Genomic DNA, 72,089 nt, shown 5'->3' with positions numbered 1-72,089 from the left:
AACCACATTACCCCGTCGAGCTTGATTTTGATGAAATGCATGTGCAAATCACTAGACCTGGGGGGACAGAAAATCATTTTCAAAGATGAGAGCTTACCTGGTGTGGTAATTCCATAAATGGACCCAGCAGAACCAAAGGAAGAGGAGCCTGTCTGTGGGGCAGTTCTGCAACTCAATTTTGTGACAGTAGCACCTCCTTCCACTGCTCCTGTCCACCCACAAGTGCAGCTACTGCTGAACAAATATAAGGGAATTTTCTCCAAGCCCACTGCTCTCCCTCCTGCCAGAGCCATTGACCATGCTATTCCCCTCCTCCCTGGTGCTAAGATTGTAAATCAAAGGCCTTACATATTGCCACACCACCAGAAAGATGCAATGGAACAAATTATACAAGGCATGGTTAAGGATAAGGTGATCAGAGACAGTGTTAGCCCTTATTCCTCTCCTGCTCTTTTAGTAAAGAAAAAAGATATGACATGGAGGCTCTGTAATGATTTCAGAAAGCTTAATGAGCAAACCATCAAGAACAAATAACCCATTCCAGTATCGAGGACTTGTTAGATGAATTACATGGGGCCACTGTTTTCACAAAATTGGACCTTAAAAGCGGGTATCACCAGATCAGAATGCAGGAGGCAGATATTGAAAAGACTGCATTTAGTACCCACTGCGGACATTATGAATATTTGGTAATGCCCTTTGGCCTCACTAATGCTCCTGCTACATTTCAAAAACTCATGAACACCATCTTAAAGAAGTACTTGAGAAGATTTGTGCTGGTTTTCTTTGGCGATATCCTGGTGTTTAGCAGAACTTTAAAGGAACATCTAGAGCACTTGCAGGAAATCTTTGAAACCCTTCAGGCAAATCAGCTTTATGTAAATGTCAGCAAGTGCATATTTGCCCAGCCTCAAGTGGAATACCTGGGCCATGTCATTAGGGCTGATGGTGTTGCTACTGATCCCATACAAATTGAAGCGGTAATTAAGTGGCCAACACCCGATAATGTCACTAAACTCAGGAGTTTCCTAGGCCTCACTGGATATTACGGAAGATTCATCCAAAATTATGGCCTGATCTGTAAACCACTTTTTCAATCCCTCAAGAAGGACAACTTCTATTGGGGCACAGAACAACATGAAGCTTTCAATATACTCAAGCACAGAATGACTGAAGCTCCTGTTCTAGCATTGCCTGATTTTTCCAAACCATTCATTTTGGAAACGGATGCATGCAATTATAGAATTGGTGTTGTACTTATGCAAGAGGGCAGACCTATATCCTTTTTCAGTAAATGCATTGGACCAAGAGCTGCTGCTAGTTCCACATATGACAAAGAAGCTCTGGCTATTATTGAAGCTTTAAAGCATTGGAAGCACTACTTTGCTGCATCTTCCTTGATCATTAGGACTGACCAACAAAGCTTGAAATACATTCAAGAGCAAAAGCTTACAGAGGGCATTCAGCATAAGCTTTTGATCAAACTCTTGGGCTATGATTTCAAGGTGGAATACAAGCAAGGAAAAAAGAACAGGGTGGCAGATGCCCTCTCAAGGGTGCAATACAATCTCAACTCCATGATAGCTAGCTCTGCTGTACCGGCTTGGATAACTGAAGTAGTGGACAGTTATGCTACTGACCTTAAGTGCAAGGACCTTCTCTCTCAACTAGCTACTACCCCTGATGCACTGCCACATTATACCCTACAACAAGGAGTGCTCAGGTATAAGCAAAGGATAGTGGTGGGCTCTGCCACACCCCTCAGAACAAAGCTGGTCACTGCACTACACAACTCTGAACTTGGGGGCCACTCAGGTCACAGGGCCACTTACCATAGAGTAAAAATGTTGTTCCATTGGCCTGGTATGAAACAGTTCATTGTGGACTTCATAAAGCAATGCCCCACCTGTCAGATCAACAAGCCTGAGCATAACAAGTACCCGGGTCTCCTACAGCCTCTACCAGTACCTGATTTTGCCAGGTGCCACATTTCTATGGATTTCATTGAAGGATTGCCTATGTCTCATAACAAAGACATGATATTGGTAGTGGTTGATAGATTCACTAAATATGCATTCATGGAAAACATCTTTAAACTGCATGGTCTCCCTTCAGTAATTGTCACTGACCGAGATAGAATTTTAACAAGTCAGTTATGGCAGGGCTTGTTCAAAAAGATGGGAGTTAAACTGCACCTCAGTACCTCTTACCACCCACAGTCGGATGGCCAGACCGAACGGGTGAATCAATGCCTTCAAAACTATCTGAGATGTATGGCCTTCTTGCAGCCTAAGAAATGGATGAACTGGTTGCCACTAGCTGAATGGTGGTACAACACTTCTTATCACACATCACTGAAAATAACTCCCTTCCATGCCCTTTACAACAGAGATCCAAATATGCTGGCTGAGGCTGCTCTTTACCCAGAGGCTGCTACTGAAAACTTCCCTGCTGTGTTAACGGTTGAACAGACAGCAGCTCATATCAAAGAAAACCTCATACGAGCTCAGGCCAGAATGAAGCTATTTGTAGATAGAAAAAGATCGGAAAGGACTCTGGAAGTGGGAGACATGGTGTATCTTAAACTACAACCATACAGGCATACAACTCTTAGCATCCACAGGTGCTTAAAATTGCATTCCAAGTACTATGGGCCCTTTCGGGTCTTACAAAAAATTGGAGCAGTCTCTTACAAGTTGGTACTCCCAGAAGACTGCATGTTACATGACACCTTTCATGTCAGTCAATTGAAGAAGCACCTGGGACCCTTGGCTATTCCTTATCCTAAGCTACCACTGCTCAATCCTGATGGAACTATTTTACTGGAACCGGAGCAGCTGCTGGACAGGAAGCTCGTCCTTCGAAGACAAGGAGATATTGACATCCCGGAGCAGCTGCTGGACAGGAAGCTCGTCCCTCGAAGACAAGGAGATATTGACATCCCGGTTGTGCGCTGGCTCATCAAATGGAGCAATCTACCTCCAAAAGAAGCAACGTGGGAAGATGCCCCCTTCATACAGGAGGTCTTCCCCAGTTTCAAACCCTGAGGTCAGATTTGTTCTTGTTGGGGGGGAGTTGTCACGACCCTAGTGCTAACTCTGAAGATGATGGGGCGAAATAACACTTTCAAAGCTTAAATGAACAAGGGAGCACGCGACGCTCTGGTGGCCACCCATCTTCGATCCAAGGACGGATAATTAGCCGTACCGCTTCGTGAAGTTATGACTGCAGCGATGCCGTTGATCTTCAATCGGGCGGCTCCTGAGAACGGCCAAGTCGCTGTTCAACTTTCTGGCAACAATTACAGTGATCCACTGCGTGTCGTTTTTCTCTACTTTCTTACCAACTTGCAAGGCTATAAATCCCTCTCGAGAGAGTCTTTGTGGGCATCGAATCATCACTAGGGTTTCCCCCTTCTGCCGCCAGTGTTCCTGGTAGGCTAGTTCATCTTGTAACTCGCTTGTAAGCTCGAATCCTTCCTCTGAAAGTGCTAAGAAAAGCTAGTTTGAGCCCAGTTCTCTGAATTTAGTCTGGCAGAACACCTTGGGTCTGACAGGTTGTTGGCCCTGAGGACGACCCTGAAGACCACGACGTTGCCTGGAGGCGGCAGCGACGGGATGTAGTCGACAGACACGTGGCCGCCGGCGAGCTTCAGCTGGAGCTTCTCGTGGTGGAGCATCACCACCACCGCCCGAACGATCACTGCCACGGCCACCAGGGTGACCACGCACGCCACCGTGCACCGCGCCGCGTATAGCCACCGGAACCTCCTCCACCAGCTCGGCGTCTTGCTCCCCTGCTCGGCCATCGGATCTGGATGGTTTCTTTTTTTATCTGGGAAACGTACTGGCTAATGAGCTAGAGATGTACCACAGCGTGTTCATGGATGATAGAGAGATCCATATCTGGTATCTATTTATACTAGAAACTTAGAAGTAGAATACACTACCAGCAAGTTCCTCGCGGCACCTCCAACACCATCCCCTAAATCGGACTCACTATGTGACCGTGCACGCTTCGGCGGACACAAATACGGGAGCCGGCAATCCAATGTAGTACCCTAAACTTGTGCATGCATTTTAAACCAAAATTGAATCAAACGGACAAATTTCATGGAGAATAAATAAAATTCCTGCAAACAGGATAAAATTTTGATATATTTACATAAACTGGAAGATATTTCGTCCTTTGAACTAAAATTCAAAAACCTAATAAAAACTACGCGAGTTACTGGACGGTAACATCGTATGCATGGCCGCCCTCGCCGGCTGGACTGCCAACGTCGTCCGCTCCGTCGTCTAGTCCTTGCAATGGCGGAAGGGTGCGTAGGGGCGCGGTAGCCCTGATTGTTTGTGGCATGGCGCTCGCGGTGCAGTTGCTCGACCTCCTCGGCTGTCGCTAGCGGGGCCTCGTCCCATTGCCTTTGCCGACAACGAAGGCGGCGGCGTGCTGCGACTTGGCCATGCCGATCTTCACCAGTTGGTCGCTGACGTGGCACAGGCACCGCCCGGCGGTCCTAGACCGGTCGAGGGCCCAGGCCTCTTTCAGATCGGTGTCACTGCGGACCTAGTCCGGCGCGACATCGGACTTGGTGAACATGTAACTATCATGCCTGTTGCGCCGCTCTTCCTCCCACGCCGTCTTCACGGGTGTCGTCAGGGTGATGCGCAGCGACGTGTTTCAAGAAAAATTCTTCTTCTTATGTTTTACTTCATCTATATATCTTTTTTGGATCGTTCTGCTTCTCTCTCTTCGGTTTGCATACACTACACTCTAAATATGTCTATATATATCCGTATGTAGTCTTTATTGAAATATCTAAAAATACTTATATTTAAGAATGGAGGGAGTAAAATTCAATGTGTACAATGCGCCCGGGCTGCTCTTTTCACCTTGGAACAAATAATCATGTCGTGTACGTAGCTGTTTTCTTTTTAAAGAAGAGAAGATGCCGTGATGTTGTTGTTCCCCGCAAGCATGGTCACGACTCTATATATCTACAGTAGCTACGTAGGTGGATCCACTTGTCCTACACCGATTGAATGCGATGCAGAATCGATTGCATGTAGTGTCATGTGGAACCAGCACCAGCAGAACTGATTGAGCATGCAATGCAAGTGCGGTCACGTCGACCCGCAACGAGTGTTGGCTAGGTGCAGTGCAGCAGCGCGACCTGCCCATGCCCATCGAGTCTTTTGCGGTGTCATTTAGCTACTAGCTCTGTTGAAGGAAGGAAAGGATGGCCAAGGTACAGTGGCTTGCCATGCAATGCAGGCCGGGTATGAAGGCCATCAAGGAAGCCATCTCCCCTTGCACGCCTGCACGTCCTCTGGTTAAAGTACTCTGCCTCTGTGAATCTGTATGGTTGCCTTCGTTTTACTGCGAAATCAATTTGCTACTCTGCCACCAACCAAAGGGAGCTCCCTCCTGAACAGGGACATTTGGTCTATGGGTGTATACTAGATCGGCAACGCGCCTTGGCGCGAGGGTGCCGGTCCAACCGACATGGGCAAACAGCGGAAGATCAAATCGCATGATGCATTAGTAGGAAGGCAAGTTTAGCACATGTAATAGAACAACCGATTTTGTGGTTCATGGAAAAAAACAAACATTTCAGGAGCGTAACATCATCGAGTTCAACAAAGTCATGAGATTATAAAAACTAACCGGCCGCAGAAGTAAGGCAACATCAAGTTCAATGCAGCCATGATATTACAAAAGCTAATTAGTTGAAATTAAGTTCAGTAGTACAAGTAGGAATATTAGAGAGCAAAATCCAACACAGTGGCAGTGGATGCGCTAAAACTACGAAGCCATAGTTAGGCGTACTGATAGATAGCTCTGGTTCAACTACCGCCATGAGTGCCATTCCATATGAATCTGGTGTGAATAGTTCGTAATATAGATGACCACATGATTGTTTTGTATAGAAAATACACTTGTGATTTCCTTCTAAAGCGTATGGACAGGACAGTGAGCAATAATTTCCCCTTACAATCTTGAAGGCGAAGATCCTTATGAGTATATGTTATTCTTTTATTCCTGCCGCCTTGACAAAGTCTGCCCAATTGGTACTGTGGCCCTCTTCTCTGTAGGAAAATATTCCAGAGCAGACATGGAAATGAGCTCAGGATGGAAAATAATTAGTGTATTTTATGGGTGACATTGGCAAACATAACTTCATCTCTTAATCACGAAATACAAAAACTTTGTTGATCTGGTTATAAAACACGATTTATCAAGAAAAGTATGCCTAGCTTTCAATTTGAGACCTCTTGAGAAAATATATTGGCGGCATTAGTATGAGAATTCCACATCTTTAGGAATTGCAATGACGGTGATGCCTACAGCACATGAACTAAATCATAGTGCTAGAATAGGATCAGTGTATTTCTGTTAATAAGGAGACTAATTTCTGTTAAATGTGATAAATACTTGTTAATAAATAACAGTCCTCATACTCGAAAAGAATTCTAATGTCTTCCACTAAAATTATCACTAAGAAGGCTAGGTTGAGATACAAATTTTGAAGAAGTACACGATATAAAAGAAATACAAAACATGATATGAAGCATTAATTTCTGATATCGGTGGAAGACACTAATTTAGAAGATACGAGCTAAAACACATTCACTTCTCGTTGATATAATATGCTAAGGCATAACATCTAAAACTATTATGAGGGAAAAAATATTTAACGGCTCCAAAAATGAATAACAAAGAGAGCATTACTTTCCACATACCACAAAAGAAGAGCATTACTTTGCCAGACCACATAAACACACATCCTGTGATATGGTTTGGTTACCTAATCATCACCGGATGCCTGGAAAAAGATTCCTGACCGTGACACCTTTTGGAGCCTTTTCATATTATGACAACTCTTGTAGGGGACTAACAACCAACCGGAAGATAAAACCAACATAACCACCTGCAGACAACACGTACATAAACATGGATAACTGGGACCATATTGGTGATTGAGAGGAAGTGTACATAAATAGAAGACATATTTTATCACTAAGTTGCATTAAACTGTTTAGCAAAACAAAAATACATTTTGGGGCATATCCATATCGAACTCGACAGGGACAGAAGTAGTATTCCAAGTGTAGAAATATGGGGCACAGGATATCTTTTTGGTGCTCGGCTGAAAAGTGCATTGAGACCAGCCAGAAAAGGGGAAAGCAAAGCAAGGGGTGGAATAAGCAGTACAGCAATGAAAGCTCCATCAGATATCCAGTAGTACTGTACAAACATAAGCAAGGTACTGGTAAAATCACCCAAAAGTATAGAATACAAATAAGCAACTACAATGTTTCTGAAATGCCGAAGCAAGGTCACAGTTAAGATAAATAGGTAACAATCATTGTCATGTACATCATCAACACTTATGTGCTTGTAGAAAGGGTCCAATGGTTGCTTACCACATAACCAATAGGCCTGCAATTTTGCAAGAGCAACGACATTAGGAATAAATAATCTGTTTTGCTGTCCAGTGACTTCATTGTTTCTTCGTTCATGACCCCAGCAGTCACTCCACCTGTCAATCACTCCATAGCTTGCGCAATGCTGATCATGAATTGCCTGCTTGGAATCCAACAGTGGAACTACAAAATTCTTCCTGTAGAATTAGAAACACAATGGTCATTTAGAAGCATAGAAATGTTGTTGTAAGACATGCTATTCTAGTCGGCATTTATTTTCATACCTTGAGCACTCACCCAATTCTGGGGCATGGACATGATGGTGATGAGTCGTGTAGAAGTTTCCGATCACTGTCACAATACTACCTAGCTTGTAATAACCAGAAGCAGAGGCCTGTATTTCGAAAAAATAGTGGTTAATGGATGGACATATTACGGTGCTAGCAGACACCATATATATTTTTTCAGTTTGACATAAAAGCACATTTCCAGTTCACCATGAAGCAAATTAAGGTATGCCCTGCTGCCACGCAACGATATTTCTTGTGCTTTCTCACGAAGCCATTGCCTTATTATAAGTGTTTTTTCTTTTCTTTTTTCTCAAATCCCTACAAAAGAACAGATAACCGAGGATATCCTATAAAACTTAAAATGGGACCATATATATTCCGTAATCAAGACTTCTGGAAAGATGCTAGGTATGTATTAGTTTGGTTTGGTTTCATCTCAAAGATTCAGCGCAACAGACCCTGTTGTTACCTCATGAATAAGCTGAATATTTCTGCTGCTAGCGAGTAACAGCCTAACATGTCATGTATTTTGTCTATCTAATTTACCGCAGAGCGGCGACTGCTTTGATGTGCACTACATCCTCGATGTCCACCGTGTGTTGTGCCTCTGGTGCGCCCACCAACGTGGTAGCTGTGTCCACTGCCGCTAGCTCTGCTTACTCCGTATCCTACGTCAACCGCCTTGCTATCTTCCGCTCGGGCACTGCTAAACATCGTATTTTGGTGGCTGAGAACATGCCTCTTTCGCCTTGTCAGCCTCCATGCCCTTAAGTGCTGCGCTGGCAGCACCATATGTTCATCTCCCTCCAAGGGCAGAAATGAACATGGCAGCATCATAATTAATTAATATTAATAAGATGGATTAATGTTAAGAATATGAATGGGGAAGTAGCTCCAATGATAACTGAAACTCCAGCTCATTCATATATCCCTCTAAACCTTCGTAACTGAAACAAAATCTGTCTAAAATCGGTAACTACATGAATGGTTCACGGAGCTTGTATCCCTATAATAAGGATATAAAACATCTTAGCGCAATACTCTCTCAAAAATAGAATAACTTAGTTCAATAAAGCAAACATCTTATTTCTGAAACCTGCGAAGTTATAAAGAGAGTTGAAAAGATTACTAATTTGAATATGAGCTCTACAATTTAGAGGGAGAAGAAAATGGAAAAGAAAGAATGAGACATGAATGCTCCTATGAACACAGGTTATATATATATATATATATATATATATATATATATATATATATATATATATATATATATATGTGTGAAAATCAATAATCTCTATTTTAGAAACACCACTCCTAACTGGAGCATAAAACATGACAGTAGAAGCATGAGCCTCCAATGCTTCTGAATTTTCTTTTAAACTCTACTACTAAGCTTTTTAGTCTACTGTGATCATCACTTTGATCGATATACACACATCGACTTCTTAAATAATAGAACTGGACAACTGCCATGCCATCCAACATCACCATGACAATTAAGGTGCAGCTCTACATTTTTTGTTGACAGAAATACAAAAGGAATGAAACATAAAAGGCCGTATGGCCACAATAAAGCATACCAGAGGAATAACTTTGCATACCTAGTCCATATGGTAATGATAGATCCACACATTGATTCTTCATCGCCGCTTGGTCGCTGTACAATCTGTGGACACCGCTCGCCAGCTTCTACTCAAATCCTCTAACGCCCTGCAACCAAATATGTTAACTCTCCAACTGTCAGAGTCGCTGCCTCCTCCACTAAAATGAGTAGTGTTGTTGTGAAAAAAAAGTATTAATTTCAAAAGGGAGAATATAGTGAAATCAAAGCTTCTCTGAATTGTGATGTCAATAATCTGTTGTGGGAGACAGTCTATAAATATCACACCAAAGATAGTCTGTGATGAAGTTTCTCTTAAATGTTATTTTTCATGGAAGTGAACATATAATTCCTAGGATAGAGAGATATGATGAGATTCTCGAAGACCACAGTGATAGAAGCACCAAACCCGCCACTAAATATGCCAGTTCAGCATGCAAAACAAACCGAATGATAACCTCGGAAGGACAAAAAAACAGGGCAATAAACTTGGGATAGAAAAAACAGGTCAACAAACTTGGAAGGAGACCTATCATGATGCAGGCATAAATATCTCTCAGTAGTGAAGTCTTGTTGCTATTTTATACGATAACAACACATAACCTATCAGATTTCCTTATCGGTAAATGTCTGTTTTTATAGTCAATTTTGAACTCAGCTTGATCAGAACAGATATTGCATTTGTTACTCCTTTTGTAACAGCTTATTTGGTGGCAGAAATTAAAAGTAATCCTGGCAGAGCCTCTACACCATCTTAGTCACCCAAGAAACTGCATATATCTAAAAGTACATAAAAGTAACCATATGTAGAATACATGTTTACCTTCTCCAAAGTCTGACCTTAACTTTTACTGATTGTCACTTTCCTGTAGTGTGAAGGGCCATTTAGAAACAGAAGAATTGAGCATTATCCATGGTAATTGGCACACATACACACGTTGTTCTTCGTTATTTCTTGTCGCAATCTCTGCATTGTAAACCGGTTCACCTAAACATTAGAAATACATCCCCTGGAAAGTCAATATCAAGCGTTAAGATTCTAAAATGCAAACACAAACAGTATCAGTAGATGCATATTGTCATAAATACCATCCTGACCCAAAAGTTATAAAGCACAAAATTGTCAGCTCTATTTGTCATAATCCATAGCATAGATTAATATGAAGAAAAAATGGAAGAAAATATGCAACAATCTGAATAGCTGAGTGAGCATTTGACAATTGAAGAATATAAGATATGGCAGGGATCTCCATCTTGTCAACTCCATGGAGAAGAGCAGGCGTCATCAGCACACACAAAAGAAGAAGGAGCCTCTGAAAACTGAAACGAGCATGGGGATGGGGGTGCTGCCTTGCTTACCCGCGCTAGGAGCCGTCGAGGCGGAGGTACACGACCTCGTCGTTGGCCAAGCTCGGCTGCACCACGCCGGAGCAGACGAACGCGGCCATGGCGAGCGCTCTTCCGTCGAGCTCGACCATGTGAGGGGCGCCGTCGTCGCTGTGGTGCTCGTCCTCGTCCATGGAGGGTGGCTGCTGCTCTGGATCGAACAAACAAGTGAGGGGTCAGGACAGAATGAAGAAGAAAAGAGCAGAGGAGAGGATCTGAATCGAGGTAAGGGGAGGGGATGTTAGCGCAGCTGTGGCTGGTGGGTGACGCGATGGGGATGCTGGTCGTGCTCCTCCTGCTCGTCAGGGGCTCCGTAGGCGCGTCAAAGCCGCCGCCGCCGCCATGCAGCCGGTCGTGCGCAACGCTCAACTACGACTTGGAGCCTCCTTCCTCGTCCTATTCCCCCTGATTCGGTCAATTTCTTTGTGATCTGAGCATGCTCTGACCATGGATGGGATGGGATGGGTGGCAGCGGTGGGGATCCGGTACGGCAAGTTCTGCGGCGTGGGGTGGAGCGGGTGCGAGGGGGAGGACCCCTGCGACGACCTCGACGCCTGCTGACGCCGGCTGGTCGGGGATGGCCGGTAGCGCGAGGGGAGGCGGGGAAGAGAGGAGTTTGGAAGGAGAGGGGGCGGTGGCGCTCTCCCTCGCGTGATCAGGAAGAGGGGAGGAAGCCGATTGGGGAGAAACCCTATGGGTGTTGCAGTTTTATACAACACGGTGAAATTATAAAAATGCCCTCGGCGGGGCACGGGAATTATGCGCGGTGGCACGAGAAATTTACCCTGAGACGGTAACTATTCATTGTAGCAGTAGCTTCATGTCGATCCAACGGCCCAGCTCCTCCCACCGCTCGATCCGACGCCCGGAAACGCATCAAGCGACTCGATCCGACGGCCGACAGTGGCTAAGCTCTGAGAGACCTCATGTTCTCCCAACTTACCTATTTCTAGATACATCCAATATGAAAAAAATAGCAATGAAATAAAAAAATAAAAAAATCTGAAATATGTTTGAAACAAAGTTGTCCTGTCATTATATTTGTAAAAATATTCCAGAAAAAAAACCCGGTGACTTTTTTAAAAATACAATTTTTTTGGCCAAAGTATAATAGCAAATAAATTATTTTTGGCCAAAATAGTATGATTAGTGACCGATAATAGCAAATATATTTTTTGTCTTAAGTACTGAGAAGACAACTTGCCTCTCGCAAAGTGACCTGATCGACTGCATTGCACTGTGGTAGTATCACCAGCTGCACGTCAATAATATACACTTTGCCAAGTGGCCTTGAGCGGCTGCTTCACAGCACCTAGTTCCAACTTAGAGAGAGAGAGAGGGAGAGAGAGAGAGCGCGCCGAAACACAACTCATCTACTACAGGGGGAATCTCTAACACCAACCCACAAACCGTCCGTAATTGTCTGGACCATAAAATCCGGACAAGTTTTGCCATCCAACACGGGCATGTATAGGTCCGGTCGACGGTCTGGATGTGCTTTTTCCTACAAACTGGATAAAAACTAGAGGGAGGGGAGGGGCTTTTGCGGTATCCGGGCCGCTGCCATGTCCAGTCCTCACTACCCTTGGCCCACTGCCCTCCCATCTGGTTACATCACGCTCTGCCGCCGATCTTCAGGTGCCATCGAGTTCGACCTGCCGCAGCCCATCGAGGTGGCGCAGCGTATGGCGCACGAGGCGACCGCGGTGGCCCAGCTGGAGCCGCCGGAGGACCTGCCGATGCGGTACGTGCGCGCGCTCTACGAGGGTCGCGGCGTGTCCGGCGCGGAGATGGAGCTGAGCGGGGTCTTGTCCACCCACAAGGCGATGGCCACCACCAGCGTCCTCACCACGTACTACTGCTGGCCGGTGACCATCGCCGTCAGCCCGGGCGACTCCCCATCCGACGTGCCCTGCTTCGACATGCTGGACGCGCCGGCCCATGTGTGATCAATCAAGCGGGCGGGCAAGGCTATAGATCGACCTAGCTAGCTTGGTACCTACCTATCTGTAAACTGTAGTATTGTAGTAGGCTCGATGATCCATGCATGGTTGATGCCTGCCATGACGAGTTAAAGTGTAGTATTGTAGTAGCCTGGAAGAGAAGCTTATGTTGCAACAGTATTACGGGAGGTCTAATCCTCTGAATATCCAACAGAAGGACGCTAGCGGGAAATCGTTGGGAAGCTTGGCTCCACTTAGTGCGAAATTTGATGGACGTCGAGCTCACTCAACAACCCGACCGGTTGAACTGGAAACTAACAAAGAATGGAGAGTTTTCGATTAAATTCATGTATTTGGATGTTATCAACTCTAGTGTTATTCCTCGCTCAAAACATGTGTGGAAAGTCAAAGTGCCTCTAAAAATCAAAGTGTTTATGTGGTTTGTACATAAACAAGTTATTCTAACTAAGGATAATCTGGTAAAACGCAATTGGACAGGATATACAAGATGTAGTTTCTGTGATAAGGATGAAACCATCAAACACCTCTTTCTCGAATGTCCCTTGGCAAAAAATTTGTGACGGACGGTGCACTTAGTGTTTAATATTACTCCTCCGAATACCATCAACACGTTATCTGGGACGTGGTTAGATGGTTAGACCACGAAACTACGAGACATATCCGTGTTGTAGTATGTGCTTTATTATGGGCTATATGGAACTGCAGAAACGATTTGGTTTTTAACAGAACAACAAATATTCATTTCTTGCAGGTCATCTTCCGGGCAGTACACTCATCCGTATGTAGTCGCTACTCACTTCGACGAAGGCCAGGGAGCGTTTGGTTACTGGATCTGTCCGATGGGAGATGGTAGCTCGGGATATCTTCAACCGGTTTGGATGGTGGTCATGTAATATGAAAGGTTTTTACATTCCTATCTTATATTTTTGCCTGCCGGTTGTGGCTTTTCCTGTCATGATGCTTGTGCTCTTTGTGAGCTTTTCTGCTTTTCAGACCTGAAGACTTTTGTGGAACTTTTTGCTTATTATTAATAATATGGTTGTATGCATCGATCTGATGCAGAGGCCGGGGCCTGCCCCTTTTCGAAAAAAAACTGCAGTGCAGCAGCGTGAGTACGAATATATATTTACCTGCCTGCCGAGGCTCTCGATGTGACATTTACTACTCTTCGTTGCAGCGAACACCAACTATTGGTGTAATAAGTTGCAATCGGGTCTAATCTAATCTTTAGCATTGTTGGTGTCTAACCTAACCACCGGAGCACGGCGATCACCGGAGACAACAAAGAAACGAGAGGGAGGCAACACGCAAGATTTTCAGGTGCACGAACACCTCTGCCGCACGAATGGCTCCTGTGTATTTCTGGCGAGCTCGAACTCTGCCACTGCCATTACAAAGACCGACACATGGGTTTTGTACCAAGGCACACGATGGACACGCTCTCCACGCCCCTGCCTGCTCGCGCCCACGACCTAGCTCGCTCTGGCCGCGTCCTCCGCGCGCGCCCGCAACGCACGCGACGCACCAAGCCCTCTCGATCACCACGCTGCCCTGGACCTGGTCTCTAACAGACACACACACACACACACGCACCCCGTGCACCACACGGGCACCTCTAATTCTCATTATGTGCATCTGTCGTGCTCATTGTTGCGCCCTGACCGGTCTACTTAATTTCAGCGCCACTTTCCCTGGTTTCTTTGTCGAAGCTAGCTTGATCCTGTAATTTTTTGAAATCCTGTCGGCCGGATCAGAAGAACCAAAAGAATTGCCACAGAAAATCGTCATATAATCGATTTGGGGATACAGCAATACAACATACATATATACTACTACTAATCTAGATCGACATATCGCTAGCTAGAGGTAGGCGAGCGGCGGCGGCGAAGTCAGGCAACGCATACAACCCTTGCAGCGGCGGCGGTGGCGGCGAAGAAGTCGACGGGCTGGCAGGAGACCTGGACGTCGTACTGGCGGGAGTAGGCCAGCCCGACCTTGAACCGGACCTGGGCGAGCACCAGCACGGTCATCGGAGGCGCGCGCCCGCAGCACCCCAGGTCCTTGCAGTCGAAGAGGACCGACGCGCGGAGGCTGCGCGAGGTCGCCGGCGGCTGCTGGAGCGGCATGGCCTGGTGGACGTCCGTCTTCAGCCACCCGGCCGCCGCGTGGCTCGCGCTGTAGAGCTGCAGCCTGGCCGTGACGGAGCTGTACTCCACCCCGGCGCGGCGGCTCGGGTTGGCGGCCTCGAGGGTGAAGTTCAGGGCCACCAACGACGCTCCCTCCACCCCCTGGCTGCTGGAGGCGCCGGTGACGGAGAAGGCGATGCGCGCGGGGCTGAGGATCACGGTGGTCGCCACGGCCACGGCGCTCACGGCGAGGGTCACGGTGGTGGCCGCCAGGATGTACTTCCTCGGCCCCCACACGGGGCCTGCACTCTTGAACTGCCCACTGCCGCTCGTCGCCATGGCCGGCGATAATGCTCTCCTGCCTCTTTTTGAGAGAGGGCTTGCTACCGCACTCTGCCTCGTCGCCATGGTCCAGTTGCCTGCCGCCGTATATATCTGCGTGACATCATTTTGTTTCTGCGGTCCGACTTTTCCACACTCGACTGAAAATTCAAAGCGCACGGCCCAGTGGTACAACACAAATACACACGTTGCAAGCTTTGAAACTGTGAAGAGAGAGAAACAGAGTGATCCAAAAAAGATACTCCCTCCGTCCCATAATATTATGAGACGGAGGTTGTATATAGAATTATAGATGAAGAAACAACACACAAGAAGAAGATTTCTTTCTTGAAAACACAAAAGGTTAATCAATTAAATCACCTGCACACTTTGGAAATGTCAAATGAGCGTGGTGGTGTATATCAGGGTACTGGATACAAACATAAATAGATTCTACCTTTAGGCACCAATATACATAGAAATTAATAAAAAAATATGTGAACTTTCAATAATATAGCCACACAAAAATATCGAAAGATCTATGCTCCACAAATAATAAATGTATAGAGAATAACGAACATATAGGAGAAACAGGGGATCAAAGTGCACAAATGGGAACTAGCCGGAAATCGAGTATCAGCTAACGAGCACATATGCTTCCTAATAAACAGTAATCCAAGAAAATAGTAAAAAAATCTGAATTTTTTAGTGGTATACTTTGACAAATGTATTGTGTGCTTGCAAAATTTTTGTATGAAATAACATTGGTGTAATTCGTGGCAAAAGGAAATCTATGCTCCAAAAATGCTATTTTTTAAAAGCATTTTGGAGTGTTGATTATTTTTTTCCACGACTTCCAGGAATGTCATTTCATGATAAAATTGGACAAACATACAAAACAGTTGTCACAGTTTGCCACACAAAAATTTAGCAATTTCTCGATTTTTTTTTCATTTTTTCGATTTTACTGTTCACCGCGAGCTCAGCAGAAGAGGACTTTCGAAACTAGCCTCTCTTCCGATTTACTTATTGTGGTTCATGGTAAGAACCGTGTAAGGTATTTTCAGTATCGTCCCCTAAATTGCCTGCAAACGTCCGGACTGAGGTGTCTAAAAGTTTTTGCTATCCAACACAGTGCCGCAAATGTTTATGGACGTGTCCGCACGTCCAAATTCCCCCAAATCGAGCCCTAACTTGGGTAGGTTTGTGGGCATCCGGACTTCCATCAGGTACATGTCTGTCCGTCTGCTCGGCCCCACCCAAAGTCTTTGCAGTGCATTCATGCCGGTCAGTCGGCCGAAGTGGACATGACTGGACAATGCCTGTCAAAGTGACCTGAACGACCTAAGGGCGGCGCTACTTCAATGAGGACACGCAGACCAAGAAGCCTACTCCAGCCGCTGCGTGTATCGATGCGGCATTCTGCATGCCCCGGCTATTTAAGCAGGGGGTCGACGTCGACAACAGCACGTCTCATCTCCTCTCTACACCCACCCGCCTCGCTCCTCTCCTCTCCGCTCACCACCATCATTGCTCCTCTCCTCTCCTCTTCGCTCACCACCATCATTGCTCCTCTCCTCTCATCCACGAGCGGTTAGTTTTCAGCGATGGGGGTGGATTCAGATCTTCCGAGGGATCATGTCACTGCCGGCCATATTCTCCGGGCCCTTCCTCCTCCAACACCACGATGGACAAGCAAGAGATCATGCTCTCCTCTAGGGATGTGGAGGAGCAGCCGCAACCACTGCTCCTCGTAGAGGCCGCCGTGATGGATGAGGAATACCAGGCGGACACGAAGCTGTTGCTAGAGCAATCGGTCTTCGACCATGGTCTAGCCCCTCCGTTGTCGCCTCGCCATCGCGTGAAGCAGGACCCCCCCCCCCACCACCCCGGTGCAACCGTGGCATCCAAATCGATGCCACGTCAAGGAGGAGGCCGCATTCCCTGCCACACAGCACTTTCGGCTGGTTAGACCAGCCCGCTTAACCGCCATGCCGTAATATGTGTGGTGAGGCCATGACAGAGGAGGAGATCCCTAGCCCTCACATGTGTGCGCGCCTCCTTCATTTCTTGGGAGCGAAGGAAACACGTCACCACACATCACCTTGACGACGCCCATGAGGGTGGCGCGGGAGGAAGAGCGGTGGGAGCGGCGCAACGGGCAGATTAGTGTCATGTTCACCAAATCCGATGTCGTGCCGGACTAGGTCCGCAGTGACACCGATCTGAAGGAGGCTTGGGCCCTCGACCGGTCTAGCACCACGGTCGGTGTCGGTGCCACGTCAGCGACCAACTGGTGAAGATCGGCATGGCCAAATCGCAACACGCCGCCGCCTTGGTCATCGACAAAGGCAATGGGACGAGGCCGTGCGTGCGATGGCCGAGGAGGCCGAGCGACTGCACCGCGAGCGCCAGGTCACAAACAATCAGAGCTACCGCGCCCCCTACGCACCCTTCCGCCACTGCAAGGACTAGACTACAGAGCAGACGACGTCGGCAGTCTAGCCGGCCAGGGCGGCCATGCATATGATGTTGTCGTTCGGTGCCTCGCATAGTTTTTGTTAGGTTTTTGAATTTTAGTTCAACGGATGAAATATCGCCCGCTTTATGTAAATAGATCGAACATTTATCCTGTTTGCAAGAATCTTTTTATTCTCCATGAAATTTGTCCATTTGATTCAATTTTGGTTAAAAGTGTATGCGGGCATCTAGGATACTGCGTTGAATGGTCGGCTTCAGTATCCGTGTCTGCGGAAGCGTTCACGGACGGGTAGTAAGTCCGATTTAGGGGACAGTGTTGGAGATGCCCGAAGGAACTTGTTGGTAGCGTATTCTATTTCTAAGTTTCTATAAATAGATACCGGAAGTGGATCTCTCTCTATCATCCATGAACACGCTGTAGGTACATATCTAGCTCATTTGCCAGTACGTTTCCCCAACCCCCAAAAGAAAAGAAAAAACATCCAGCTCGGATGGCCGAGCAGGGGAGCAAGATGCCGAGCTGGTGGAGGAGGTTCCGGTGGCTATACGCGGCGCGGTGCATGGTGGCGTGCGTGGTCACCCTGGTGGCCGTGGCAGTGATCGTTCGGGCGGTGGTGGTGATGCTCCGCCCCGAGAAGCTCCAGCTGAAGCTCGCCGGCGGCCGCGTGGCTGTCGACTACATCCCGTCGCTGCCGCCACCGCGCAACGTCGTGGTCTTTACGGTCGTCCTCAGGGCCAACAACCCCGGTGGGCGCGCCACCATTGTTTACGCCAACGTCACCGTCCGGCTCACGGACGCGGCGGCGGCACCTGCTGCAAGGATCACCGAGTTCGATCTGCCGCAGCCCATCGACGTGGCGCAGCGTATGGCGCACGAGGCGAGCGCGGTGGCCCGGCTGGAGCCGCCGGAGGACCTGCCGATGCGGTACGTTCGCGCGCTCTACGAGGGGCGCGGCGTGTCCGGCGCGGAGATGGAGCTGAGCGGGGTCCTGTCCACCCACACGGCGATGGCCACCACCAGCGTCATCACCACGTACTACTGCTGGCCGGTGACCATCGCCGTCGGCCCGAGCGACGACGCCGCCGACGTGCCCTGCTTCGACAAGCTGGACGCGCCGGCCCATGTGTGATCAATCAAGCGGGCGGGCAAGGCTACAGATCGACCTAGCTAGCTTGGTACCCAATGCCATGTAGACTGTAGTAGGCTCGATGATCCGTTCATGGTTGATGCCTGCCACGCCGAGTTATTTGCGTTGAATTAACTCTAGCTGCAGTGCAGCAGTGTGAGTATGAATATATACATTTACCTGCCTGCCGAGTCTCTCGTTGTGACATTTACTACTCTTTGTTGCAGTGAACACCAACTATTGGTATAATAAGTTGCAATCGGGTCTAATCTAATGTTTAGCATGACTGATGGGATTCATGACTCATGGGTCCCACGAATGATAAAACACATTTAAATATTGGCAAAATAATTGTTCACCAAAAATTAGGAATTTTCCCGTGGATACATTTTTAAGCAGCACTACACCAATTTTGTTTTGATGAATGATTGATGTTTACTAAAAAAGATTGTGTGGCTGGCAGACAAAGGCTGAATAAACACAAAAATTAAACAAAACTAATGGCATGTCCAAAATCACACTTTTTTTCTGGATGCTTGGTAAGGTTTATCTAACATACTTTTGACAAAATACAAATATTACTTAAACATGTGCCAATTTTTTTTGACGTGTTGTAATAAATTTATAGATGGATTTGACCTCAGATAATGTAGAACAATTATGTAGGCATTGGCATTTCATGTATAATAGGCTATTAAACCATGATAACAGTGATCGTAATAATTCATATTCTTTTCACAAATATATATTTCCAATATTTATTTTAGTGCAACATGAGTTTTTTTTTAATAAATCAATCGCCGGTTTCAAGTAAAGATGGATGGTTTATTAACAATAAGTTTGTTATCTAATATATCAGTATATAGTTGTATGAATAATTTGAAATATTGGTCAATGGATGAAGGCAATCCAGTGGTACAAAGGTCAGGAATCCAAGCACTATTGGTCGTATCATATCATCTTCAGCCTATCAGATTCAGGAATCCAAGCACTAGAATGTTCTATGGTTGACCCAGCAGAATGAACAAACCTAAAAAAACAAGTTTTTCTTTGTTCTAGAAACTAAAAAACTTTAATTTGTGAAAGAAAACAAATAAATTAGTATTATTTTGTACTTTATGGTTTGCAATGCACAATATGCACAAACTTGAAAACACAAGCACTTCTTCTTTGCCCTCGAATTTTCCATACATTAAATCCAAACTTTTTTCTTCCAAATGAATTGCCATTACTTTTTTAGTTCATGATTTACAATTCACAAAGATCACATTGTAGGCCTTCTCATTTCTTCTAGAATCTTACATACTTTAGTGCCGCAATTTTTTTTGTCTTCTAGAAGAATTTTCATTCATTTTTACTTTATCATTTTGTATTAAAGACTATGAAAAGATGTTCATAAGTTTCATTTGTCTTTAAAGATGCAATACTAGCTACTGAGATACTTAAGACAAATTTTTTGGATATATTAACATAAGTTGCATGTAGTATTATACCATACAACTTTGAATATTTTTTATATACAATTTGTTTTTCAATGGGGTGAACTACGATAATTAAATCTACATCTGCGTTATGCATATATAACTCAAACTGGTATGTTTACCTATTATGATGTGGTATGTCAATATTTATTAATACTTTGGTTATCTAAGATCCTACGTGGAATGCATGCGTACCTTACTAGTAGCCTAAACTGCATCCACACAAAAAATGCCTAATTTTTTTATGAACAATTATTCTTCTATAAGATTGAAGGATATTTGAGTTTGGTCAATTATGGAACACACATGTCAGAAATTATTTCAACTACGCTAAGCGCTGAATTAGAACTGTTTGCAATTGATTGCACCAAATAGTCGGTGTTCTCTATAACAAACGCTATGAATAAGTAATATGTGCAAAAACAACCCCCAAAGGTGATGGTTTGAGCATTCTCGTGAAAGCAAACATGATTCCAACCTCCCGAGGTGGGTCAATTATGTTGGCAGATAGGATTTAATTCATTAGAGAATTGACATAACTTTGTCGTTTTCTCAGTACGTATCCATGGTATGTGAGCTTTCATTAATGTCATACTTAATCTTGGTAACTCAAACAGAGGAGCATGATAATTTAGCTGAGAGAGAATAGTAACACACAAAAGTATCTATACAGTATGAAACATGTACATGGAAAACATTAATTCCGTAGCTTTAGTGGTCATGTACCTCCACATGCATAGGCAATGAGTATGTATGAAGCCACCGGATGATATTTTAAATTACATTCTTACTAAACATGGTTCCACATATTAAACCCACTAGCACATTAACTAATCTAATTCCAATAGAGACGGCATGGAACAATCACTTTTTTCCTCGTTAGTACCGCATTTCTCATCGTCTTAAGTCTAAGCTTAGCTTCAGCGGCCTTAAGTGCACCGACTTCTTACAAAATATTGTTCCATATATTAAACCCACTAGCACATTAACTAAGTCACTCCAACAGAAACTGCATAAAAATTATTTTTCCTTGTTTGATAACACATTTATCACCTTCTTAAGCCTAAGCTTAGCTTCAGAAGTCTTGAGCTTTTTCCATCCATAAAATTGTCCCATGATTTAAACTTTCTCCATAGATTTCTTAAGTGCACTAGTTGATCAGCCTTCACATATCTAGCCTACATGGAGAAAAGGTAAATTTTGCAGAATAGATCATCCGAGTAGTCTAGCACAAGCTCTACATAATTTTAATCAATTTGAGAGTCACATCATCAACACGTCCTAAAAGGTTACTATGGGCCCAGTGTTTGGAGCATCTGTCGGTCTACGTTTGTGGTCATGTGCCTTCATGGTTTGAGGGTTGTCCACATGTCGGGTTGTTACTTATTCGTGTTCCTAGAACAAGTTCGTAAAGATTTTTGTTCTTTTGGTAATTAATCAGATAATTTTCTTCTACTCAATTAATGAATGAGATAAAATATTGTACGCCCGTTAAAAGTCCTTCCGAAAAAAGTCTTATATAGTATTAAGTAAGTTACATAGGAAGTACTATCGGCCGTTGTCTTTGCATTAATCCGGCGGTACCATTGACCTACCTACCGACTTCATGTCGCGGTACCAAGTGGCCAGCATAGTAAGGTACCAACAATAAATTGCAATCGATGACTTGATGTCGTCGCAGTAAAATGAAGGCAATGAACAGTGGTACCCATCCCGCATCAGAGTACTTGCAACCGGAGGACGTACACGCGTGCAAGTGTAGATAGAGGCCTTCCTCCATCGTCTTCACTACTCACCGCTCTCTGCTCTCGTACGTACATACCCTACGTCCCCAGCTTGCATTAGGCATGCGCCCTGCTCGCCAGTTGTGCTGGCTGCCAATGTACCTTGGCCCTCCTTCCCTGCCATCCTAATTACTCCACGTGTTTCGTCGTTGTTCGTCGAGATGGCAACAGAGCTAGTAGTAACTGGGGCCAGAGAAGACTCGGCAGGTCTATCAAAATAAGAAAGACACGGGAGGGTCGACGTGACTACACTTGCATTGCATTGCATTGCATGCTCAATTAATCCTGCTGGTTTGCCCGCGGAGTGGCACTACCGGCCACTCATGAGTGAGTGTATAAGTGTACACGCATTATTTTAGCAAACACTTTGGATATCATATATACAACAATATACACACGGAAATTCAATTCGGCTCCCGAGTGCATTTGCACCCGGGCCCACTTTCGATTTTTTCAAATGTCGAAAAAATTGAGACATTTTTTTGTCATCTTTGTCACATACAAATGCGACCTGCAAATTTTGAGACAAAAATGTCAATCATTTTGGCTTGCGCAAAAAAACAAATCAAAGACCAAATGTCACCCCAAAATGTCACCCAAATTTGTTTCTTCGCCGACGAAACACCGCTGCTCCGTTCCGCGTGAATCATCTATAATTTTTTTCAGAATTTTTTGAAAACATTTAATTTGTTTTTTCAGGGTACTGTTCATCCGGGTGCAGATGCACCCGGGAGCCAAAACGCCTCCCACACACCAAACAAATGAGGAAATGTGAGTGAAGCTAAGATTTTCAGGGCACTCTGTACACGCATATATTATCTGAACATTGGTTCCGCTACTGTTGCAACTTGCAGGTCAAGTGGATCCGCTTAGCTAGATAGAGCCGTGGTGCTTGCAGTAAGCACTTAGTCTCCATTTCAAAACAATGTCAGTGCAACAACGCAACATGATTATGGGTGAAACCGGATAAGTGATTAATATATTCTCTCCTAGTGGTATTCAACCAGTCCTAATTAAGCCAGGCACATACCTAAAAAACGGTCGGGTCACAGACTCTCACAGTCTGTGTACGCTCAACTATACTCATATGCGAGTGGTTTATTAGGCCACTTGGCGAGGGGCTGGTCAGGTGCCTGTGCCTCCAATGGCAGACAAGTGGGCTGTCTCCTGACAGGCATGTGAGCTTCCATTACTCCATAGCTACCAAGCTGAGCGGCCACTTGTACACTACAGCATCTACGGCCGTGCTTCGCCAAGCCGACTTTCAAACCCCGTGGACACTCACCGGTCAAGTCTTAAAGGTCCAATCTCAAAACTAGACACCTCAATTAGAATAATCCACACAAACACATGCAAGTACGTAAACGATGCTACATCGTCCGGATACTACAACATGCCATCGGACTAACAAAATTTAGCATGTTTTTGCCATGGTGGAGAAGATCATTCACGGCTGCCCTTGCTCTTCCCGGCACCCTTGTCGTCCTTCTTGCGGAAGTATCGGATCTGCTCGTCGCCAGAGTTGTCATCACCGTTGATGTCCTCCTCCTCCGTTGGTGGCAGTCCGGCCATGGCACAGACGGCCTGATTCTGCTCTCAGGAGAGGGCGTGTGTGTTCCTCCGCTGCCGCTTCTTCACAATGCGGGCGCGGATGGCTTCCTCCTCTGCGGCTGCCGTGCCGCCGGCGTAGCCGCCATGTTGGCAGTGAGACGGGCATCACCTGCCCTTATCCTCTACTTCACATCTCAAATCCGTCTCATAAGCCCGGTCCATGGGGAAGGAGAGATTTTCCAGCTGCCGGGACCACGATATTCCAGCCCAGAGGATCTGAGAGCATGTTGAGCTGACGCTATGGAATCGCGCCGGGCAGTTCCTGCCGTCGGTCGGGCGCTGTCCTCCCGGGAGCGGCGGAGTGCAATGCGGACGACCATTGCCTCCTCCAACCCGCACGGGATGACAGCCCAGTCGACGGATCCGGACTAGTCTGAGTCAGATCCGCTACTCGTCATGCCAGAGACGGACAGAGATCGCCAGACAGGAGCTTGGGTTGCGGAGGGGAGTGGAGTGAAGTGGCTAGGGTTTGATCCGGCGAGCGCGTAGGGAGGAATATATGTGGGGTCGGCTGGCCAGCGTGGGCGGGTCTGACGTGGCGGACACACCCGAGCACCCCATATTTGTCCCATATTTAGGCTGAATATGAGGGGTTTCGGTCAGCCCGGGCGGCTGAGGTCCGTTCGAGGCGCCCGTCTGGGTCGACATTTCGTGACTGGCCAATGACCGGGCTTATGAGACGGATTTGAGACGTCTGGCTCTAGATGCTCTTAGCCCTAGCCCTAGCCTGTCCATCCTCTGGCTATCTTCACGTGTGATGGCGAACAGGTGGCATTGCTGCACTACACTCATACACAATTGATTCAATGAAAGTAGGGTATGTATGTACTCTCTGCAATTAACTCATACTGGCCGGTAGGCAGGCAGGCTGCAGCAATGCATGGATGTAGCCGGCAGTCATACATGAGAAGACAGCAAATATATAATGCACCGAGGACGTCTTTAATCTATCTATCTATCTATATCTATTTATATCTTTATCTATCTATCTATCTATATCTATCTATCTACCTATCTATATATATATATATATCTATATCTATACTATATCTATATCTATCTATACTTATACTTATACTTATACTTATACTTATACTTACTTATACTAATCACAGACTCCCAAGAAATTCCCACATTAATCAGATTTTACGAGCCGTTAATTTTGTGGGACCGAATTATTACGGTGTAGATCGACTCATGAAATCGTCCATTAAAAAAATTGAGGGAATAAAAAAATCACAATTTTAAATAGCTTCTATCTCAATCAATCTAAACAATATAATTATCGCCTGATTTTTTTCTGAATTAAGATTACCTTGCTTTGACGGATGTAGAAATAGATGGAAAACGAGAGACCCAGATATCTACGTATTGCACGTCTCTTCCACTCCCAACAAAAAACAAGCTGAAGCAATATTACGCCATGGAACCCACAAATCGGCTGTAGAAAAATTAAGATTACCTTTGCTTTGACGGTTGTAGAAATAGATGGAAAACGAGAGACCCAGATATCTACGTACTGCACGTCTCTTCCACTCCCAGTAAAAAACAAGCTGGAGCAATCGTACGCCATGGAACCTCTCTCCTCAGGTCCATGGACACACACCGATGGATCTCTCCCCTTTGCGTATACATGCAGTCGTCGATTGTCTTAAAAATTTATTTGTTCTGGAATCGATCCAATAGAAAGGTACAGTCAGATCAAGTGTGCCTGGCTCTCCCAATTGTGTTTCTCTTTTTTTTTTGAACACCCCAATTGTTTTCTCCCCAACCTCTTAATCTCACATGCCAAGTACGTACAGCAATCCACTATGTATATGTACGCGATTTTATCCGACGATGGTGATTTATCAGGTACGATCCAACAATCTACCATGTATATTCCAGTACGTGGTCTTATCTCATGATTGTTAGTTTAGCAGGTTTGATCCACTCAAGCATGCATGTTCTGCACTCCTGATTGTGTTCCTCTTTGACGAGTAAATTGCCGGAAACCACCACTTTGAAGGCTAGGTTTGCAGATAACACCACGTTACATATTTTTAACAGAAAACACCATGTCTAGCGTAATCATTTGGCAAATAACACTAATCGGCGTATTAGTATCGTTTGACCGCGCTTATGACAGGTAGGGCTCACTCGTTAGGAGCTGACTTGATAAAAAAATGCCACGTAGGAGTGTTGACTCTTCCTCCTCTCTCTCTCCCCTCTCTTGAGCATTACGTCGAACAAGTTGTGTGCGCTCACAGCGGCGGCAGCATTCGCCGGAGTCCGGCGAGGCTGCTGAGCCACGAGCTCCGAAGTGCTGCAGATCCGCACCCCGTTCTCCTCCGTCGCCGCACAGCAGCAGGTTTGCTGCGCGCCCCCTCCGCTGCATCTATCCGGGGACGACGCAGAGCCACCGCAGCACCAGGTCCACATGCGCCGCCGCGTCCCGCAAAGAACCAATGAGGAAAATGTTGCGCCACCTGCTGCAGCAGTCCGTGGACCGCCTGGCCGCGCCGGCGGTGGCCAGCGGTGGTACTAGCGTGCTCACGGACACGCTGCTCATCCTGGCGGCGGTGCTCTGCTTCATGCTCCGCGTGGTCGGGCTAACCATGGTGGCCCGGTGCTCCCGCCTGTGCAACCCCGCCGCCTTCTTCATCGATGCTCCGGGCAGTCGCGGCATTGTTCAAGGGGATCAAGAAGAAGGCGCTGTAGTCGCTGCCCACGGACGAGCGCATCCGGCGGAGTTCGCGAGCGGCGAGGAGGTGTGTGTGCTCCCGTCCTGGGACAGATGACCCTCCCCTGACGTCGCCGCTATCACGCCCCCTCCTCACTGCGACGTCGGTTCGCGCCCCTATCGTTTCCGCCCCGTCCGCGATCTCAGGCAGATTGGAGGTACGAGCTTGTTCGATTGCTATCATCCAGCGATTAGCTAAGCACCCATTGACCTCCACGGTTTCTGGTCGCTCATGGTACCCCATCTAGGTCCAAGGTAGCAAGGCGTCCAAGATGAGATAAGAATATTCATGTTCCTGTTCCTGCGGAGTTTCTTGTGTTCATGTCACTGAGATGCATTTGGACAGCCGGCATCGAGCCGCAGCCGACGAACACCAAGTATGCATTCCCGACGAATCTGGTGCAGGGCGGGGACGATGGAGATGGATGTCTCCGGATCCAGCTGGGGGGTATGACGGTGTCACCGGGGGCAGGGCCGGGAGGCACGACGCGAGGGGCGCGCTGGGGAAGAAGGGATGGCCGGAACATTTGATTTTTTAGAGGGAGAGGAAAGAGTTGACCAGTCAACGCGCCTATGTGGCATTTTTTTTGCCGAGTCAGCTCTTGACGAGTAAGCCCCACCTGTCATAAACGCACTCAAACGACCCTAATACGTCGATAAGTGTTATTTGGCAAAAAATTATGCTAGACATGGTGTTTTCGGCCAAAAATATGTAACATAGTGTTTCCTGCAAACCTAGCCTTCAAAGTGGTAGTTTAATGCAATTTACTCCTCTTTGACCAAGCATTGATCGTGTTCAATCTCAGTCTCCAAGCTCCGAGATCTCACAACACATATACTTCACAATTGACTAAGCAGAAGGAGATATATGTTCCGTCTGAAACACATCGGATACTCAGATCTAGTGGCCACCACGTCCGCGTGTCCACCTTCTCCCAAAAAGATGATGCCGAGTTTCACCTGTCAGCCGGCCTTTTAAGCCTGTGTACGTATGGGCAAAAATAATAATTAGATCACCTCAATTTGTTCCCTTAAAGCCGTCAGATCCATAATTATCTCTTTCCCTGTTAAAACGAGCTGGCCAGTATCTTGAGGCCCCAGAAAACGAGCTGGCCAGAGCCAATAGCTCAATAATTTAGAAGTAGTGTTCTCTCTTTCCCTGTTAGATGAAATAACCTTGACAGTTTCTTTATTCGATTTTAGTGAATTTATTAATCTGGCACGAAGTTTCGCTAGGCTATGCAAAACTGGGGTTGTGATCAATAATAAAAGTACATGCCTATTAATTCACTATATCTTTGATGTCAAATATTTACAATTTTCTTATCCAATCCGATTAGATAGCAAAACACTAGAGTCAATCGATCTGACGTGCATGCATGCATATATGGGCTGTAGCTTATTGTTATATGTCTCAAAGCATGTAGGTCAGTTCACATTTTGTGTCGTTCATGACATTTTATTCCAAATGTGGAGAACATGTGTGCATACGCACCAGTAAGTAACATCGAGTTCTATATTCATGTGAATTTAATTTCCTGTTGACATTCCACATGCCGTTATCTTTAACTTCTAATGATATCTTATTTGTATATAATGTGTAACATCCACAGTTCTCATATCCAATCTGATGTGATAGGAAAACACCAAAACTAAAGCCAATCGATCTCACATGAACGCATGCATATATCGGCTAAAGGTTATTATTACGGCTCAAAGCATGAAGCTCAGTTCACACTTTGAGTCGTTCATGATATTTTATTCGGAATGCAGAGAACCTGTGTGGACACAAGAACCGCCCAGTTGCCTTCATGTGAATTTTAATTTCCTGTTGACATTTCCACAAGCCATTAAATTTTACATTTAGTGATATAATTTATATTTTCATTCGGCCTCCCATGAATCCATTAGCTATTTAGAGGTGAAAATATATAATAGCAAGTACGTTGGTTCCAGAAATCATACTTCTTGGTTGTGGCATGCGATCAGCAATGGCATATGCCATCAACCACTGTGCATTTGGATTGTCTACAGGTCTAGATCTCAGATGCTTTAGCCATGTTTCTTCTAATTATAGGTTTATTGAAAAGTGTTCCTGCATTTTCTATTTTTCGTCTAATATTTATATTCTATTTAATCACAAGAAATACAAGGATTTATGATTATCACCTAAGCGACATGACATCCAAACAGCAATGACATTTACTTAATGGTGTGAGATATTTTGCATAAATATTATTCGAGGTCAACTGATAATGAGCATCTTCTCTATTTTGATTTTGCACTCAAAATTGTTTATAATTTATGTAGCTAATATGGATCCCAGACATCGGACAAAACACTGAAGTTTTTTTTAATTTGCAGGGTGTTCATACTATAATTATGAAGCAAAGAAGTTGATTCATTTATGCATGTAAAAAGAAACCATAACGAAATGATGTGTCCATATACTCAGATATATACTTCACAAATTTTCTTCTACTATAAATTTCTGGACTACATGCATAAATAGGTACGTAGTGTAGTGGTTTGTTTGCATTATTTTACTTAGAGGGCTCATGTCAATGTTGTTCAAGGAATTTTGTTCTCTGAAGTTGGAATAAGCTCAATGGAATGGTATATATAAAAAAATGTTGTCTAAAGTTGGAATAAGATCAATAGAGGTGCATATGTTGAGTCATATATCAAAATTTTCTTATCATCACGTTTTTCCCATCAATGTTTGCAATAAAATTGCTTATACGTTTATACTCCCTCCGTTCCTAAATACTTGTCTTTCTAGGCATTTCAAATGAATATCACATACGGATGTATGTAGACATATTTTAGAGTGTAGATTCACTCATTTTACTCCGTGTGTAGTCACTTGTTGAAATGCCTAGAAAGACAAGTATTTAGGAACGGAGGGAGTAGATCAGACATTAGTCTGCAGTTCCAAATTTATGGTTTTAATTAATTTCCCTAAATGGTTGTGTTGTACCTGTCTTTGTGGTGACCTACGGTTGCAAACCGTGCAAGAAATCATTGTGAACAATATAAATGAAGTGTTCAATTCTATTTTCGTCGCAACCTCTAATTCATTCTTAACACCACGAAATGGAAAATTTAAGAAAAAGCTACTTATTATTTCTTCACATGTTTACTTATGATTACATCCAGGTGTTTTTTGTGACTAATTTGCATACTATATGTTCCCTTCATAAAGATCATTTTTCTTCTTTTTATTCGAATCATTTTTCTTCATTGTTTCTACTATTCATTTATGTAGATGTATGTTCCCTCAATTGGTGATTGTTTTAACGGGAGAAGGAAAGTAACAACATCCAGAGAGATATGTATATGAAGACATTCGCTTTTTTATGATAACTCGACGGAGACTTATTTTTGTTGTGTGTTTTGTAAAATTCAAATGAAAATACAAGAAATATTATTATTGTATATGTTTAGGTATTCTCAAATAACTAGCCCGTGCAAATACACGGGTTGACGACTAGTCATCTCTAATCTTTCGAACAGGTGTTAATTAGCCCATATTCAAAAATAGTACACGCACTTTCTCCCTCTCTCTCTTGAAAAGTTGGAATCGGTTGCGGTAGAGGAGCCGATCAGGCCACTTGGCAGAGTGTATATGTATTGACGTGCAGCTGATGATAGTACTACCAAAGTGCAGTCGATCAGTCAACTTTCCGAGAGGTAAGTGGGCTTCCAGTAATTAATTTCCCAACGACAAGTGCTGGGCGCTTCTTCTGTTATCAGCCCTAGACCGAGCTTATCCATGGCAGCCGAGGTGGAGTAGCCATGGTACTGGGAGTAAATGGAGAAGGCACCGGGAAGGACACCGAAGGCAAGTCGCGCTGCTGCACTGCAGCATGGCGCGTGCACTGCAGTGTATTATGGATGTACACCGTAGCGTTCCCGTACTGCGATCTGAAGAGTCTCCGCATCGACATCAAAGGCCGACGTCGCACTGTCTCTTGTCATGGCACTCGCGAATGCTCACGGCTCACTGTTGCATAATCTGATGGAGTGTGATATATATGATCAATTTTCTTCATAATAAGCTGTTGAGAAATTTAGCAACGAGATCAGGAAAAAAAACAATTGTTACCCCGGAAAAATAGTCAAAAACAAATTGAATAGTACTCCCTCAATTCCACAATGTAGTGCATATAATTTTTTTCCAAAGTCAAACTTAGCAAACTCCGACCATGTTTCTAGACAAAACTATGTATACCTATAATACCAATCATGTACATTATGAAAAATATAATTCATGATGTATCCAACGATATGTATTTGGTATTCTAGCTGTACCTATTTTTCTCAATAGATATGGTCAACTTGTGTAAAGTTTGACTTTTGGTAAAATCTATGTCCACTACATTATGGAACGGAGCGAGTTGGATCAGGTTACCTTTTTGCTTTTTATTATGACAAATGCAAGTAACACTAGCAGTTGTAGTATTTCTACATCAAAAATAAATTAACTAAATTACCTAGCAGCTGTATTTCTACATGAAAAAACTAACCTTTTTTATTTACTTTTTATAATCACAAATACTACATACAATATACTTATGCATGGCAACTGCTCGAGCAGTTATCACCAACTAATTGTACAAGCCTGGTTGTAAGTTCAACATTACTACAATATACTTAGGCATGGCAACTGATCGAGCAGTTATCACCAACTAGGTGCTTTGTGCTTTGTACTTGTGCTCCTCATATAAATTCAACATTTCGCTGTATTGTGCTCCTCATACAGTAACAGTACTACAATGTTTTGCACTCCTTGTGTGTTCATTTGAGTTGAGTACACGAGTTTGCTTTGTAGTTCGACCTGATTTACTAATACACGGTTTTGCTAATTATGAGTTGTACTACTATGTAATTTCAACATGTCTATAAAATTGATAGCCTGATCCGTCCAATTTCCCCTCGTGCCGCTATTTATGTTTGTCAGACAACAATCTACCAGGCAGGTGCATATGTCTCCAAGCGCAGGAAAGTGGGGACTTCTTCAATCCACAGACTGCACACTGCTCAAGGCGCTCTGCCAGCTTGGCTCTCACCTTCTCTCCTCTCTTAACTTCTTTACACTGTTGTCACATGTACTACTGCCTAGAGAGCAACGTGCGTGTAGTAAATGGTCGCAGAAGACTCGGCCGGCAGGTCGCCCCGCTGCTGCAGTGCACCGTAGTCTGCAGAACGTGGTACATGCAGTACCGTGCGTTTCACATTGATTGTAGCGTGTCCATACGACGACGTAAGTAAAGTGGGACGCACCACATCCTCCTGCCGAGCGCGACCTGCGAGGTCACAAGTTCCATCTAGAACGTAGGGTTAGGCTTTGTCATTTAGATTTGTGCTCTGTCGTTCAGGGTTTGAGTTTTTGTTTATGGATTGTAGAGGTCAAGAGGTTGTTGTTTAGGGTTTGAATTTGAGTTTGTCGTTTAGGTTTACAGTAGAGGTAATTTGCTAAAGAGAGAGAGAGCATGGCTAGGTAGTGATAAGTGCCGTTTTTGTGGTCATAATAAAAAAAATAGATCACTTGTTCATCCGGTGCTCTCCAGCAAGACACGCCTGGGGAGTAGACAAGTGTGTTCTTGTAATCAATATGAAACCTTAGTTATGTATATGAAATGTGTGCTTGGATAATGAATATCCCTGACATGCTGAGAGGGATTGTAGTTGTAGGGGTTACTGCAATCATCTAGACCATTTGGGGGAACCCAAATATATACGGCCAATTTCGAGCCCCGACCCCCGCGTCGTCCCCAGGGCGGCTCGGGGGAACCCTAGGTACGCCGCCGCCGCTCCCCTCTACAGCACGTCCCCCCTCCCGTCGCCGCCGGATGAGTCCGCCGGGCGAAGCCCGCGCCGGAGGACGGTGGCGGTGGGGATCTCCGCGCGCTCGGCGGCCTAGGTTGCCGGCGTGAGCCTGTGGTGGTGGGAGACTCGTCCTCGGCGTCTCCGGCCGGCGTGCGGCTGCCCAGCGCGGCGTCCTCGTCCTCTCGCAGGTTATGGGCTGCCGGCTGCTCGTGGCTGCCTCGACGCGACGGCGTCCCGAGGTTTCAGATCTGGCCGTGGCGGGTTCGGCCGATCTGGCCAGTTAGCTTCGGTCGGCGGTGAGGTTGGTGGTCGTGCGTGGTGATGGCGCCGCCGCCGCGCAAGAGGTGCTTGGGCCAGTGGGTTCGCATGCTGGCGGCGCTGGGGTTCCCCCATCCTCGTCCGGCAGCGTGAGGGTGCGGAGGTACGGTTGCTCCGGGCGAAAGCCGACTGCGTGGTGTCTGCGGATGTCGCTCTCCTCCTGGGGGAGGGGGGGTTCTGGAGTTCTCCGACCTCCTCCGTTCTCGGGTCACTTTCTTCGGGTGAAAGCCCAGGACCTGCGGTGCAGGACTAGACGATGGCGTGATACGTCGCTTCCCCTCCTGAGGGCGTCATCTTGAAGATCGTGATTCCCTGCATGCTTTCCCAGAGCTGGACTTGCACGACATCGCGGCAGGTGGCCGGCGATGAGCCCAGAGGTGGAGCGGTGTTTCCTCCTCCGCATCGAAGACGGCGGATCTCGGCAGCGTGGCACAGCGGAGAATCAGCGCCTGATGCGTATAGATGGACTCGCGCAGGAGGAGGTGGCTGTTTGGCGTCATGGTGGCGTCGATGGCTGAGTGGCCTGACAAGGTAGAAGCCTCAATATCTGCTCTGAAGACGGACCTGTGGAAGATGGCGGCGACGACACATGTGAGTGCGTCAGACCGGTTTGTGCCCCAGACCCGGTATGTGGCTCAGCTGGGGCTTCTGGCTTTTGTTGATAGGTTTAGGTGAGTGGTCTGGGTATTTGGCCCAGCTAGCATCCCTGCATCATATGGATAGGAGTAGTGGCATATGTTGCCAAGATGGCGGGTTCAGGCATATTGTTGTAATACTTTGTAAGGTACTCGAGAATAATCAATAAAGTGGCCGCATGCATCTCTCAGATGCAGAGACCAGGGGTCATCCTCCTTTTCTAAAAAAAATCTAGACCATTTGGAAATTTAGTAATAATGCACGTGGAATATTTATCCTTATGATCTGAGTCGTGTGATAACTCAAGCGGCTCATTGGCTCGTGTTTTGATCGTGTTTACAGAGACGAGGACTTTGCGCACTACATGTCAAAGGACCAAAGTTGTTGTGGCAGGTTGCGGCTGAGCTTACGAGTAGGAGGAGTGGTTGGCGACCCTAGTGCTGAGGATGGCTTGTTGAGCCCTCGGGCATGCTGAGGGTGTGGCGTCTTTGATTAACTGTTTTGGAACATTTTGTAGATGATGATGTAAAAGGTTGAGCAGCCTATCGTCCAGGGGGTTGTATAGTCTAAAAGCATGTTGCTAGGACTTTGGTGCTGAGAGCCTGGTGCTTCTTGTTTTGCTTTCCTTTGTTTCATTGTTATATGTTGAACTTGATCAGACCTTTGGGACGATTCCCCCTCCAGATGTATTATCAGTTTCATGATGGATGAAATTGAGAGATGTGCACCTCAATTAGAAAAGAAAAAACATATTATTTGAATTCTACCCAATGAGATTTGTTCTGTGACACAAATACTATACAACTCATTATGTTTCTTCGTATTCAATAATCATTTCAACAATAGTATTTATGTTGCCGTGTTTGCTAATACACAGTTGCCTGACTTTTTTGGGCGTTTTAGCACATTTCGGCATAAGAGCAAGGTGACACGAACACGGAGACGGGGGCAGCACGGTCGATAGTGCTGTCCCCGATGAGGCTCGTCAGGAACACATTGGATACGGGAATGCCGCACCATCCAGTGACATCGCCTACAAAGGGGTGACAACATGTTTACCAGTGCGGGTGCAGGGTCCTGTAGTTTTGACCACCACTCGCATTCAACAGAGCTCGGACTCGAAACGGGGATGCCCCGATCAACCGTGGCTATTGGAAAAGTCATGTACAAGTTGGGTACTCAATTGACAAATCAACATTGGTTGTAAAATTAACATCTACACGTAGAAATCTTGCACACACACACACACACACACACACACACACACACACACACACACACACACACACACACACACACACACAAACAAACACTATCATATATTTTACCACACAACTTCAAATTGATTTCACAAGATTGATGTTTGGCGCCGACACGCCTCATCGCGGTAGCCACCAAAGGAGAGGCATGGTTTGAAGGAGATAGAAGAGATGAGGTCTGTTAGATATGGAGATCGAACGGTGGAGTGAAATTCAACTAAACTCAAAGAAAAATAGTAATCAGGTGATTGTGTATAAATCGGCTCTTTATCTTGTGGTATACCTCAACTAGCGGGGCATCCCGCGCATTTGCGCGGCTAGATTCATTATATTAATCTAAGTACACTTCTACATGTCTTTAATGCACACATCACCATTTTTATATGATTATGCTTATTAGAAATTATGAATAACAATATTTTGAATGAAGTCATTAAGAATAAAGTGATATTATTCTTTAAATACCCAAAGTTGGAAAAATTCGACTGGAGGTATTTTATGATATCTCGCATGTAGAACATATTTTATCCAAATAAGTATATATTTAGCAAACATTTCTGAACTTTAGTATATTGCACTATAGTTAGGTGCATTACTTTTGTATGTGAGAATTTTTTGTGTGTGATAACCAATCAAAGTTGGAGGTGTTTATCTACGCTCACCACCACTGACTATCATCTTAATCGCTAAGTTTGTTCCTCATCTGCCTCATCATCGACCATCTTCGATTCCGTGTGCTCTAGATGCTTCGGCAAAGCGAATTCCCTATCACTAACTCTCCTAATAGTTTGTATTCTTTTCTATTGTTGTTGTTTGAACTTACTTGAAATTTAGCAAAGAAGTGACTATTACATAATACACATGTTTTTTTCTAGCTTTTATTGTCCCACCCAGAAGACATGAACATATCATATTGTATCAATCACTGTTTCATTTTGCCTTATATTTTCTCTTACTTATGAATTTACTTTTAGCTATTCTCAATTTATCACGTGTCCATTGTTTCAAGTTTGTGTGTCAGTGATAACCAATATATTTGTTGATTCTGTTGTCTTAATTATGCTCATGTCAAATTTCTTTACACCACAAAACCTATTCAGTAGTGTATAGGATCCTTAAACATGCACATGCATTTGCCCTTTTGTTCTTCTTAATATATGTTTTAGCATATTATCACACACTTGACTTGATTTGTGTTTCCAACTCTTACATTGCCGATATGAGACTATGTTACATCATATTCATGATTCTCTAGCTCATAGAGACGGCACAATAGCAATGGTCTTCTACTCCTCTTCATTATCGCTATTTTTCACTCATGTCCAAAATGTTGTTTAAGCTAGCTCAAATGTGCATCATGAGAGCATGATCAAACTGCGGTGGAATTTTTTTATGATTTATTATTCTTGTAAAAAACACAGGGGAGGACATGTGACTAATAGCACCGAGGATCCGGGTTCGTACTTCCATGTGAAGCCAGACAATTTTAATCTTTGAGTTTTCCTCCATTACTCCTCTTGTCCATTGTTGAGAATATTACCACATATTGCTTACTGATTCGAATTTGACAACTCTAGGGTTACGTCATCATCGTTGACGCCTCTGCCGCCGCCACTTCTTTTTCGCCTGCATCCATGTGTACCATGGGCTGGCTGCTTCGGGGCTCTCTGCCATACTCGTACACGTGATGCTGGTTCGGGGCTCTGTCATACTCGTACATGTGATGCATGGCATTCCTTGTCCCACGGCAAGGCAATTGTTTCTTCCCAAATACTGAATCGTGCAGCTGCGCCCCATGGACCTCGCGAGCGCACGCTATATACGGCAAAAAACTCACATGGCACGCAGTGCGTCCGAGCAGGCCTACGATAAAAGGTAATTAGCATCCCTTGTCATCATTACACTATAAAAAAGGAAAGTATCTTGTCTCCATCCCTTCGAATGCTCCTTACTTTACATAAATCAGTCAAGAATGAAAAAGTACGTGTATTTATTTGGGTTTTACAAAATTTAAAAAGCCATAACTTTTGGTTCGAGCGTCGAAACAAAGATCCGTTTTCACCGTTAGGTTTCTCGCGACGAGATCTTCAAAACTACATCCCATATGAGCACGTTTTGATAATTTTTAAAAAATAAGCAACTTTGATCCTAAACGAGGCAACTTTAGTTTTAAACATAAGCAACTTTTATTAAATTATATGTACTAATGAATTTATCAATCAAGTATGTCATTTACCACTTAGAAATCACGACAAATAATATTTTTGACCGTATATGGGCAACTAAGTATCTTCGGTAGCCAACTTTGGTGATGACAACATATTTTGATAGGATAGTTGCATGGATTTGCCAGGACAGTTGCTTGGTTTTGTTATTGAAATTGTTTGTTTTTTGTTAAGATGGTTGCTTGGTTTGTTAGGTCAGTTGCTTGGTTTGCTTAGACATTATGCATTGTGTGTTTTGATAATGTAGCTGCATGGATTTGCCAGGACAGTTGCTTGGTTTTGTTATTGAAATTGTTTGTTTTTTGTTAAGATGGTTGCTTGGTTTGTTAGGTTAGTTGCTTGGTTTGCTTAGACATTATGCATTGTGTGTTTTGATAATGTAGTTGCATGGATTTGCCAGCACAGTTGCTTGGTTTTGTTAGGATAGTTGCTTAGTTTTGTTAGGACAGTTGCTTGATTTATTAGGACAATCGATTGGTTTTGTTATGACAGTTGCTTGGTTTACTAGGACAGTTGCTTGGTTTACTAGGACAGATGCTTGGTTTGTTAGGTCAGTTGATTGGTTTTTACACAAACCAAGATGATAGGAAGTCATATTAGACAAACAAGAAGAGTTGCTTACTGATAACACTAAAATTGCCTATATACCACACAGAGTTGCTCAAAAAAAAGTTCATCGAAACCTATCCATATGGGATCTAGTTTTGAAGAACTCGTCGCAAGAAACCCAATGGTGAAAACGGATCTGAATTTCGATACTCGAATCAAAAGTTATGGCTTTTTAAAAATTTTGAAACTCAAATTAATGCATGCGAACTGACGTGGCAGAGCATCTTCCTAATTTGTTTTCGCGCGCGGGTGGCTGATTTCCGTTTCTGGCTGTCTGGTCGCGCGCGCGGGTGGCTCCTTCCTTTTCTGGGAGAGCGCTCGGGGCTGCGATCGGGCACCCGTGCGCCCGCGAGCCACGTCCTTGTTTCTTTGCTGGTTACTGGTGGCGAGACTTCGTCCCTGGTCAGGTCATTCCTAGGAATCGAAGAGGTAGGTCTGTATCCTAATCGGGAGATGACTGGTTCCTGTGGTAACAGCCAATAGTTCTTGTTTTTTTTGTGCGGTGCGTTCGAGTCCTTGAGAACGTGTAGTTGACACTTACGTGTAATCTGACCAAAGAGATTATTAGGCCATGTATAATGCAAGGTGCTTGGGGTAGGTGCTTAGAGAAATAAATCATTTTTTCTCTAAGCACCGGTGCTTATTTGTAGAGGGTACACGCTTAATTAAGCGTTTGTCCTGTAGAAATAAGCATCGATGCTTAAAAAGAATTCGATTTATTTTACTAAGCATCTCCATAAGCACCTTTCATTGTATAAGGCTTTAGAGGTTAAAGAAGTGTTTCCTTATGTGATCTGACTTGTTTCTGTACGTGTGCCTTGTTTTAATCTGTACGTGTGCCTCTCTTTTTTAATGTGTATACATGCATCTCCCCTTTTCCTAACATGTACGTGTGCCTTTTTTAGGAACGTGCTTCTTTCTTTTCTTTTTGTTTTCTTCCTCTTTTTCATCTGAATACATGCATCTTTTCCTAACCTGTACGTGTGCCTTTTTTCAGGAAGGTTTTCTATGTACCCATGATATGTTCTTGGACGCGACTCGGTGGCACCCGTTGGCCAGGTAGTCAATCAGGGCTCACACCCGTAAAAGGAAACACCTTGCCAGCTGTCATGTATAAAAGGAAAGAGCTGCCCCCACCCCTCCCGTAACAGAAAGATGCCAAAAGATTCGGTCCCCACCAAATCAAGGACCGAATCAAAACGCGCCCACGCACCCTGGACGCTGCTGCCCAAAGCAGCGTCCACCCTATGCTAACGACGCAAATATCTGGACCCTTCTCCCCTTCTTCTCATTCTTCCTCTCCCTCGTTTCCCCCCAAGAACGCCATTGACACTGGATCCAGAACTCCATGGCTGCAGCTGAAGTTTGACCCAGCCCCAAAAATCCAACAACACCTACCAGGAAACTCTTGCCCCACACCTCCTCCCCTGTTAGCCCTGCCTTCTCCTACATCTGCTGGTATGTCTATGTTCATCCTTCCCCCCATGGCCAACCTCTTTGCTGCAGCAAAAAAAAAAAGATTTGCAAGTCAAAAAAAAGCATAAGACATAGGAGGGGCAAAAAAACAGTCAAAAAAGCATAGGAATTGTAGAGAATTATCATCCACATGGTTAGCAAGACTCAGATCTGGAAAAGCAGGTGCTGTTCCAAAAAAACACATGCTTGTAGGCAAGTTGAGTCGACAAGGTTGGCAAGTTGAGTTATATCTGCAAACAAGTTCTGTGTCCCCCCTAGTTCTTGTTGGGATGTATGCATTTACACTAGTTTCAAGACCAGTAAATTTGATGTTTTGCGATCTAGGCAAAAACAGTGTTAGTTTTGAGCAGATAATGTGTTTTGGTAACAAGACTTTGACATTATCAAGTCTATCGCAAGTTTCATATCATATGGATGGCAAGTAAGAATAGATTTGTAAGCAGGTTTTGTTTGCAGGAAAAAATAACATACCCAGCCACCCCCCTATTTTTCCCATGAATTATCAACCATGTTAATTTTCCCATGAATTATCAACCATAGATTTGTTAAGAAAGTGTTTTATCGAAAAACTTAACTTTATAGGAACTAGGATCTAGCTAGGTTATTTTTGCTATGTACAATGCAAAAGCTGTTTCTGGAAAAATGTAGGCAAATCATGTTATGTTTCCAGGCAACTGCTGTAATGGAAAAAAAATTGGGCAAGTGATGTAATGTAATGCAGGCAAGTCTTGTTCCTAGCGCAGGCAAGTGCTGTAATGTAATGCAGGCAAGTCTTGTTCTAGAACAGATAGTAGTACCTAATAATGTGCCTTCTTTTGGACATTGTGAAATTTTTTGAAGATCAGCTGTGAAATTTCATGTATAGTGGGGCTAGCCAACTTGATGAGATAAAAAATGTGGGCAAGTACTGTAATACAAATGTAGGCAAGTCCTGTTTCTACTGTAGGCAAGTGCTGTAAAAATAGAAGTTTTTTATTCAGTAATGCAAAAAAGATATGTAGCATGAGAGATAGGTAGAAAGAAGTTGCCTACTTTTCGACTTCTTTGCCAACTTCACAACCTTACTACCAATAAAAAATGGTGCTTCAGTAATTGTGAATCCTGTATACAAAACCTGTGGCAACCCCAGATAGAACTTTGGCAGAAGTGAACCAGAAAGCTACGAGACATTAGGCAAGTGAACAACATAGTAGTATAAGGATGTTCTGCAAACGAGTTATACAAAGCTATGTCATGTCCAAGCACGCATGTTCGAAACACATATCATATATGGTCCATGGCATCACAAAAAGCTAACGAAAAAAAGAAAAGAAAAACTACATAGTATTCTTCTGCCTTCTTCATATATCTGGCATTGTAACTTCATCAGACACCAAGAAAATGGAGAATCATAAGCCATGTCTTTCGCTTTTTCGCATTTCCTGATAAAGAACAAAGGATAAACAGAAAAATATTAAAAAGAGCCGCTGTTGCAGAATGAAGGGCATTGAAAGATATGAATGCAAGACAGAAAATGAACATTCATTATTGCATCAAATCTGTATTGAACATTTGCTTCTAGAGTTGCCTTATTTAGTTGCCTGTAAAATCATTATTTCCTTTTTTTGTCAAAACAGGTTGGAGATGATTGACTTAAATGAATTTCCTGATGATGATGGTCATTCTGAAGTGCGTTTTACGGGTGGGATTGGAGTTGAAGACCCCATGTACTGCACGCAACCTAATGCCCCACTACCTGGTGGTGTCTACAATGAAGTTGTAGGGGAATCGCCTAATCCCATCAGCACCCAACATGCTCCTGCTGTGCCTGATGAAGCTATGCAGACAGAAGGCGACACTTACGATGACACAACAACGTTTTCTGAAACAGGTGGAACTATTGGACAAGGGGTTGAGGGAAATGATAATGACGATGAAGCTTGGCCCCAACCAAGAGAGCCTTTCATAGGCATGAGGTTTGATACTCTTGAGTGTGCTCAAGAACACTACAATGCCTACGCTCTCCGACTTGGGTTTTCAATCAAGATGAACACTTCTAGGAAAAACACAAAAACTGGAAAGCTGGAGAAGCAACAATTTGTTTGCAACAAGTTTCGAAAACCAAAAGTTGACGATGGAGGTGCGGAAACTGTCCTTGCCCTAGATGTGATTGAGGACACTAATGGAGATGCAGAAGATGGTGCGGACGATGAGATCGTCTTCCTTGATGATGAGTGCAGGAAAAAAAGAAGTCTAAGAAAAGAAAGCGGGATACAATAGTGCAGACAGGGTCCAGAGCAAGGATGGCTGTGAAGCTAAAGGATAGTCGGTGGGAGGTGGTTTTCTTTATTGCTGAACACAATCATGTATTGGTTGATAAGCCATCACTAACTAGGTACCTTCGATCACACCAAGGGATCCCCCCAGAAGAGAAATTTTTCCTGAAAAATCTTCATAATTGTAATTTGACCACAGGTGTGTGCACTTTTCAAGAACACATTTTGCATTACTACATTAGCATTCCAAAAAACTGTGTTTACATTTCATGCAAAAACACACTCTTACTACACTTGTTTTAGTGCTCCAATATCACCTTGACCACTTGAGCAACTTGGGAAGCACAGCTGCAGCAACTAGTTGCAAACCAAATAAATAGAGGCAACCTGGCAGCTATAAGTTAAGCAAATTGGGTATGCAGCCTGAGCAACTTGTGGCTTCTACTAGGTAGGCAACCTGACAGTTATAGGTTAAGCAAGTTGGGTATGCAGGCTGAGCAACTTGTGGTTCTCTACTAGGTAGGCAACCTGACAGTTATAGGTCAGGCAAGTTGTGTATGCAAACTGAGCAACTTGTGGTTCTCTAGTAGGTAGGCAACTTGCCAGTTATAGGTCAGGCAAGTTATGTATGCAAATTGAGCAACTTGTGGTTCTCTAGTAGGTAGCCAGCTTGCCAGTTATACGTCAGGCAAGTTGTGTATGCAAATTGAGCAACTTGTGGTTCTGCTACATAGGCAACCTGATAGTTATATGTCAAGCAAGTTGTGTATGCAACTTGAGCAACTTGTGCATTGAAGCCTGATTTTTTTGGCTACCTTTTGTTGCAGGTCGTATGATGAACATCATGTCCGAATTTTATGGTTCAGAGCTAATTGTGCCTTACACAACTAAAGCGATATCAAATCTAAAATCAGGCTTGAATAAGTTTGACACAAAGGAGGGAGATATGATCGAGACAGTTGCCTACTTCAAGGATCAACAACAAAATGACCCTGATTTTTTCTACAAGGTCAAATATGATGACAAGGATAGGGTTGTCAATATGTTCTGGGTTGATGGAGTAGCACGTAGGGCGTATACTGAGGCTTATCATGATTGTGTCTCTTTTGACACAACATACATGACAAGCATGTATAACATGCCATTTGCGCCTTTCATTGGTATCAACCGCCATGGACAGTCGATCATGTTGGGGTGTGGGTTTGTTAGGCAAGAGTTGGAAACAAGCTTTGATTGATTGTTTGGGGCGTTTCTTGAAGCAATGAGTGGTCGAGCACCTGACAACATCATAACTGACCAAGATATTGCAATGGCTGAATCGATTAAGAACATTTTCCCAGGAAGTGTGCATCGGCGATGTCGTTGGCACATCATGAAAAAAGCTCAAGAGAAGCTCGGGTCAATGTTGGGCAGGAACCCTGGATTGTCAAAGGATTTCAACACATGTGTAGACTTCAGCTTCACACCGGAATAATTTGAGGCAAAATGGGCTGCTCTAATGATGAAATATCAGGCTGCTATTGGCACACACTTTGACAAACTCTACGAGTACCGTGCAACATGGGTGCCGTGCTACTTCAAGCACCGGTTCTACCCATTCCTACAATCGACACAAAGAAGCGAGGGGTTCAATGCTGTGCTGAAGCGGTATGTGAACCCACATGACTCTATCCTAAACTTTGTGAAGCAGTATGAAAAGATTCAAACACATGTGCTTGTGCGGGAGGGTGCGCAAGATTATAGGACAGAGCACTTGCAAACTGATCTGTGGTCACCTTTCCCCATTGAGAAGCAGGCGTACGAAACATACGCTAGAGACTTGTATAAAAAGTTTCGTAATGAGTTTGAAATGATTGGGAGGTACAATGTACGTCCCCGGGGTGCACATTTATATGAGCTTGAACCTAATCAGGAATGGGTTGCTAAGTATGGGGACAGGCAGTACTTTGTGTCAGTTGAAAGTGATGCAGGCAACTACACTTGTGAGTGCTGCAAGATGGACAGAGATGGTATCCTCTGCTGCCATATCTTGAAGGTATTTACCCACCTTGGAGTGGATGAAATACCACCGCAATACATTCTTAAGAGGTGGACTCCCCTAGCAGTTCCTGATGCGCCCCCCGCTGTCCAAGAACAAGCAGATGAAATGCCCCCTTTGTCAAAGAGGCAAATGCGACATACGAACCTGCAGATGGATTTTGCAAGCTTGGCCAAAGTTGCCTGTGCATCCGATGCTGCTGCAGAAGTTCTGAAGAAGCATATGCGTGCAGCTCGGACAGAGCTTACACGCCTAAAATTGACCAAGAAAAAGAAACCTCCAGCGGCTACGCGTGCGAGACGCACTCAGCCTGAAACAACTACTGATGCTCCCCCTCAGCCACCATCATTTTCGGCGCAAACACCTGCTCCAGCTCGTAGTGGGAATAGGCAAACAACTACTGGTGCTCCGCCGCCGCCGCCCTCAGAGGGTGCTGGAGGCTCAGGTGCTCCTGTTCCACTGCAGCCTGACACCCCTCGAGGTTCTGCACCTACTCCAACTATTCCAATGGACCCACCGAAGTCCAACACGAAAGGGAGAGAGAAGTCTAAACGAATTGAATTAGCACTGGAACTACACACCAAAAGGAAGAACAAATGTAGTTTCTGTGGTTCTGTTGACCACAATGCAGCGAGCTGCGAGGCAAGGTTGGTGTGAAGGCCAAAGAAGGAAGCGAAAAAATGCCCCCAAGTTTTTTTGTCATTGTTCAATGAGAAAGCTCATGAAGCTGTATTTACATTTTGGGCAACTTAGAACCAATTTGTGGTGTGCTTGATACTTGGTCTTGATTTTTCATTTGTCCTTGCTGCGACCATATATACGTTTCTTTTCCTTGCTTAAGCAAAGTAGTAGTTGGTAAAACATTTGTGCAAAACGGAGGCACTATTTGCTAGCATTCCTATAACTACTTGCCTGCTCTTCTTAAAAGAGTTTGTCTAGTTTCAAAATATTTTTTGCGTTCCAACTTTGGCCAAGTACATGAACTATGATCCCATAGGTACTTGCTGTTCAAAAATAGCAAAATTCACTGAATGAGAGCAAGAAAAGGAAGGTGTGATAAACATACCTACGGTAGTTCCAGGATTTCCTTCCAAGGAGCTTTGTTGTGAATATCTGAGACCCAGATGCTTGTCATCTGCTTCCTGATGTTTGGAATATCACTTGGTTCGTATTTTGGAACAGCCCTAGCAACCCATTTGTTGGTGTTCATCAGCCCGTAAATGCCACAGTCAGTGTTGTTTGTAACAAACAGGAGACAAGAAAAACTTGTTTGAGAAACTGCACATAAGTAAAAACTGGTTTCTGAATAATTGATATTGGGAAAAGTTGCTTACTCATTGTTCTGCCTCGGGACATCGATGTTGACTAGCGGATACTTATCCAGCACAACACGTGAGTGGCCATAATGATGCTCCCATAAACTACGAACAGTTGCTGCTATCCACCTAGCGTTCTTGTCCAAGACAGGATTGTCTAGTGTCCTCCAGGAATCAAGGACTTCGAGCCTCTTGTCTCTTATGTTCAAGTTAAACACACAGTAATGATTCCTCGATACTGGTTTTTCTGGATCAATGTTCTCTAGGATAGGAAACATAATCTGGATAGAAAAGCATTTTCCAGAAAAACAAATATGAGATGCTTGTAAAGAATATGAGGCAATTTGAATGCTTGTAAAAAATATGAGGCAATTTGAGAAGAAAGTACTCAGAAAAGAGAAGAGGGCAAAACACTTTTTGATGAGGCAACTTACAGGTACAACTGAGGCAACTACATGTTTCATAACAGGCAAGTTTATGTGGTTTCCTTAAGTTTCATGTTACACAAGTTCTCCCCAGAAGCAAGGTGCAACGAAATATAAAAAGGTTGAGACTGAGGCTATCTAAAAAATTGAGCTAGACTTGTCATTCTACGGAAAGGAACATAAACAACTTGCCAACTATATTTGAGACAAGAACTTGCAAGATGATGAGGCAAGTACTTGTAATTGATGAGGCAACTACTGGTTCAGGTAATTCAAGCAAAAAAATAAAAAGCAAGCAACTTACAGCTACAATTGAGGCAACTACATGTTTCATAGCAGGCAGGTTTGTGGTTTTCTTAACTTTCATGTTACACAATTCATTCCCTCGAAGCAAAGGTGCCACGAATATAAAAAAGGTTCTAGACTTTTCATTCTACACTTGCCAACTATATTTTTCAGGAAACAACTTGTAAGATGACGAGGCACGTACATGTAATTGACGAGGCAACTACTCGATCAGGTAATTCTTGCCTGAAAAAAACCAAGCAACTTACAGCTACAATTGAGGCAACTACATTTTTCATAGCAGGCAAGTTTGTGATTTTCTTGAGTTTCATGTTACACAAGTTCTTTCCTGAAGCACAAGTGTATTGAATAAAAAAGGTTAAGTCTGTGTCTCTCTAAAAATTTGGGCTAGACTTGTCATTCTAAGAGAACAACATAAACAACTTGCCAACTAGATTTGAGGCAAGAATTTTTGGAAGATGATGATACAAGCACTTGCAAAAAATGATGAGGCAACTAGTGGTTTAGGTAATTACAGGGCAAAAAAGAAAAACTCGTAGCTTGTTAACTTCTATTTTTTGAAGCAAGTAGTTGCAGCTTGTTACAACTTGCCAGCAGACTAAAAAAGAAAAAATAGTGTACTCACCATGTCTTTTCGGTCCAAGTGATTTGACTTATTAAACCTGGCAGTAATCTCTTTTGTATTCCATACCATCTGTTGTAACCTGACCTGTAGAAAACAAATAGACAGAAATGGAGCGAATGATGGAATTTCCATCAAGAAGGGGAGCAAAAGGCAAAAAGGACACTGTAAGGTGCAACTCTTACCGAGAATTTAACTGGCATGATAACCTTCTTTGAGTCTGCTAGCAGGTTGTAAATTATAGACTGTAACCCAACTTGGAAAACATGCGAAACGATGAAACCACCACACTTCATGGACTCCGCGAGCTCCCTCATAGATACAAACTATCCATCAAAGTCGATGATTCTTGGGCTGTACAATAAATTTGCACAGGACAAATATAAAAGCATGAAAAAGTAAACTTGCCTATACATGAGTATTGTAGCTGCCTGAAAAAACCAACAATGAAGACGGTGATGTTACATACCTGTTATCTGTATCGGGCGATTCTTCTGCACTGCGCCTTGCATGCAAAATAACAGATGCATATAAGTGGTTGACTTCGGGTTTGCAATAGAATTCCTTTTGGTTGTCAATGCCCGTGAAAGGTGATCTCAAAGATGATGATGGCTTCATGAGCCTCCTCTCAAATTTGTTCGTAATTACCTCCCCTGAACTGCTACTGCTAGAAAACTTACCACCTGACCCCACATTTATTTCATTGTTCATTTTCTGTGGTGTACTGAACATAGCAGAATTAACTGAATCTTTCCCCCTTCGCTCTGCTTCAGCACATGCTGCCTCTAGTTCCTCTGCATCCCACACAACATCATCAAGGTCTATTACTTCTCTTATGCTCGTTGTTGCGATATCCTCTGTTTGCATGTTAAGAACTTCATCCCATTTTTTGATGTCCTTATCTCCATCTTCAAGGCCAGGTTCCAACTCATCGGAAATCACTCCAAAACTGGGAGCTGGGCAGTAGTCATTGCACATCCCGGACAACCTTCTACTCTTGAGTTCGTTGGCTGGCTCTTCAACTATTGTCTGTGGTGGGATGTGGATGGGAGCATTTGTTGGAGCAACACACTTGTCTATAATTTCATTTATTTTGTCTATATCAACAGTTTGATGCTTGTGTGGTACCGGTGGCCAGTTCTCCTTGTTTGTCTCACCTTGGAGATGTGTTGGAGGCAAACTCAGGTTAGTCTTTAGTAACTTTGCTGCTGGTCCTACATGTCTTACATCAGTCCCTGCAGGCATCATCTGTTCAGTGCCCCTCAGCTTGTTCTCTGGCGCTGCTTTATTTCCACCGGTCATATCTGAGATGGCAGGTTGGTGGTTCCTTGCAGGCAAGTCAGCAATAGTATTGGGCAAGTTCTGGTTGGGCAGTCGCACTGTTTGTTTCCTAGCCATTCTAGTTGAATTGGCAAGCTGAGGGGGCCTTGCAGCCAAAACAACAACAGGGCTAGGCAACTTCTCCTCTGGCACTGGTCTTATTCCACCAGTCGTGTGTGAGGTGGCAGGTTGATGGCTCCTTGCAGGAAAATCAATAACATTGTTGGGCAACTTCTCAAAAGGCACTGGTTGTTTTGCATCATTCTTTTGCACAGGATCAACCTGAGGACTCTTGGCAGACAACTTAACAACAGACCTAGGCAACACATCCAGTTGGCCTTGTTGTTTTGTACCAGAGTCTGGAAAGTTGTTAATGTGTCAGTTCTCATCAAGCAACTTCTCTCCTGTGGTTGGCAACTTCCCCATTGAACTTGCTTGTTTGATAGTGCCAGGTTTGCGACCTTGCTCAACCGGCTTCTGAACACTGTAAGTTGCCTGACATTTTGCTTGACTTGCCTTGTTAGCCAGCGTAGTTGCCTGTTGAACTTTTCCAGTTTGGCCTCTATGTTTGAGTGATGGTGTCACTGCCTTTGGTTGCATCCTTTCTGCAACTGCAACAGGGTTTGGATTCAGGTTGAACGACACTCTCTTTTGCTTCCTTGGTGCAATTGATAGTAAATCTTTCTTATAAAATGCTTGCGGCAGATTTATTCCATAAACTGCTTGCATGAGTTCAGTCTGCATTTTGGGGGGGCATGACTCCTCATGATTGAATTTGATGCTTGTTTCTCTTTCCTCCTCGTGAAACACCATCTGATCGAATAATGTCCTCACATATAAGTGGGGTTTCCGCCCATCAAACACTTGTGGCAATTCAAGTTCATTTTGAAAAGGGTCCCACTGCTTCTTGAACTCCATCTTGACAATATCTATAAGTGAAAATGTTTCTGCAGCATCTTCTGCTTGCTGTTTGCTGTCATTCTGCTTGATAAAGAAATTTGATCTAGAATCGTCATCCCTACTGCTGTTGAACTTCTTCCTCCTTCATCTCCACCAGAATTGTTTGTCCTGCTGGAACCTCCTGTATTGGCTCCTCCGCCATGGTCCTCATCGTCTCCATTTCCATCATCATTTCTCTTGCCTCTACCCTTCTCAACATGATCCTCACTGTCCTCATCTTCAACAACTTTCTCTGTCTCATCATCTTGAGCTACCTCACTTTCCGGCACATCGGCCTTGTTTACCTCTTCCTCATCAACTTGTGGGGCAGTGTCGTTTCCTCCTTGCACATTGCCGCTGTCCTTGCCACTATTGTCCTTGTTTTCTGTTGTTTCATGTGGCTCCTCACTATCCTTCTCCCCCTCATCCTCGGCAGAATTGTCTCTGACATTGCCTCCATGACTGGTGTTGTCATCATCATCATCATCATATGAACCATTGTCTCCACTGTCATCCCCTTAGTTACCGCTGTCTGGTTCTGATTCATTGTCTTCGTCGTCGTCCTCATCCTCGCTCTCTTCGTCCGACTTGAATGATTCCTCATCCTCACTTGAGTTGTGTTCAATCACTCTAGGTGTTGCTCGCTTCCTCCGAGAACTGGTATGTTCACTTGGCTATGGGTTATTGTCTATGTTCTTGCTTGAGCCAGGTTGCCCCTCGTCAAGCTTCCCTAAGCCCACTACGAGCTTCCCAATAGCATGTGACATTTCAGTGCACATTTCGTGAACCAACCCTGTTATCCTATTTTGCTTCTGCACACCAAAAAAAAGTGTGTCAGATAGTAAACTGATTGGGATCAGAAAAATCCAAAATGCAGTGAGAAAACATATAAAGGACTTTCTTGCTATTGGAACTTACATAGCTGTCGTAACTTTCAGGCAACCTAGCTGCAACAAATTTTGAAACGTGGTCCCAGCTTCCGAACAAACTATCGTTCGCACACCGTGAAAATTCAGTCTTGAGCTGTTTTCATCAAAATCAAAAACAAGGCGAAAATAAAATAAATGAACACCGTATGATCAACGCCGTATAGGTCAGAGTATAACTTGCCTATGTTTATAGTATAAATTGCCCTGGATTTCACTTTGGATTTGCCATGTTTCAATCAAAGAAAGGGAAGTGGTACATTATGAAGGTTGCCCTGTTTTGTACTGGAAAAACTGTCAGAATGAACTACACATTTCCCATGTTTCAAGTTATGTTCTGTTTCCAGGCAAGTACTGTAATATAATGTAATTGCAGGCAAGTCCTGTTCTACTGCAGGCAAGTCATGTAATGCAAATTTTTGAGCAAGTATTGTAATGTAATCAACATCCAATGTGTTGTACTACTTGGAAGAGGGAAACTATTACCCCCAATCATATGTTTCTTCCACAGACAAGTTATGTTAGTGCTAATACTATGACTTGCCTTGACTTGTAACAATATGTTTGGCATAATTTGTATAAAAATTGTTTCTGTTTTTAACCTATAAATTGTTTTTTTGCAAATTAACATGTGTTTTGATATTAAATAATTCTAGCACGAACAGAACTTACTCGCAGCTTGCCATACACTCCTGGACCCTTCCTGTCTTTCTTCATAACTTTTGTTATTAGATCACCATTCCAAATGCGTGCCCTTGGAAGTGTATCAGGTATTGGTTCATTAACATCCAATGAATCCAGGTACAAAATCTGCAAAAGTTCTAAAATGCAAAAACTATTAGGAAACACATGGCTCTTTCATGCTTGTATTGAAAAGGAAAAACTATAGAAAAGAAAACACATTAGAAATGATTTTCCTCATACTTACAACTAGACGAAAAAACAATAACAAACAGCCTTCTTCTTGTCACCAAAACCCATGAATGCCAATCTTAGTTGATCAATAACAAAGCCGCATATCTTCGTATCTTTTACAGCACTTGTGTTGAGAATAGCAGTGTAACACCTTGGTGAGATGCTCAAGCTTGTTGTTGGGCCAAGGAAGCAGGAGAATGCAACAGCCAACCAAGCACGGAGGAAATTGTCATCGCACGCCCCATTCATCTTTTGAATCATTTTACACCATGAAGTCAATGTAGGGGCGTTTTTCCCTAGATGCTGAAAATACTGTTGAATTCCCTTATAACATCTGGATTCATTTCAAAACATACTTTCCTGCCACTGTAGGGCAAACCCCATATCCTCCTAACACTTTCTGCATCTACTGGTATTTTGCCTCTATCTGGTATAACAATTTGAGACTTTTTTGGGTCGTAGTGTTTCATAATCCACAGGCTGAGATCACCGGGCATGCTTGTAGCTGTAATATCCAACAAGCCCCCAAAGTCTATGTATTTGATAACGTTTTTTTGGTCTTCGTCGAGATCTTTGTTCAACTTAAAAAGCCTTGCAGGTGATGACCTGTTCCTAGGACCCTGAAAAATTGACAATCTAAAGTTATTTCTACTGCAAGAGCAAAAAACATTGGGGGCACACTTTCTAAAAGCATATATAGGAGTTGCTTACTGGAGACACTGATTTGCTTAAGCATGCCTAATAAGTTATAAAAAACATCAACGGGTTTCTCTCAATATACATCAGCCAAAAAAGTTGGAGAATGAAAAATCGAAACAGTTATCATGTACTGACACGCCATGCTTATTGAAAACATTTGATTTGCTTAAAAACCACTATAGTTGCACACACTTTCCCACTGCATATCAAGTTCTAGCGCGAACAGACACATAAAAGTTGCTCACTGCCAACACTGTTTTTGCTTAAACATACGGTAGAACTTGGCTGCTCTTTTATCGTTTCTCAAGAAATTGCTAGTGCATAAACTTCTGGCGCTTTTTTGTTTGCTTAAACATACACTGATTTTATCTGTACCATGTGGAACATGGGAAAAAGGCATTCCAATTCCCATTTTCTTAATTGACAAGAAGGGCGCAAATTATGTATGCATGAATCACATAAGTTGCCTACCACCTACACCTCCTAAATATGAGATTTTGGGATGGTACTGTTTGCCAGGTGTGCATGCAGCATGAGTTGCCAGGACATGACCACAAAAAAAGTTGTCTCCCACCTAGCTTATAAAAATAAAAACAATTTGAGATGCATGTACTGCATGAGTTCCTGCTACATCAGAAAAATGTAGGCAACTTATGTGTGAAAAGTAGAACATGAAAATGCAACTCCACATTTTGTTACCATGGTACTGTTTGCTAGTTGCTAGTAGCTAAAAAAACACAAAATAACATGCTGGTCAGAAAACATAACAATTTGTAGTCATATGATCGCGGGAGGAGGGGGGGTAGGGGGGAGGGATACCTCATTTTCAGTCACTTTCCGTTTTTTTCTTTGGTTGTTCATCTTGTGTAACATCAGCTTCATAATCACCTCCTGGTGGTTCTGTTTCGTTGCTTTCAATATCCGCAGGCCGCTTCCCCCGGTTTATGACCCGCTTCTGGAGCTTGCATTTGTAAACATGAGTTGTTGAACCACCATGCTCTTCTGCTATAGGTTCCTGTAATAAAGTCACAAATTTCTTTAACAAAAAAAGTAACAACCTAAAGCGAAGTGCTATTTACGTAGCAAAAATCAGAAGGAATACCTCATGTTCAGCTTCGGGAGAGGGAGGTGGAACCGAGCCAAGCGGTGACTCTGTCGACTGCTGTTGATCACGCTTTTTACTTTGTTTAGCCATCTTTACCTGTAAAAAAACAATTTAAAAAAGCAGTTACATACCAAAAAAGATTGTCACCATGGAAAAAGTATGATTATAAGCATGCAAATTGCATGATTATTAGGATGAAAATGCCTCATTATCTAGCATCTGATTATCAACACGAAAAAAAGTCTGATTATCAGCACTCCTGTCAACACAAAAAACCCATTGCCATAAGTTGCCTGACTATTGACATGAACTTGCCCTGGACCAGTAAAGCACGAAGGAAAAAAACAGTGTGCACATAAGTTGCCTGACAAGTGCATGAACTTGCCTGGTCTAGAAGAAGAGTGAGAGGAAAGTGGATATAAAATAGGTGGCATGGTGAGTATGGTACAACTCAGGTCCCGGCCAGGACGGCAGGGCCCGAGCACCATACTGTACAAACCACGCATCCTATCGAATTCTGATTACAAGTGAGAGGTGAGGTTGATTCGATCTCACTCGTGCCACCGCACAGATCCTGGCCCCTTGGTCGGTCACCTACCTAAGTGAATGAATTGCATAGCAGGAGTAGCTCCCTTTTCCCGTTCATTGAACGTGAAAATTTTGGCAATCCAACTCGGCCAAGCATCAACACAAAAAACCCATTGCCATAAGTTGCCTAACTGTTGACATGAACTTGCCCTGGACCAGTAAAGCACGAAGGAAAAAAACAGTGTGAACATAAGTTGCCTGACAAATGGCATGAACTTGCCTGATCCCAGGAAACACTAACAAAAACACCCGTGTGCAATAAAAATTGCCTGACGGTTCGCATGAACTTGCCCGCTCACGAGAAACCCTGCTAACACCCCGTGTCATGACTTGCCTGTTGGTGGTGATAAACTTGCCTGCTACAGAAAAATCACCAGCAAAAAACGTTGAAACAGCATCTGCACGGGGTGAAGTGAGGGCTGAGGGAGGACACGAACCCTCGAACTAGTTCGACCACGAAATCACACGAGGGGATTTCATACCCAGTACCTACCCTAACCAACGCCGCTGCTCAAAACATCGTGATCTACGGGGAAAACCTACCTCGCACTAGCAAATAGATAGAAGCACAAAGTTGCTCCTAGACACAACAACACGAACGGGAGAAAATCCCATCGCCAGAAATGGAGAGATGAGAGCAGGGGTGGGGGTTAAAATCGCGTCAACGTACCTTCTCCTTCATTCGCCACCGCACAAAACGAGGCCAGCCTCACTTTGCAACCGTTCGCCACCGCACAAATCCGGCGAGTCGAGCACTGCGCGGTCGCCGAGCTCAAGAGCGAGAGCCACTCCCCCCGGGCAGCATGCAGCGGGGTAGAGCAACTCCGGTCGACGGCCACCTGCCTCCCGAGAGAACCGATGTGTGGCGGATCTGGGCAGCAGCGAGGGTTCGATTTGGTTGATTTGGGCGAGGAAGAGGGGGAGAAGGAACCGCCCACACCGCCTAATGAGGGAGAGAGCCGTTTGCGAGAGAGGAGATAATGGCGGGCCCCACCCAAGCAATTTGCTCGGGCTCGACCGCTTTCCACCTGACCCCACCACCACGCGCCTCGCCCCGACCAGGTTACACATGGGCCCGACCGCGCGCGGGATCGCGACGGATCGGACGGCTATCGACGCGTGTGCTCGGGGCGCCCGTTTAGTGCACGCGCACTTTTAAGAAATTAGGTATGTTCTTTTGTACGTGTCTATGGATATGCACCATGCAGCCAGCATGTACGGTCAGGAAAAGATGAAGCCCAAAATTACTTAGAGTTGGGAACTAATACGTTACCATTGACTACTACGTGTAGTGCATCATAGAATTATTTGGCCGAGTCCTGCAAACGCACGATGCCTCTTGAAAACGAATCCATGGTGTTTTCCTACAAACGACCGATTCCAATAGTGTGAGCCTAGAGATTGTTTTTTTTAACTACTTATTTGCAAATCCCAGCCGTTCTTTACAACTCTTTATCTTTTACAGAAACACTAACGCCCACACGTGTGGGCGTTTGCATCTCGCCCACACGTGTGGATCCGCGTCCGTTTGTGGGTGCACGAATCTTGGCATGTTTGTGGTGTTGGAAATATGAGAAATTTACCGAATGATTTTATTGACAGAAATACTAGATAAAGCATGACTAATATAGCAGAGATAGAACAAGTCATGCAATTCGACAAAGAGAAGGTAAATAGCATCTGTATATATGAACTAGAACCGAACACATTTAGAACAGCACTAGAGCAAGAAGTTGTAACAGAACCTCTAACAGAAAGAGTATGAGAATGTACGGAACGGGAGCAGATGCACCGGTCTTGGGGTCGGTGTCCTCGCTAGCCATGTCGTCGAGGATGTTGTCGACGTCGGGGAAGAAGTCGTCGTCGGGGAAGTAGTCGTGGGAGTCCGGGGCGTCCGTGATGAAGAAGTCAGTAGTCGCGCTGAGCGCTCCCCAAAAACCTTATCACCCTTCTTCCGTACAGGACTCAAAAGGTGCGGTTTCGGAGGCCTACTGTCCCGACCTGCGGTGCACGCCGCAAGTCGGGATGGGAAGATCGTAGCAGCAGCGCAGTGCTCTGGAACTTTGTGGCGAGAGGAAGAGGATCTTCTGGTGTGTCCCTCTGGAGAGGAGAGACCTCTCTTATATAGGCACAGGAGAAGGAGGCGAACAGGCTGCGACGGGAGGTGAAGCAATAGAGGGAGACGAAGCGAACAGACTTCAGCCGAAGAGGTGAGCCGTTCGGATTCAGTGTCCACTACAGAAAAACGTTTCAGCTCCCGTGCGACCTTTCATATACCCGTCATGCGTGGCAAAAATTTAGACATCGGCCCGGCTCATTCCCGCATCCCGTGGCGCGTCGTGATGAGGAGTGGCGTGGCGTCGCGAGGCGAGCGGCAGAGGAGGAGCGCGCGTGGATGTCCCTCTTGTTCTTATGCTCATATAAGTGGGGAAAGAACCTCCCTTATAAGGAGGTCCAACTCCCACTAAACTAGCAGTGTGAGACTAAACTTTAGTAGTATCCCTTGCCTTGCACAAATGGGCTAAGTGGGCCTCTAGGATTTATTTAGAAATTTCTGAAATAGTTATTGGGTTGGCCCATAAATACATAAAATTTCAGCAATCCACCACCAGATCCTAGAGGCACATAGAATTTGCCTTTAGTTCCAAAACACTGTTTTATATACCGGTACTGCAGTGGAGACTGTTAAGTTGAACTTCCACCTAGAACTCTGTGCTACACTAGTAAGCAACTTGAACAGTGGACTAGGCCTTGAACTACAAGTTTTCTGCGAATCTAGCTTCACATAAGGCCTTAACCGATACATGGCTACCGTGGGTCTTCCCCGCGGGTGGAGCTTATGCGTCATACTCCGAGACCTTTCATGAGTTTACTAGAGAGAACCCTACTCTCATAGATTGCGACGTTTGACAATCAGACTCATATAGGTGTGTTCTTCAAAAGATGTTCTGCAGGACGACATCTCTGCTTCAATGAGCCACTTAGAACACATTAAGATATACATCAACCTGCCATGCAGATTAGGAGAGTATTGCATCTTCATGGAGTGGCATTGTTGATAGTAAGGATACTATCCTCTCAGTTGACCAACAGCTTGTCTTCCACATCTAATTCACGGGATCTCCGATCACAAAGAATAGGTTACCACTGTGAACAACTAATATTGTGGGTCTCATACCCATCTCCCTCGATGCATTATCTATCACATTACGTGATAGACCCTTAGTAAAAGGATCTGCCAGATTCTTAGACGTTTGGATATAATCTAGTGCAATAACTCCAGAGTTTTTCATTTTTCTGACAGACTTTAACCTTCTCTGAACGTGTCTTGATGACTTCATGTTATCCTTTGAGCTGCTCACTTTCGTGATCACAGTTTGATTGTCACAGTTCATAAGGATACCCGGTACAGGTTTCTCAACAACCGACAAGTCATTCAAGAGCTGACGAAGCCAATATGCTTCGACCGTAGCTGTATCTAGTGCTGTGAGTTCTACTTCCATTGTTGACCTCGTTAAGATGGTCTGCTTGCAAGACTTCCAAGAAACAACGCCACCTCCATGAGTGAATACATATCCGCTCGTGGCCTTTATCTCATCAGCATCTGAGATCCAGTTTGAGTCAATATACCCTTCAAGCACCTTTGGGTGCCCAGTGTAGTGAATTCCATAATTCGAAGTGCCTTTCAAATAACACAAAACTCTCTCTAGAGCTTTCCAATGCACATCTCCTAGTTTTGAGACAAACCGACTCAGTTTGCTAACAGCAAAAGAGATGTCAGGTCTTGTAGCACTGGCTAAGTACATAAGCGAGCCAATAATTTGAGAATACTTCAATTGATCTCTAGCAATTCTTTGATTCTTTCGGAACAGCACGCTAGCATCATATGGTGTTGGAGAGGGCTTGCAGTCACTATAGCCAAAGCGACTCAAGATCTTTTCCACATAGTGAGATTGAAGCAATGTAATCCCACCATCATCGTCTCTCAACAACTTGATGTTCAGAATGACATCAGCCACTCCTAAATCCATCATCTCAAAATAGCGAGATAGGAAATCCTTGACCTCCTTAATAACATTCAGATTTGTTCCGAAAATCAGTATGTCATCAACATACAAGCAAAGGATAACTCCCTCGCCCCCACCATGGCGATAGTACACACATTTGTCAGCTTCGTTTACAACAAAGCTGGCAGCTGTTAAAATTCTTTCAAACTTCTCATGCCACTGTTTGGGTGCTTGCTCGAGTCCATACAAAGACTTCAGCAACTTGCACACTTTTCCTTCCTGACCATCTAGTACAAACCCATCTGGTTGTTCCATATAAATTTCCTCGTCCAACTCTCAATTTAGGAAAGCAGTCTTAACATCCATTTGATGAACGAGAAGACCATGTGAGGCAGCTAGTGAAAGTAGAACTCGAATAGTGGTCAGTCGAGCCACAGGTGAGTAAGTATCAAAGAAGTCTTCACCTTCCTTTGGGTATAACCCTTAGCCACGAGCCGAGCCTTGTACTTTTCAATAGTACCATCAGGCCTAAGACTCTTCTTGAATACCCATCAGGCCTATAGGTTTGCACCCATAAGGATGATCAGTTATCTCCCAAGTTTCATTCACCAAGATGGAATCCATCTCGCTACGAACCGCTTCCTTCCAGTAGTCAGCATCTTCAGATGCATAGGCCTCTGGAATAGAACTGGAAGTATCATCTATGAGATACACAAGAAAATCATCACCAAAGGACTTTGCAGTCCTCTGTCTCTTGCTCCTAGTAGGAACTTCATTGTTCTCCTCCACAGGACTTTCAAAGTGTTCCATCGAAATGGCAGGTTCGGTAATTGTAACTGGTTCCTGATTCGATGAACTAGGCATCTCCTGATTAGATGAGGTAGCCATATCCTTCATGGGAAAGATATCTTCAAAGAAAGTCGCATCATTCGACTCCATGATCGTACCGACATGCATGTCAGGTACCTCAGATTTTACAACCAAGAATCTATAACCAATACTATGAAAAGCATATCGCAGGAAAACACAATCCACGGTCTTTGGTCCAAGCTTGCGCTTCTTTGGAATTGGCACATTGACTTTCGCCAAACAACCCCAGGTTCGTATATAAGAGAGTTTTAATCTTTTCTTCTCCCATTCCTCGAATGGAGTTATCTCTTTCTTCTTTGTGGGAACTCGGTTTAGGACATGACATGCAGTCAATATCGCCTCCCCCCACCATGGGTTGCAAAGACCCGATGTGTCTAACATGGCGTTAACTAAATCTGTTAGAGTACGGTTCTTTCTTTCGGCAACCCCATTTGACCGAGGAGAATAGGGAGGCGTCCTCTCATGGATTATACCATGTTTCGCACAAAAAGCATCAAATTCATTGGAAAAATACTCTCCACCATGGTCGGACCTAAGCCTCTTGATTTTTCGATCAAGTTGGTTTTCCACTTCAGCTTTATAGATCTTGAAAAAGTTCAAAGCCTCATCCTTAGATTTCAGAAGATACACACGGCAGTATCTAGTGGAGTAGTCAATTAACGTCATTAAATATTTATTTCCACCTTTTGTCAAAACATCACTCATTTCACATAGATCTGAATGTATGAGTTCTAGTGGTGCAAGATTTCTCGTTTCCGCAGTCACATGAGACTTACGAGGTTGCTTAGCTTGCACACACACTTGACACTTGGATCCCTTGACAGTGGTGAAACTAGGGATTAAGTTCAACTTCGCTAGTCATGACATGCAACCAAAGTTAACATGACAAAGACGCGAATGCCACACATTTGATTCACTATTGTTGCAAATATGATTAACAACTTTATTGCAAACGTCTGATAAGGATAAACGAAACAGGCCTCCTGACTCATATCCTTTGCCAACAAAGGTTCCATACTTGGATATTACAAATTTATTCGACTCAAAGACAAGCTTGTAGCCATCTCTACACAGAAGAGATCCGCTAACAAGATTTTTATTGACGGAGGGGACATAATGCACGTTCTTTCAGCCGCACGATCTTCCCCGAAGTGAACTTCAGATTAACCGTGCCAACACCACGAACAGAAGCACTTGAACCGTTGCCCATCAGCACGGTTGAAGTCCCTGCGGTCTGATAAGACGAAAACATGGAAATATCACCACATATATGCACATTAGCACCGGTGTCAATCAACCAATCAGGAGAATGACATACTGAAAGAATAGTGGGAAATATACCATACCCAGCATCCTTCATGTCAGTGTCTCCAATGACAACATTAGTGGTCTTGCCGCCTTTCCCAGGATGACGCTTGTCATAGAGATAAGGGAAACTAGGAGCCCAATGATCAGGATCCCCACACACATGATGTAGGGGAACGCGACAGAAAACGAAAATTTTCGGTATAGCGAGCACGCCCAGGACCACTATGGAGACTGCATACAAGGTTTGATCTGATCCGTACCGACTCGAAGCGCAGCGGAAGAAGAGTCGGTGTAGATCGTCGGTGCAGATCCCCGCAGCTAGGATTTACAACCTCCCAACCGCGAGGATGTACTCCTTCTCCGGACAGCCCTTCGGGAAGTGGTCGGACAGTCCCCCGGACAATGTCGCGGACAGCCCTTCGGGAGGACCCTCGAAACTCGAACGGAGACTCGGACAGCCCTTCAGGAGGACACTCGAACAGCCACTCGGGCAAAAGATTGAAACTACAATCTCTCTACAGGGTTGCACACATACGGTGTCAGCTATCCGGCAGGGCTTCGCCGTCCAGAACTAGTTCCTGCCGGAACCCAGACAGCCTTACGGCTCTACGAAACTCTTTTCGTGGGAGGGAGAGAAGAAGCCAGATAATGCATGGCATGTGTATGAGAACAAGGGATGAGCTTTGGGCTGCCCACTCCTCCTCTATTTATAGGAAAGCCAAGGGGTAGGGATGGCTCACAAAAACCCAAAATGCCCATGCAAATGTCACACATGAAGGGCATAATGGGGAGTGAAGTGGAGCTCCATGGAGCCCCACACATGTGGCCGGCCAACCCCCTTGGGGGACCCCCATGAGGAGCATGCTTGTCCCCAAGCCCTTCTAGAAGCCTTTTGGAGATATCCCAAAAGGTGACTCACCATAAAATATCCCAAAAAGCACTTTCACTATTCACGACGACATTTTTCAGCGTCTGTTCGAACTGAAAATATTTATGTGTGCTTAGAACATTTCCAGTACCCACCAAAATTATTTTCAACGCGCTCCGAAACAATTCCGGTTTAGTGATTTTCATCTGCGAAAAGCATCTGAAGTGGCTCCGGCAGCTCCGGAACATTTCCGGTTTTTATCTCAGAAAATTCCAAAAAGCTTCCAGAATGATTCTGGCATCCTCCAAGAATTATCAGGCATGTGCCGAAACCAATTTGACTTAATGTTGTATCCCGAAATAACTTTTCGGTATCATCGAAACTTATCCGATGACCTCTCTCTGCGGTACGATTCCACTGTCCGAAACTTTTTCGATGATTTTCTCTCAGACTCCCTGTCTAGTATTCAGCAGATAGATGACCCTTAAGCATGTGACCCTATAGGTTCGGTGAAGTATAGACATGACCTGGAACCCCTTCCGATCAATGATCAACATCGGAGCCGTGGACACCCATATTGACCCCTATACCCACACGAATGAATATTCGAGTGAACCTCCAGTTGCAGTGAACTATTCCTGTTGCTTCGCGATATGTCACAAACACCCGAGGTGAGATTTATTGCATGCCCATGGACGAACAATTTGTCCACCATGCAAGTTACCTCGTTACCGGTTTTGTTCTCTTTTCTCGTTTCCGTGTTCCGGCATCCCAGTGATCAAATCACAATGTGTCTGGCCAGACGATGATGGATACCGTTACACCGAGAGGGCCCGAGTATATCTCTCCATCGTCGGAGGAGCAAATCCCAATCTTGAGCTATCTTGTTACTTCCTATACTTTTCCGTGAACCCGAAAGCTGCCGTAATAGCCACCCAGTTACGGATGACGTTTAACAAACCCCAAAGTTCACGAAGCAAGCACGAAGGAACTTGATACTCTCATGGTCTAAGGAATTATGCAAACATTAACTATCTCAATGATATTAACCATAAACTTGTGACGAAGGTATCTCATAGCATAACATCAATCCGGGTTGATTCAACACAAGCGTTCTACCAAACTTGTGCCTTCAAAATTGCCGGCATAGTCATGCCCATGATCAGGAAACAGGATCATCATGCAATACTTGAGCTAGTCTTAGAGGCAAGACTAGGAATATATTTTACCGTTTATTATACCACACGTGCATATGAGTTCCCTCCGAGCCTCGTGGATATTGTAGACTCGAGAATCATTGCAGTTATAGCATGGATCATAAACATTCATTACAAACTTGGAGATACAAAATAAATGTTATTACTGCCTCTAGGGCATATCTCCTACAGACTCCCACTTGCACTAGAGTCATAATCCAGTTACATGGCTTCCCTAACACCAATGGCTATCCGGTGCTGCTCATGTTTTGCTCGTGGTAGAGGCTTTGTCATCGGGTCTGACACGTTCAGATCCATGTGAACTTTGCGTACTTTCACTAAACCCTCTTCGACATGATGTCGAATGAGTTTATATTTGCGTTGAATATGTCTTGTCTTATGGTGCGAACTTGGCTCCCTTGCCTGAGCCACGGCACCACTATTATCACAATAGATCTCCACCGGGTCCTGGGCACTAGGAACCACACCAAGGTCTTCAAGAAATTGTTTGATCCATACCGCCTCCTTGGAGGCTTCTGAAGCAGCAACATATTCCGCCTCCATTGTAGAATCCGCCACAGTCTTTTGTTTGGAACTTTTCCAATCAACTGCGCCGCCGTTCAATATGAAAACGTAGCCTGATTGAGATTTGAAGTCATCTGGGTCAGTCATGAAGCCTGCATCAGTGTAACCACTTACAATGAGCTCTTCATCACCTCCGTACACAAGGAGTAAATCCTTGGTCCTTCTGAGGTACTTAAGAATACCCTTGACTCCGGCCCAGTGTTCCAACCCTGGATCACTTTGGTACCGGCTGCTAACACTTAGCGCATAGGAAACATCTGGTCTTGTACATAGCATGGCATACATAATAGAACCAACTGCCGAGGCATATGGAACATCATTCATTTGTACTCGCTCATCCAGAGTCCGAGGACTCTGATTCTTGCAAAGCACTGTGCCAGGTGACATGGGGAGTAGGCCTTTCTTGGAGTTCTCCATGTTGAACCTCTTCAACACCTTGTCAATGTACGTGCTTTGGCTAAGCGCTATCAGGCGTTTTGATCTATCTCTATAGATCCTGATGCCTAATACATATGCCGCTTCGCCTAAGTCTTTCATTGAAAAACTTTTCTTCAATGAGTCTTTTATTTCGCTAAGAAAATTCACGTCATTTCCAATCAACAATATGTCATCCACATACAAGATTAGAAATGCTTTTGCGCTCCCACTAAACTTCTTGTAAACACAAGATTCTTTGTCATTCCTGATGAAGCCAAACTCTTTGACCACTTCATCAAAACGAATGTTCCAGCTCCTTGATGCTTGCTTCAGACCATAAATGGCTTTCTGAAGTTTGCATACCTTTCCAGCATCCTCATGAATGACAAAACCTTCTGGCTGTATCATGTATACATCCTCTTTGAGGTTTCCATTTAGGAAAGCCGTTTTGACATCCATCTGCCAGATTTCATTGTCGAAATAAGCAGCAATTGCTAGCAATATCCGAACGGACCTAAGCATAGCTACTGGCGAGAAAGTCTCGTCGTAATCCACTCCTGGAACTTGTGTGAACCCTTTCGCGACAAGTCTAGCTTTGTGGATAGTAATGTTACCATCCGCGTCCGTCTTTCTTTTGAAAATCCATTTACAACCAATGGGCTTTACGCCTTCTGGAAGTTCTTCCAAGTTCCAAACTTGGTTTTCGTACATGGATTCCATTTCGGATCTCATGGCTTTGTGCCATTCTTTTGAGCTGGGCCCCGCCATCGCTTCCTTGTAGTGCGCAGGTTCATCGTCTTCAAGAATGAAGATTTCGTTATGAAACCACTCAGGTGGCTGGATAGCCCTACCTGATCTGCGCGGTTCAGTTACAACATTGTCTGAAGTCTCCGCATCACATGCGACAACTTCCGGCTCGGTTGTAGGGATAATTAGCGGAATTTCTTCCGGTTCCTTAGCCATATCAACGGTTGCTGAAGATTCACTAATCTCATTGAGTTGTACTGTCCTCCCACTCACTTCTTTAGTGAGAAACTCTTTCTCAAGAAAGACTCCATGTTTTGCAACAAACACTTTGTTCTCAGAGGCGTGGTAGAAAGAATACCCAACTGTCTCCTTGGGATAACCTACAAAGTAACATTTGTCTGATCTGGGATCAAGTTTGCTTGGCTGTAAACGCTTTACATAAGCTTCACAACCCCAAATTTTGAAAAACGACAGGACGGGTTTCTTCCCGTGCCACATCTCATGTGGCGTCGTCTCAACAGATTTAGACGGTGCTTTGTTTAGTGTGTGAGCAGCAGTAAGTAGTGCGTGACCCCAAAAAGATATTGGAAGATTTGTAAGAGACATCATTGACCTTACCATCTCCAACAAGGTTCGGTTACGTCGTTCCGATACTCCATTTCTCTGTGGAGTTCCGGGAGGCGTAAGCTGTGAAACGATTCCACGATCACTCAGATGTTGGCCAAACTCATGACTAAGATATTCGCCTCCGCGATCAGACCGCAGAAACTTAATCTTTTTGTTACGATGATTTTCTACCTCATTCTGAAATTCTTTGAACTTTTCAAAGGTTTCCGATTTATGCTTCATTAAGTAGATATAGCCATACCTACTCAAATCATCAGTAAAAGTCACGAAGTAAAAATATCCACCCCGTGCGCCTGTGTTCATTGGACCACATACATCACTATGTATTATTTCCAATAATTCACCCGCCCGTTCAGGATGACCCGTGAACGGCGTCTTGGTCATTTTCCCCATCAGGCAAGCTTCACATGTGTCAAATGATTCAAAATCAAGGGACGGTAAAACTCCATCTTTATGGAGTCTTTGCATGCGTTTCTTACCGATGTGGCCAAGGCGACAGTGCCACATGAAAGTGGTGGTGGCATCAGCCTTCTTAAGGCGTTTAGCATTCACGTTAAAGACATCATTTCCACATTCAAGATTTAGTATGAAAAGGCCCCCAACAATGGGTGCAAATCCATAAAACATATCCTTACAATAAAGTGAACAACCATTGTTCTCAGACTTGTACGAATACCCATCGTGTACCAAACATGATCCGGAGATACTGTTTCTACACAACAGTGGAACAAAATAACAGTTACTTAGTTCTAAGATAAATCCTGAAGGGAGACGTAGAGGCATAATGCCGACGGCTTGAGCGGCGATCCCAGCGCCGTTCCCGACGCGCATCACGACTTCATTCTTTGCTAGCTTGCGCACCTTCTGAAGTCCCTGTATCGAGTTGCAAATGTGAGCAACCGATCCGGTATCAAATACACAAGACTTAGAGTTTTCGCTAGCAAGCAAAACGTCAATGACATTAACTTGTATAACAATTATACCTTTTCCGGTTTTCCCGGTCTTCTTATCTTCCAGATACTTCTTGCAGTTTCTCTTCCAGTGTCCTGTGCCCTTGCAGTAGAAGCACTCAGTTTCATTCTTGGCTCCGCCCTTAGAGTTGCTTTGGGAGCCGGTCTTACCGGTGCCCTTGCCCTTCTTTGGCTTGCCTTTCTTCTTTTTGAAACTGGCGGTTTTATTCACAAGCAACACTTGCTTGCGATGTTTCCGCAGTCCTCCTTCTGTAGTTTTCAGCATGGCGAGCACTTCTTCCGGCGTCTTCTCCATCCCTGTCATGTTGTAGTTCATGACAAAACCGTCGTAAGACGGGGGGAGTGAAGAAAGCAACATGTCCATCATATGGCCAGGTGGAAGTGGAAATTCTAGGGCTTTAAGCCTTTCAGAATAGCCAATCATTTTGACCACGTGTTCGCCAACTGAACTACCCTCAGCCATCTTGCAATCCATCAAAGCCTTCATGATATCATATCGTTCAGACTTTGCGGTTTCCTTGTACAGAGCATCCAATTCCCGGATCATATCACGGGCTTTATGGAATTCAAAAAGTTTTTGAAGCCCTGGACTCATGCAAGCTAGCATGAGGCACTGCACTAAGTTGTGATCATCATCCTTAGTGGCCCAGACATTTTGTTCATCTACCGGTGCATCTGCCGCCGGTTTAACTGGAAGAGCAGTTTCAAGCACGTACAATTTCTTAGCGCTCCTGAGGACAATCCTCAGGTTACGGACCCAGTCCGCATAGTTGTTTCCAGTCGTAGCTAACTTCTCTTTCTCTAACATCGGGCCTAAGTTGAATGCGGTGTTGCGAGCCATTTGATCTACAACGAAGACACAAGTTTCACTTAGACTTTGTTTATAATGAAATTTGCACTAGTGAATAAACATTTTATTCTAAAATGCACTCCCACTTAAATCAATATCTCTCAAAATTGATTATGAGTGATTCAAGATCCGTGTCTTGATTGTTCGCCATTGGTGTAACACCACTGATGACGAAAATCTTAACCGGTAGGCCAACTTGCCAATCACATCACTATGTGACTCTTGTTCATCTTTCGATGCGTGTGTTCCGAGCTCATGACGGTCATGCCTGAACGTCAAGACAACCAAGTGATCTCGCTGCGAGGTCTCAACTCACCCGCCTCACACTTCTCTAATCGTTCGTACCCATGTGACACGGCGCACCCCGAAAAGATAGGTGTCGTGACGGTGCTACACTTGGGAGAACACTATCTACTTGATATCTTTAAGTGAGAGATCACCCTAATAAAAGCGACTACCGCGCAATCAAGAAGGGTGCATCATAGGGGATAAACATCTCAGGCAATTCATAATTAGCATGATATGGTATAGCCCTTTCTGACGGAGAAGTCTTTCAATTCTTCGTCTTCGGCATTTGCTTCGGTGTTCACCTTCGCGAAGATTGCCACCACCTTGTCGATGCACCAGATAATATTGCTATCTCTATAGCTAATAAAATAAGTGCATTACTTAAGGTTGACACGCAGGTCATCAAAGTGCAATCATATGGCTCCAGCCATCATGCAGAATCATGACATGCAGGTCATGTTAGTTACATCATATAGTCATCTCATACATAACCAAATTGAATATGAGCATTGCTATACCACATCACATGCACATCCTGCAAAACCAAGTTAGACGCCTCTAATCGGTTTATGCAAAATTTTATTTTACTTGGCTTCTAAGGTTTTGACTTAAACCGCAGCTACCAACGTTTTATCATCAAGTATGATTATTCAAGTTGCTAGATTAACATCTCAGGGTGTATGAAACACGAGATAATTAAATCTCGAGCCCCATACTAAACTTCGTCATACGCATGACCCCCGTGCAGATCATATCTGCAATGCCCTTTCATCTGCGAATTTCATCTTTCTTTTGACTATGGCAGAACCCAAAGAACTGATAGCACTTCCATGATCAATCAGGATCACGGATTGCCAGAACTTTGTCAAATTCCACCATGCTGTCTCGATATTGAGCAAACGCAAATTCTAGGGAAGCAACAAGAACATCGGGTAACAGATTTCATCTGTCACCCGCATAAATAATTTTCAGCAATAGATCTCATCTACTCCAAAATTATATTATGCAATACCCATACATCTCCGTGTATTCTAGATCGTAACCTGCATCTACGCATAGCACGGCTCTTGATGCCATTGTAGGGGAACGCGACAGAAAACGAAAATTTTCGGTATAGTGAGCACGCCCAGGACCACTATGGAGACTGCATACATGGTTTGATCTGATCCGTACCGACTCGAAGCGCAGCGGAAGAAGAGTCGGTGTAGATCATCGGTGCAGATCCCCGCAGCTAGGATTTACAACCTCCCAACCGCGACGATGTACTCCTTCTCCGGACAGCCCTTCGGGAGGTGGTCGGACAGTCCCCCGGACAATGTCGCAGACAGCCCTTCGGGAGGACCCTCGAAACTCGGACGGAGACTCGGACATCCCTTCGGGAGGACACTCGAACAGCCCCTCGGGCAAAAGATCGAAACTACAATCTCTCTACAGGGTTGCACACATACGGTGTCAGCTATCCGGCAGGGCTTTGCCGTCCAGAACTAGTTCCTGCCGGAACCCAGACAGCCTTACGGCTCTACGAAACTCTTTTCGTGGGAGGGAGAGAAGAAGCCAGATAATGCATGGCATGTGTATGAGAGCAAGGGATGAGCTTTGGGCTGCCCACTCCTCCTCTATTTATAGGAAAGCCAAGGGGTAGGGATGGCTCACAAAAACCCAAAATGCCCATGCAAATGTCACACATGAAGGGCATAATGAGGAGTGAAGTGGAGCTCCATGGAGCCCCACACATGTGGCCGGCCAACCCCCTTGGGGGACCCCCATGAGGAGCATGCTTGGCCCCCAAGCCCTTCTAGAAGCCTTTTGGAGATATCCCAAAAGGTGACTCACCATAAAATATCCCAAAAAGCACTTTCACTATTCACGACGACATTTTTCAGCGTCTGTTCGAACTGAAAATATTTATGTGGGCTTAGAACATTTCCAGTACCCACCAAAATTATTTTCAACGCGTTCCGAAACAATTCCGGTTTAGTGATTTTCATCTACGAAAAGCATCTGAAGTGGCTCCGGCAGCTCCGGAACATTTCCGGTTTTTATCTTAGAAAATTCCAAAAAGCTTCCAGAATGATTCTGGCATCCTCCAAGAATTATCAGGCATGTGCCGAAACCAATTTGACTTAATGGTGTATCCCGAAACAACTTTTCCGTATCATCGAAACTTATCCGATGACCTCTCTCTGCGGTACGATTCCGCTGTCCGAAACTTTTTCGGTGATTTTCTCTCAGACTCCCTGTCTAGTATTCAGCAGATAGATGACCCAAAAGCGTGTGACCCTATAGGTTCGGTGAAGTATAGACATGACCTGGAACCCCTTCCAATCAATGATCAACATCGAAGCCGTGGACACCCATATTGACCACCTATACCCACACGAAAGAATATTCGAGTGAACCTCCAGTTGCAGTGAGCTATTCCTGTTGCTTCGCGATATGTCACAAACACCCGAAGTGAGATTTATTGCATGCCCATGGACGAACAATTTGTCCACCATGCAAGTTACCTCGTTACCGGTTTTGTTCTCTTTTCTCGTTTCCGTGTTCCGGCATCCCAGTGATCAAATCACAATGTGTCTGGCCAGACAATGATGGATACCGTTACACCGAGAGGGCCTGAGTATATCTCTCCATCGTCGGAGGAGCAAATCCCAATCTTGAGCTATCTTGTTACTTCCTATACTTTTCCGTGAACCCGAAAGCTGCCGTAATAGCCACCCAGTTACGGATGATGTTTAACAAACCCCAAAGTTCACGAAGCAAGCACAAAGGAACTTGATACTCTCATGGTCTAAGGAATTATGCAAACATTAACTATCTCAATGATATTAACCATAAACTTGTGACGAAGGTATCTCATAGCATAACATCAATCCGGGTTGATTCAACACAAGCGTTCTACCAAACTTGTGCCCTCAAAATTGCCGGCATAGTCATGCCCATGATCAGGAAACAGGATCATCATGCAATACTTGAGCTAGTCTTAGAGGCAAGACTAGGAATATATTTTACCGTTTATTATACCACACGTGCATATGAGTTCCCTCCGAGCCTCGTGGATATTGTAGACTCGAGAATCATTGCAGTTATAGCATGGATCATAAACATTCATTACAAACTTGGAGATACAAAATAACTGTTATTGCTGCCTCTAGGGCATATCGCCTACACATGACAAACACATTTCTTCTTGTCATTCTTCTTCTTGAAGTTCGTGTGTTGCACAGCCTTGTTCTTCCCATCAAACTTTACTTTACCATCAAACTTGCCCTTGTTCTTGAACTTGTGGGGCTGGAAGTTCTTCTTTTGTACCAGACTGGCACTGGATGCTCCCTCAATACCTGGAGCACGTGTGTCCTTTGCTCTCCCCTTTTCTTCCACATCAAGAGTGCCAATGAGATCCGGGACGGAAAACTCCTATCTCTTATGCTTCACTAAGGTAGCAAAGTTCCTCCACGAAGGAGGAAGCTTAGTGATGATACCTCCGGCAACAAACTTGTCCGGTAGCATACAACTGAAGTGCTCAAGTTCTCTAGCAAATGACTGTATCTCATGAGCTTGCTCAACCACGGAGCGCTCTTCAGTCATCTTGTAATCATAGAATTGCTCCATGATGTATAGCTCAGTGTCAGCATCCGAGACCCCTAACTTGGCCTCGAGTGCATCCCACATATATTTTCCATTATCAATTGACGCATAAGCATCAACTATGTTCTCACCAAGAACACTCAAGAGAGCAGCCTTAAACAGAGTATCCATTTTCTCAAAAGCTTGTGCCTATTGAGCATCAAGCTCTCCTTCAGGTTTGCCAAGAGTGTCGTCATAGCAACTCATGGTTTGAAACCATAAGACTGCTCTCACGCGCCACCTCTTATAGTGGATACCCTCAAACATAGGAGGTCTCATGGAAGCAGCAAAACCACTCGGGGTAAATTGCCGGTGATAAGGTTTTTGGATTGTTGGAAATATGAGCAATTTATCGAATGATTTTATTGACAGAAATACTAGATAAACAATGACTAATATAGTAGAGATAAAACAAGTCATGCAATTCGACAGAGAGAAGGTAAATAGCATCTGTATATATGAACTAGAACCGAACACATCTAGAACAGACACTAGAGCAAGAAGTTGTGACGGGACCTCTAATAGAAAGAGTATGAGAATGTACGGAACGGAAGCAGATGCACCGGTCTTGGGGTCGGTGTCCTCGGCAGCCATGTCGTCGAGGATGTTGTCGACGTTGGGGAAGAAGTCGTCGCCGGGGAAGTAGTCGCCGGGGTCCGGGGCGTCCGTGACGAAGAAGTCAGTAGTCGCGCTGAGCGCTCCCCAAAAACCTTATCACCCTTCTCCCGTACATGACTCAAAAGGTGCGGTTTCAGAGGCCTACTGTCCCGACCTGCGGTGCACGCCACAAGTCGGGATGGGGAAGATCGTAGCAGCAGCGCAGTGCTCTGGAACTTTGTGGCGAGAGGAAAAGGATCTTCTGGTGTGTCTCTCTGCGACGGGAGGTGAAGCAACAGAGGGAGACGAACAGGCTGCGACGGGAGGTGAAGCAACAGAGGGAGACGAAGCGAACAGACTTCAGCCGAAGAGGCGAGCCGTTCGGATTCAGTGTCCACTATAGAAAAAACGTTTCAGCTCCCGCGTGACCTTTCGTATACCCGTCGTGCGTGGCAAAAATTTAGACATCGGCTCGGCTAATTCCCGCAACCCGCGGCGCGGCGCGGCGTGACGAGGCGAGGCTTGGCGTGGCGAGGCGGACGGCGAAGAAGGAGCGCGCGTGGATGTCCCTCTTGTTCTTATGCTCATATAAGTGGGGAAAGAACCTCCCTTATAAGGAGGTCCAACTCCCACTAAACTAGCAGTGTGGGACTAAACTTTAGTAGTATCCCTTGCCTTGCACAAATGGGTTTAGTGGGCCTCTAGGATTTATTTGGGAATTTCTGAAATAGTTATTGGGTTGGCCCATAAATAGATAAAATTCAAGCATGTGGTGCCACGTAGGACTAGGCTGGTGTGTGGGCATTCACCCGGTCGCCCACACGTCCGTTTCACCACACAGAGGGGCCGGTGTATGGGCGTTTAGCAGTTCACCCACACGCCAGTTTTCACTCACGCACAAGGGCTGGTGTGTGGGCATTTTCCATCTCGCCCACATGCCCGTCTCCTCTCCCACACTCAAGCTGCCAGTTGCCATGCGTTTGCAGTGTACATGGCAACTGCCCTAGTGTGCTTGTAAGCAGATGGAAACTTTCTCTTTTTTTTATCCGAACATGTCAGTTGCCATGTGTTTTCCAGGGCACACGGCAACTGCCCCAGTGTGCTTGTAAGCAAATGGCAACTCTCTCTTTCATCCGAACATGTTGTTTTGCCATGTCTCTTTGTAGCGCTACACGGCAACTGCCTAGTATTAGTAGGTGGCAACTCCTAAGGTTCTCAAATCATGGCAACTGTAGTAAACCAGACCATATATGGCAACTGCTTAGTGTTAGTAGGTGACAACCTCTAAAGTTTTCAAATCATGGCAACTATAGTAAACCAGACCATACATGGCAACAGCTGCAGTTGTCCAAAATGGCATCTGGCACTTGACCTGAGATAGCAACTGCAGTTGAGCAACCATGGCAACTGTAGTTTTCCGACATGGCAACTGTAGTTCAGCGACATGGCAACTGCAGTTAAACAGCCATTGAAGAGGGTCCGGACCATGGCAACTACGGGGACGCGTGGTGGCTGTCATGCGGGGCGTGCGGGACCGTGAGGTAGGTGGCTGAGAAAGGTCGTGTGGGCGTTATGCATTTTGCCCACATGTAGACGTGTGGGAGCGACCGCAAGAAAAAAAAGGGCGTGTGTGCTAGTTGTTTTGCCCACACGTAGGCGTGTGGGCTGATTCTCTTAGACACCACACAAAATGTGTGGCCAGATCCCTTAAAGCCCACACGTGTCGCGTCCATCTTTTATTACATCTGAGCGGTTCGTCTTCTATCGTTTTAATAATATAATAATAGATAGATCCTTGGACATGACACCATTAACATCTTCTTCCTCCGCGTCCTGGTCGTCCACACGATGCATGGCTAGCAACAACCACTTCTCTTACATGTTGAGATCGAGGACGAACCTCTTCTATATATAGAGCCAAATCGGAACAACATTCAGTATCTACGTAGTGTTGTAGCTAGCAACCAGAGTCAGCCATGGTGTGCTCCCTCGTCGTCATCCTCCTCTTGTCCATTAGTTCCTCCGTTGCCCATGGCGCCGGAGCAGGTCGCCAGCGCTACCATGTGGTGGAGACCGGCCACTTGGAACCCAAATCCTTCTGCTCTGGCCTCAAGGGTACGTAGCGTACATGCAACCATTGATGCAAATCGATCAACGTCCATGCATGGGCTAACCCATGCGAGCTTGTTTGATTTTTCTTTGCATGCAGTGGCTCCATCGGTGGAGGGCACGTGGGTGCCGCTGCACCGTCCGTTCGGCCCCTGCTCGCGGTCTGCCGGCAGGGCGCCGGCGCCGTCCCTGCTGGAGATGCTCCGCTGGACCCAGCCAAGCCGCACGTGCTGATGACCCAGTTGGACTTCGGTCCCAGTTCCACCTTGGGCGTCGGCTCCGGCTCCGGTAGCTCGGCGTGGATCAACGCCGACGGCGACCCCACGGTCGTGTCCCAGCAGACCATGGCCATCGACACCACCGTGGACGTGCCGTGGATCCAGTGCGTCCCCTGCCCCATCCCCCAGTGCTACCCGCAACGGATCCCCTTGTTCGACCCAAGCACGTCGAGCACCACCGCGGCTCCCCCGCCTGCCGCTCCCTCGGCTCCTACGGCAACGGCTGCTCCAACACGTCCGCCAACGCCGAGTGTCGGTACCTCATCGAGTACAGCGACGACCGCGCGACCGCCGGGACGTACATGACCGACACGCTGACCATCAGCGGCAGCACCACCGTCCGCAACTTCCGGTTCGGGTGCAGCCACGCCGTGCGCGGCAAGTTCAGCGACCAGACCGCCGGGACCATGTCCCTCGGCGGCGGCGCCCAGTCGCTCCTCGCCCAGACGGCCCGCTCCCTGGGCAATGCCTTCTCCAGACGGTCCTACTGCGTACCGCCGGCCAGCGCGTCCGGCTTCCTCTCCATCGGCGGGCCGGTGACGACCAACTCCACCACCGTGTTCGCCACCACGCCGCTCGTCCGGAGCGCCATCAACCCGAGCCTATACCTGGTGC

At 44.9% G+C, this 72,089-nt stretch overlaps 2 protein-coding genes, 1 long non-coding RNA gene and 2 pseudogenes across 4 annotated transcripts; 4 read left to right on the top strand and 1 right to left on the bottom strand.

The window, feature by feature from the left end:
- Positions 1–5,635: 5,635 nt before the first annotated feature.
- On the bottom strand, positions 5,636–10,849 carry LOC123494737 (uncharacterized). Of its 2 annotated transcripts, XR_012188661.1 has the most exons (6): positions 10,677–10,849; positions 10,141–10,305; positions 9,319–9,427; positions 7,428–7,821; positions 6,744–6,931; positions 5,636–6,089 (listed from the first exon to the last, which is right to left on the bottom strand). It is a non-coding gene; the product is annotated as an uncharacterized lncRNA (long non-coding RNA). The 2 variants fall into 2 exon arrangements; XR_012188659.1 differs by having other exon boundaries at positions 5,636–6,931.
- A 7,120-nt stretch (positions 10,850–17,969) lies between these two features.
- On the top strand, positions 17,970–18,932 carry LOC109766353 (uncharacterized). The gene has a single exon (XM_020325122.3). The coding sequence runs from the start codon at positions 18,087–18,089 to the stop codon at positions 18,723–18,725; it is 639 nt and encodes a 212-aa protein (XP_020180711.1). The 5' UTR covers positions 17,970–18,086; the 3' UTR covers positions 18,726–18,932.
- A 7,113-nt stretch (positions 18,933–26,045) lies between these two features.
- On the top strand, positions 26,046–26,378 carry LOC141026685 (uncharacterized). Its single transcript, XM_073503532.1, has one exon. The coding sequence runs from the start codon at positions 26,046–26,048 to the stop codon at positions 26,376–26,378; it is 333 nt and encodes a 110-aa protein (XP_073359633.1).
- A 12,557-nt stretch (positions 26,379–38,935) lies between these two features.
- On the top strand, positions 38,936–43,625 carry LOC141026684 (uncharacterized; annotated as a pseudogene).
- Positions 43,626–70,965: 27,340 nt separating this feature from the next.
- Positions 70,966–72,089, top strand: part of LOC109766349 (aspartyl protease family protein At5g10770-like) — a 2,404-nt pseudogene continuing 1,280 nt past the window's right edge.

This window comes from Aegilops tauschii, chromosome 7, assembly GCF_002575655.3.
Source record: "Aegilops tauschii subsp. strangulata cultivar AL8/78 chromosome 7, Aet v6.0, whole genome shotgun sequence".
Classification (NCBI taxonomy): Eukaryota; Viridiplantae; Streptophyta; class Magnoliopsida; order Poales; family Poaceae; genus Aegilops; species Aegilops tauschii.
This window is presented reverse-complemented; position numbering and strand designations above follow the sequence as displayed.

Excerpts from the sequence above, each read along its gene's own strand:
- LOC141026685 (XM_073503532.1), top strand. The coding sequence starts at position 26,046 with ATGAGGAAAATGTTGCGCCACCTGCTGCAGCAGTCCGTGGACCGCCTG.
- LOC109766353 (XM_020325122.3), top strand. The coding sequence starts at position 18,087 with ATGGCCGAGCAGGGGAGCAAGATGCCGAGCTGGTGGAGGAGGTTCCGG.